Raw genomic sequence first — 67,940 nt, forward strand, 5'->3', positions numbered from 1 at the left:
GTTTATTATGTAGAATATGAACGCGCTATAGAGAAGCTCCATGTGACCAGAACCACAGAGACAGTCGCTATACTGCCAGTTGATGTCTATACGCAAAAAAAAAAAAAATGACACGGATATCAGTTGCGCAACCACATAAACAAAACAACATGAAACCGTTTATTGAACAGATGATATCGAAGCGTAAAAGCTATGGAACTTTACCATTGCAGCAGCGCACAATAAATCGCAGCATGAAGTAATTATAGTGCTTCTCCTTGTCTGTTTCTTCTTCCGGTTATTGTTTAGTTCGCGCTACCATTCGCAACAATGAACATGTACAAGCGAGCCCGATCCGCTACACAGCTTGGCAGTTTTAATTTGCCACGAGAAAGGTGATGTTTTCTGAACTGTTTATATTGAAAGTAATGCCGTTATCATGCCTCCACTTAACGTATGCAATTATCGTCGTCCACTGCCGGACGAAGGAGACCCCCAGCTTTTGCACGTATGAGTGCGTTGCGCAATGATATCGTTTTACTGCTCAACCTTAAGTCCCCTTTCACTCATTTAACACATTAGCAGGTGTGCACCTAACTGCGCTGGTTGGTACGTCATTAAGGGGAGGACAAACAGGGCTTGACACGGGACGGTGAGACAGCGCCCTGTCTCTCGTGCTCTCACCGTCCCACGCATAGCGCTGTTTGTCCCCGTCTAAACGGCTCACTGTAGCCAACTGGACACATCCTGATTAACAGGCTTCAATTTCTTTGCCTCCAATAACAATGCAGGGAAATGATATTGGAACAAGAGAGGTGACAGACGAGGGACCGGAAGTGTTGCAGTAAATATACGCAGAAAGCAAGGCAAACACCAGTATCCACATTAGTGACGGGAAGTAAAACAAGAGAGACTAAGTTATGCTTTCTGTATATTTATGAAGTCACAAACTGACATCTTAGGTATCTTCTATCGAGGCAAAGATGAACTACCAGGCGATTTTATAACGACAAACGAGATACTAATATATTTAAATGCTTCTTATTCCTGGTTCGCCGTGAACTAAAGACAGAAAACTAGACTGCAGATTCACATTGCTGTAGTTTACTATAAGGAAGCCACAAGGTTCATAGCCCAATAAAGTAGACATACGTGTCAAATTGTATATCAGTTATTTCGAAATACGTCGTTTAGTACGCTTGATCTGAAATATGTGAACATATTCGACAGAGATCTGTCTGGCTGGGTGAAAATTCATACGAAAAAATAATAAACTCTCCAGCCACTTATAGTCCAAAGTTGCTAAAGTTAAAATTTAAACAACTGTAACTGACCCGACGTTTCGGGACCGATTCGGTCCCTTCCTCAGGGGTGACTGTTCGGCCGGCTCCGAAGCTAGCGACTTTCTTTGGTGGTGTCCTCCTCTCCATCGTCCTTGTTCCCGCCGTTCTTGTTGCTGCGGTGTTTTTTCCACTGGTTCCGTAGACCGTGCACGTACACACTCGGTAAGGTTTCAGTTGAGCGGTGAACATTTCCCGGTGTTGTTTGGATATGCCAGGATTCTAAGAACTGTCTTTTTGTGTGGCTGCTTTCCGTGTCGATGACCCGGGCATCGTCAAAACTGATGCGATGGTCCATCTTTTCGCTGTGTTCTGCGAGGGCGTTTCGCGCAGCGTTGAAGCTACCCACGTCGTTTCGAGGTTGCCGTATCCTTTCGGGGAAGTTTCTTGTCTCACCGATGGTAAGTGGCGTTGCAGTCCGTGCATGGAACCTCGTACACCAACCCGGGGAATCTTTCTTTTGGCAACCGGTCTTTTGGCCGTGGCAAGAGTCGCCCGATTGTTGACACGGGTTTGTGCGCTAATAGTACGCTTTATTGGATTTTCGCATGCCCCGCCACGGTGGTCTAGTGGTTATGGCGCTCGACTGCTGACGCGAAGGTCGCGGGATCGAATCCCGGCCGCGGCGGCTGCATTTTCGATGGGGGCGAAAATGTTTGAGGCCCGTGTACTTACATTTAGGTGCACGTTAAAGAACCCCAGGAGGTCGAAATTTCCGGAGCCCTCCACTACGGCGTCTCTCATAATCATATCGTGGTTTTGGGACGTTAAACCCCACATATTATTATTATTATTGGATTTTCGCATGTGCAACTTTCGAAAAAAGGATTTTGTCTGCAGTTCGCGTAAGGGGCAATCGAAGTTTTGCGAAATTCGCAGCACACTTTTATTTGTACAAAATAAGGGGTTTAGTATGACCGTCAACGTCGTTGTTCCTCGCGCAAGTGCAGGACAAGAAAGTCGAGCGTAGAAAATAGTAGAGAGTGCTTTTTAGGTACAGCCGTACTGATTAATTTAATTTGTGCATGCATCAAATGATTCTATTTAATTCTACAGTTAACTTGGCCATGTGTTCGCTGCAAGATAAATTTTCCTGATACCACACTCCCAAAAATTTTTCAGCCTTAACCTGTTTTAATATGTGGACTCAGTAGGACGTGCTCATGTTGGAATTTCGCGGCTTGTACACAGAAGCAAATAGCATGCATTTTTTTAGATGTGAAGCATCTTATAGCGGAGTTCAATCCGGTGGTGGTAGTGTGCGGCGTGACCACCCTTACTGCGCATGCGCAAACCCTCTCCACTTCCCCTATCCACTCCCCTCTCTCTTCTCATCCCCTCCCCCTTCCCCATCTCCCTCTCATTCCCCTCTCCACTTCCCCTCCGCTTCTCCACATCACCTCACCCCTCCCGCTCTCATTTCCCCCTCTCCACATCACCTCTCCCCTTCCATTCCCCTCTCCTTTCCCCCTCTCCACTTCCCTTCTCCCCTTTCCCCCTCACCACTCCACCTCTGAAACGCGGGCTCTACATGCCGAAACACTGCTTCGCATCGCCTCATGGTCCCCTATAGCGGGAGATGCTGTGATTTTTCTTATTAGTTTTCAGGAATTGCTTGTTGGCTTGCAACAAATAGAAAACAACTGGCTCAAGAAAATTATTGTAATTTACAAGGGTTGCTAGGTTGGCTAATAAGTTCATGAACAGTGCGGCAGAACAACGCAAGCAAAGAACGGGACAGTGAAGACACATGACACGGTGTTGTGTCCTGTGTGTTCCCTGTACCGTTCTTTGCGCAGTCGTGGCGCAATGATTGTCATTTCCTTCAAGATCGGCAACCGAAGCGCCCGCAAGAAATATATTGGTGTCGTCTGCGTACATTGCTACTTAAAGAAAATCTGAAATGCGACATGTCTGCAATATTTTCCTCAAAGTTACCTACTACATTATCCTTTATTTTACCTAAGTAACGCCTGCTCGGTAGATTTCTTTTTTTTTAAAGCCAAATTGCAAGCTATTTATAACATTATATTATCAAAAATATCTGCAGCCGGAAATTAATTGTGTTTGCATATGCTCTTGACAAAACAAGCAGAACTGACACTGGACGATAACTAGAAATTTGTTCTTGGTTTCCTGCGTTAAAACACTGATCTGGAAGAATGATAGATTCATAGTAAGGGCAAATTAACCTTATAATACGTCGGCTTGCGTACTTTATTAGCGCTATTCTTACTTCGTAATATCCAGCAGCACAATTGTTGTTGATTTTTCTTAATAATGTCTTCAATTTCACGGCATCCGACAGGGTTTATAAAATGACGTTAATAAAACGGCGAGGTTTAATAAAAAAAAGTGGCCCAAAGCGCAGCTAATTTGACTGCGTTTTTTTTTTCTGCACTATCGGTCTTTCTTTCGTACGTTGGTTGGTGTAGGAGAGAACTTGTTTATTCCCTCTCTGAGGCACGTGCTACAAAACTTAGTATGTAGGCGGCTGTAGTTCTGCTACAGACGCGTATACTTATTAGGTTGTGCTTAACCCTTCATCCATTCCATTTGTTCGGTGAACCTCTCGATCTTCCCTACAATTATTTTCTTATTTTATTCACCCTATATATCTTCAAAGCTACCTCTCGAATCCATCCTTAGTATCAACGCGATAGCGTTAAAGAGCTCGTTTCGCAGAAATGCCGGTGTCGGCGTCGGCGTCGGCGTCGTTGGTTGTGAGCGAGAAACCAGCGTTGTCCGTGAGCGAAAAATCGAGATAGATACAACTAAATAAAATAATAAAAAAACTTCGGGTTAGGGTTGAAATTTAAACCAGGCCCTCTGCGTGGCAAGCAGCTGTTCCACCACATGGCCACCCCAGTGCTTGAACCTGTTTGCGAAATAAACCTATGCACGAATGTGATGTAGTGCGAGGCGTCCCCTTAAGGCATCTAATATTGCGTGGCAGAAGCGTACAATTTCACCAGGTGTCCAAAAACGTATGAATTGTGCAACGAGTGGGTGGTTTCAAGGCCTACCGATGACAAAGCGCTCAAGCATATTTAATAATCATAAGCAACAGCATCAACAAAGTCGGCAGTTGCGCCGGGGTGCGTGTTCCATTACAGACGCGTTGTGGCTACTTCGGCAATTGGCAAAAGGAAGAATTATGGTGTAGTGGGAACTTCCCAACTGTACTTGCAGTATAGGCACTCTAGGATAGCTTTAAACGGCCAGTTTACTAGCGGACAGACGTTTCTTTCCTTGCAGCACATTTAAGATGTCGACCGAGAAGGGAAGCTAGCTAGGCTAGCGATTCAGAAGGCGATGCGAACGGGGCCAGATTACGCGATCGCGTTCTACACTTGAAGGTGAAGCTCACGAGTCCCTCAGATTTTTATCTTATTCCATTTCTTACTAGGTGATACTCCATTTGTGAAACGTACAATCACGCCTAACGCTACATGTGCCCTTGTTCTTGTAGGAAATGAATAAAAAAGCGGGAAAATGCGAAGTTCACTACAAAATTATTCGGTGTGCCACACCACCCGGAAGCAAAGAAGGTCCCTGAAGAGAAAAGAGGGATACAAGGACTAGAAAGTAGTACGCAATATGTAACGAAAAAGCAAGAACATTTAAGGCTACGTTGCAATGGGAAGTGAAGCGAGGATTGTTGGAATTAGGGAGAGAGCAACAGCAGCTGGTGCGCACACACTACAGCAGTCGTAAGCTGTCTGTGGCAGGAGGAAAAATGCTATGTATGATGCTTCCCGAGGGTACAATTACAGGTGTACGCACAGAGAAGACCCGCATTTAAAAAAAATCGGCAGATCCCACGCGTTGTGGGAATCGGTTTCATGCGAAGCAGTCAGCGAGTACTTCTGTGCTGTACTTTATGGCTTTGAGCCGAACGTTACGAGGTGGATCGACGTGTTCATGTAAGGCTAGTAGCAGTGTGCACATCATGGGCTTACCAGGCACGTCGACAACACTGGCGTTTAAAGGGTAACTTACGGTGCGACGTAACGTGAGCCCTCACGTTAGAGTACATACGTCAGTTTTATCGAAACTAAGTGCACTTTATGGTGCAATTTTTTGAATATCATACGTAACTTTCCTTAATGTATTACTCCGGGGTCGAGCAATGCTTCAATATACGTAGCTTGCTGAATCATAGGAACACAAATATAATGTTTATTAGACTGCTATAAAAGTGGAGCCAACACTGGAACCACAGACGTTGATCTGATATGACGCCTGTATTGTAGGAGTGCATATGCAGTGTTTATTGCTTTCTTGTAAAATTAGATAGCCAGCAGCACGTCCACAATTGACGTTGCATCGACATTACGCCTGTATAGGCTGTTTTTCCAAACCAGTTTATAGACCTGGCGGGGCTTTGTGTTAGAGTACCTGAATGCCACGCAAAATGCATGGGTTCGATTCCTGCTGGTATCCTAACTTTTATTCTTCTTTATTCGTCGGGTCAACGCTGTTAATGTCGATTTTTTTAATGCTGTCGAATTTAAATTACCAGATGTCTGTTCTCGTCGTTCCTGGGTAGATATAAACTGTCAGTCATCTGTGGCGCATGCCCGTACACCGCGGCCCGTGGTAAACGGATATGTGCCACAAGTGCCTGGAGGAAAGGGTTTGACAACGTACGCGGCAGGATTTTCACGTTATTCATGTCATAACCAGACGGTCATATTCATCAAATCCTCTTACCCTCCCATGCCACTCTTGGTCTACACCATGTTAAGGAGGCGGTCACAAGAGCACCCAGACGTAGGCGGCTAGATAGATAGATAGATAGATAGATACGTAGATAGAAACGCTCAAAGTGCCAAAGGTTCGCTAAGAAATGCTTCACATTTAATATACACTCTCACACACTGTTCCATTAAGATGCGCTTTAAATATGCAAGCGAGCGAACGGCTACAGGTTTTACGCATTTCTGAACTCATCTATTACGCAGGCAATGGAGCGAGTTGCATTTTCAGTTCAGCGTCCCCCCATGAGGTTAATTCCGGATTACGATAGCGATACAGATAAGAACGTGTCTCTAATCATCACCACGCACATTATAATAACTGCTCGGTTTTTTACGCACAAAAAACCACGAAATGATTATGAGCCACACCAAAGTGGGGGATTCCCCATTAACTTCGACCACCTGGGGTTGTTTAACGTGCACCTAAATCTAAGTACACGAGTGCCCTTGCATTCCGGCTCCGTAGAAATGCAGCCGCCGTAACTGCGAATCGAATCAGCGCCCTCGCGCTTAGCAGCACGACACCCTACCTGCCGACACGGTGTAAGGATAGTTCACTGCCGTAGCCAGGGGTGGAGGGGGCAGGGGGAGTTGGGGTGTCAACCTCCCTCGAAAATTTTCAGTTTTGCATATATGTGTATAGACGCACACGTGCAAACACGCACACGAACTTCACAAAGTTAGTTGAACCCCCCCCCCCCCCCCCCCCCGCGGAAAAAAAATTCTGGCTACACCCCTATTCTTACACCGGGCTGTTAAACCACCACGGCGGGTGCCACGAACATTACCGTCGATCGTCGTGAACCCTAAGACAGGCCCGCCGCATCCAAGCTTTCGCGAACGACACCGGCGGATCCATGTTGTTGTTTTCTTTCGACACGACCCCAAACCAGTTTGCTACTACATCTCGGAGTGGGGGTGCGATCGATCACGTGTCTCCTCGTGGGCTGAATGTTGTAACACCGACCTCACCTTAAGCATCCTGACAGCATACCCCCCCCCCCTTCTCCTTCTGCATGAAGTGGAGGAAACCATGTAAGCGTGCGCAGTGATATTGCGTCCTTGAATCGGCCTCGGCGCTGCGCCGGCCCCTTCGAATGTATCTACTCTTAGGCGAAGTCAGGAAGGGGGGCTCTGCACCAATCTCGAGGGCGGAATCGAAGCTCACCTACCCATTTCAGCAATTCTACAAGGTTGTCAGTACGTCGCTATATATGTCAGCCTGTCAGTCATATCTAAATGTCAATACACAATTTCTGATCTTCTTCTGTGTTCCTGCAGAGCTTCGTCTCGATTGGACTTCGCCAGCCCTGAACTCGGAAACTTGTCGATCACGCAAAAACTGAAGTCAAAAGACAATGAGAGCTAGACAAAGTGTAGGGTATATTAATGTTCCACAATTTAAATAAAGAAATATTAAAGGAAGGAAATGAATGAGGGCGAAAAAAAAAAAGAAATTTCTGTAGGTGGGAGACGAACTCACGCACTTGATTAGACCCGAATTTCTTTTTCCCCTGCAGCCAGTTGTTTATACGCTCGCTTTCATTTACTCTATTAATCGTGGTGTTACCTAAATTAAGGCAAAAAATTAAATAATGTCTCCTGTGTTTCTTTTGGTGCTCATTTTCTGCAGGCTTAATTTTGATGATGACTAAACGAAATGGATTTTTCGGTTATTCCTCCCTTCTCTCTCTCTTTCTTTGTATATATATATATATATATATATATATATATATATATATATATATATATATATATATATATATATATATATATATATGTATATGTGTGTGTGTGTGTGTGTGTGTGTGTGTGTTGAGAAGGCTGTGAACATCGCGTGCGACACACTGAGTAGCTCATCTTTAGAGGCGACGCTACGGCAATGCAACGAGAATTTCTGAGGCGCTTAATTAAAGCTGATAGGCGAAAAAGCATATAAGTAAAATGTTAGCCCCAAGTTCGGGGGCCGGCAGGAACGATATTCCATGAAGCGTGCCTTTGATAGCGCGAGTGTAGAACATTCTGAAGTTCGCAAAGAACTTATCTTCCTAGAGACGACCAATCGTTGTAAAACAAACCAACAAACAAGATCGAGCGTTCATTACCACGACCTCGAACTTCATTATCGCAAGAAACAGCAGCGCGTATGTTTTCTGTTCTTCCGTACTTTTCCACAGTCGCCTTTCCTTGGATGAGTCACCACTCGCTTCGTATGCCATGCACAGGCGCCACTGCCAAGCGTCGTCGCCAATAGGGGCAACCGGACGACAGAAGTGCGTAATTATACGATGAGTACGTCTGGGAGACCCCGCGAAGTAGTGGAATATAAAGGAACACCATTGAAATGCAACGCGGTGCCCCAGTGAGTTTACAAACAGTCATTCACATGCCTGGCGCTATTGAGCCCTAAAGGAGCAGATGTCGAGTCTCTTTCTGCGCAGCAGTGACGGACTCAAAGTCATGGCTCTGAAATATTTGCAACAACACATAATCTAGAATATAGTGCAGCTGGTCCAATGAAGAAGGTCGCTGGCTGTCTCAGCGGGGCGCAGTGGGAGAGGAGGTGTTTCGTTGCAGCCACATACACGCTAATGCAATTAACGCGCGGCTGTGCTGCGACCATTAACATTATTCATGAGGGAACATCAGTAACCACCCACCCGGCGTGAAATATTCCATCCCGCATACATCAGGCTTGCATGACTGCGGTTAGGCATCTTTGCAGGACGCATATAGCAAAACGTTCGCACATTTCGCGTATCCACCCTCAGCGAAGAGCCCGAAGCCTGCTCCAAGACTAGCTGCCGAACGTGCACTGTTTGTTCTATTCGGATTATACTTAGTCGTCCAGTTCACGGACCTCGTTATAAATTCGCTTGGTCCATTCATGGTCTCGCATTCCTGCATGTGCATCGCGGCCTATCTGGAGAAATTTGTGGTACGAGCGGGATTTTCCATGACAAATGAGGTGTGTTTAATGTCAGCCTCCATGACTGCTGCGTAAGGCACGTTCTTGCGGAAAGTAGAAAAAAATTGTTTGACATCATTCAAGGCCTACACTCTTAGGGAAGCTCACAATTTGTGAGGTTTCTTCTGCAGGGCTAATCCAGCACGTAAAACTGGCTTTGTCAGGTTTTATGCAGGTAAAAAAAAAGAAAAAAGAAGAAAAGAACTGTGCATTTCAATCATGCGGGAAAATTGCAGCGTGGAAGTCAGCTGGCGGTGAACAATAAGCGGTTATTTTTTTATGTTTGGTGTCGTCACTGCGTATGCTGGTATGTTTAACTTAGGGTTTTTGTACATATTACTCAAACGAAAATAAACATAGAAAACGCTGGTGAAGTATGAAGCAGACGGCTGTTTTTTTTTTTTTTAACTACAGTTGAAACCCGCAATAACGAAATCGGTGGGGAAAGCACAAAATTTCGCTCTTGCGGGAATTTCGTTGGCGTGAGAATGCGGCAGAAAAGACATGGAATTTACAAAAAAAAATTTATTTCCAAAAGTCAGTAAGTTTGCTTTGGCGGCCCTTACCATGCAGCAATGCCATGCCTCTCGATCGGAAATCTCGTTTGCCATGGTGCAAAGTTCGCCCCATGCACTCAGTGACGGGAGCACTGCGCTGTCACCAGTACCGTCATCAAGTGCGCCTACAGGCGAACCTTCTTCCGGCTCCGCTGGATCAGCGCGGATCAGCGCAGAATCGTGGACAGTGAGCTGCACGCAATGCCGAATTCTTCGGCGATGTCCATTTTTTCCTTGCCCTTTTCCACCTCACTGATCATTGCAGCCTCATCTTCCAGCGTGATAAACTCCCGCTTTTTCGTTAGAGGCGGCATCTTCGCAGGCAGCGAAATTAGACGAAGCAATCGCAACACACAGTTCACGTTGCACCAAAATTAAGCGACCAAGCAGACGCTCCACAATCGGCTCCACATACGCGACCATGTGCGCGCAAAGCCGACAAGCCAAGCACAGAGCCAAGCCAACCAACGAAACTCCATGAGGAATGTGGATTTGGCTACGTAGTCCGCGATAACGAGCAGGTGTTTCGGCAAGCCATCATCATCATCATCATTGTCGCCAGCTTTATTTTTTTTTTTTTTTGTAAACAGTGATGGCGGCTGTCTCCCAAGTGCGCTGTAGCGGTAGTTTTTCACAATTTAAGTGTAGCGTGAATGCATTTCAGCAGCTTTCGAATGTAGTTAATGTTGCGAGAGTAGATTATTTGCATACTCGTGTTTCAAAAATTTCGTTAATGAGGGACTGCGGTATGAATATCTTTCGTAGTCGCGAGTTACGAAATGCATTGACTCCTATGGGTGTTCGCCGGTGCTCCGAAAATATTTCGTTGCGGTGAGCATTTCGTTCCCTCGGGATTTCGTTATCGCGGGTTTCGACTGTATTTCAGAAATAGGAAAATATGTAATGCAGAAAGCATCAAGAACTATTCTCGCAAAGCGCTGACACCTGCAGAAACACATCATTGCATCGCTTAAACAACAAAGTTGAGTGATGAAGAATGCTTAGTCTGAAAATTATCTTGCATGTTGTGTAACGCGTTGTTAATAATTGTGGCTGCTGGGGTTTTACGTGCCAAAACCAAGGTGTGATTATGAGGCACGCTGTAGTGGATGGCTCCGGAAATTTCGACCGCCCGAGGTACTTTAACGTGCACCTGAATCTGAGCCCACGGGCATCTATCATTTTGCAGGGATTTTCACACGGACACAACGCGTTCGTTTAGCGGCTCTAAGATAAGCAGAAATACGAGAGTTCTATTCCCGGACACGGCATTACGATGGAAGTGAACTGCGAAACGGACCGTGTATTTAGATTTAGCTGTGCCTTCAAGAATATCGGATAGTCAAATTCGCCTGGATTCCTCCACTACGGCGTGCCTCATAATGGCATCTTATTGTCCGCGCGTGCAACACCATAATCAATTCAAAATAATTAGTGGCTATGGCGTTACGCTGCATAGCACGAAGTCGCGGGTTCAGTTCCCGGCCAGGACGGCTGTATTTCGATGGAGGTGAAACGCACAAAATTTCGTGTACTTAGATTAAGGAACTTGTAAGTAGTCGTAATTTACGTCATGGTTTTGGCACGTACAGCCCCAGGATTGTTGTTTATTGCTTTAGGCAGACATAAAGGCTGGACCAGAAATAAAGCACCTCACAGAATTCTAGCACCTCGTTTTCAGTCTTTTGATCATGAATAATGGCCATCTTTCAGAAGACATTTACAGGGCAAGGTTTCTGTAAAGACTGATGCCCCTTGGCCAGCCCATACCCACATAAAGGTCACGTCATGACTACATTGGCCGCATGAGTCTTCAGTAAGGCCACAAACAGGGGCGTAGCCAAGGGGGGGGGGTTGGGGGGGTTCAACCCCCCCCCCCCCCGAAAGTTTTCAATTTTGCATGTGTATATATACACGCACACATACAAACACACGCACGAACATACATAAAGTATGGTTGAACCCCCCCCCCCCCCCCCGAAAACAATTTCTGCCTACGCCCCTGGCCACAAAGACACTTCTACGGCACACGATGTGCTCTCTGCAAGCACTGTCATCTTCGTCGGAGATATCGAGTGGCCGACCGCATTCCGACAGACCACTGGCTCCGCCATCTCAAATTAACGCGGACATTCGCCAAACGCAATACGAATACAGTGACTCACACGCTCGAGAAGGCCAAACGAAAAGCTGAGAAGTTGAAACAGTAGAACAAACGCACTGATTAATAAAGTGACAAAAAAAAGGAGAAAGGGCGGGCCTGATTCAGCTCGGACAGACGATACGCTCGGAGAAGCAGCGAACCTTCGGGGCAGGCGATAGACATCGCATGGCAAACTGGTTCCAGCGCTCGCTAGCGTTCGGCGCACGCGCAGTGGACCGTCACCTGAGCGAACACTAGTATCGGCTTCTTGTTTTCTTTTTTTCTGTTCTCGAGTTACTGCTTTTGCTCCCCCCCCCCCCCGTATTTCTTGCCTGCGCGTCGTCCAACGGCCGATAATCGACTTGCCGTTGCAGCAACGGCAGCCCGACGGCTCTCAGCGTATTAAGACTGCTCGCCGTGGCCGTCACCGAAGGACAACGACGCGGGCTCAGAAGCGAGTGAGTTGCGATGGCTGACGGTCGCTGGATTTTCGCTGCCCTACTGCTGCTCGCTGTCTCAGCTGGCTTCACGTCGGCCGTATTCGACGTCGTTGAACACCAAAAATGCGGTGCGTATACATAGACATAACATATATATCTGTGTGAGGTCGCAATCGTCGTGGTTTCTGCCGCTGTTCTCCGCTCTGGGAGACATTCTTGGCGGCACTGTGCTCGCTACAAGAAAAAACAATATTTTGATTGCGAAGACGCGGCCGCGTTTTAAACGCAGATGGCGACGCCCACTGAACGGCGAGATTGGTGCACGTATATACGAGGAAATACGACGGCATTTGGTGCTGTCGTGTTTCTTTGACGTCTCTTCGCACTTCGAGTTGAACCGCTTGCACTCTCTGCTCCCGGCCAACTCTTTTTCTTTCTTTTTTCTTTTTTTGCGAGAACCCGAGTACCCGATGAGCGTGAATATCTCGCTACAAATAATGTGTGGGTTTTTTTTCAACGCGATCAGTTTTGCAGAGCCTGCATATTTTCCTGCATGTGTTTTCGCTGCTGTGTAGTGATGGTTCTTCGGAGCTTATTTAAGTGCTAACTTTCGTTGACTACAAGCAGCTGTCAAGGATGCCAGCAGCCGCTGAAATCCTGGAGCGATAAGTCTGTGTAGTCGTTTCGATGGGCCGAAATTTATTAGTTGCCGCCAAGGACGTTGTGCGTGGCGCGCACGCGCGAACGTTGTTGTGAAACAGGTGTTGTGTCGCACTTCCTCAAGCGTCGTCTTCGGCCAAGCTTCTTTTCAGTACAGGGATGCTGCGTGGCACAGATCACAGTTATAAATATGCCTTTTAGATATTTAACATAAACACATGATTGCGCTGTCCACAAGACGGTTCGAAAGCTGGAGAGACTTTGCTTACAGAAAGCGGTCAAGAATCGCAGAAGGTCGACCCTGAGAACTGTGAATATTGCGCGGTAAAGTTGCATATACACAACAATCGGTAAACCACTAGCGTAAAGGTGTCTTGCTTATTTGATGGATGTTTTGTTTTTTAATGCGTAGGTTGACAGCTACGTTTTCGTGTATATGTTGATAGCCCGCTAATAAAGTCATTTGGAAGTTAGCGTCTGACGTTGTCGTCTTGAACAACTCCGTATTTAGTCCTTTGCGAACCAAAAAGATTTCTGTACAATACCAAATTGTCCAGCAGCACACTCTTATTATTAAGTTACTTCGTATAGTCGCTCAAAGTGGCAGCCGCAGTGGAGTAATATACGTTTGTAGACATTGCGAGGAAGGGGAAACACATCATTTCAGGTGGCGGGATATACGTAGGTTTCATAGCCTGATGACTTCGCTATATCGGAGTAGCGGTATATACAGGGTGTCCCAAGTAACTTTATCTAAGACCTTAAAAATGAAAGGCGCGTCGGACGCGAATTGAACCGAATGCGTACTTCCACACTAGTCTATAGTTACTATGGCTATTTTTATCTTCACCCTAAATAACTGATTATGCTTATTTACACAGATTTTTATACATTGGCTGAAAACCCCAAGAATGAAAACAGAATTGTACAGCGCCTTCAGATATCAACGATTGAATTGTTTCCTATACGGTGCGTCTCACGTAGTCCTTTTTTCCGCGTTGCCCGGAAAGCCCGCGAAATATTAGAAAAAAAAAAAAAAAAAAACCTCGTGACGGAGCGCTTGAGGGTAGCGCCATAGCAGCGCGCAAACGCTCCGTCACGTGGTTTTCTTCGTATTTCGCGGGCTTTCCTTGCAACGCGGGAGAAATGACCAAGCGGGACGCATCATGCAGGAAACAGTTCAATCGGTGGATTTTGAATGTGCACTACAACTCTGCGTTCACACTTTGGGACCTCAGCCAACAATTAAAAAATTTGGATAATTGAACATAATCAGTTAAGGGGGAACATGTAGTCTGAGTAACTATAGGATGGTGCGAATAGTATGCGTTCGGTTCAATTCGCTGCCGACGGGCCTTTCAATTTTACATTCTTGGCTCAAGTTATTCGGTGGTAGGTCATGCAGACTTACGTCCAGTTTGCTGCCCTGCATACGGGATAACAATACATGAGAAAATCCTAGCGGTTTCGTTTCATCCCAAGATGCATATCGCAACTGCTCTCGTTCGCGCATATCTCGGGTTGCCAGGAAGTGCAGTGGTGAACGCACCGCCTTTTGGGCTTATGGCACATTCGGCCAAAATGCAAGTACTTCCTGTAATCGTGAAAAATCTGTAACCCAGGCATAGGTCGGCAAAAACTGTGGAGCTCACTCAGACTCACTCATGAAATATTTTTTGCCCTTAGAGCTCACTCGGACTCAGGCTCACCAATATTTTCCTCAACCGTACTCACCCGGACTCAGACTTACTAAAATTTTTATTAGCCGCACTCACTTGGACTCAAACTCACCAAAATATTACTCACTCGGACTCACTCAGACTCATGACTCTATCTGAGTCTGAGTGAGTCGATTTGTGAGTCCGTTAACGCATAATTAGTTTTTTCAAGCATGGTGTCAACACCTAGGTTGAAAAAATACTGCTCTACTTGGTGATTTTTGATTTCGTACCTTCAAATATGAGTTATCAGTGGTTGCAATCCAGTAAGGATTTTTTATTGAAAGGAATGACTCACACGAAATATTTTTATCAAGAACTACATGTGAAAGATTTTGCGGGAAGGGGGAGGGGCCACCAGCCCCCTCCCCCCTCCCACTCTCTATAACTCACGCCTCTGATCAATGAATATTGAGCTTGCGTATGAACACTAGTGCTTTGAAGTATGTGAGTCGACGGGAGTATAGACGTGAGACGACATAAGGCTTATATTAATGCTGTAGTTCTTTAGATAGAACCATAGGTCGGCAAAAAGGTGCGGAGCTCACTCAGACTGACTCAAGAAATATATTTTGCGCTTAGAACTCATTCGGATTCAGACTCACCAAAATTTTCCTCAACCGGACTCACTCGGACTCAGACTCACGGCTCGATTTGAGTCTGAGTGAGTCGACTCATGAGTGAGTTTGCCGTCCCTATAAAACCAGGTCATCTATAACGTGGTGCTGATTAGAATTCTCTGGTCGCCATAGAGAGGACAGACGCCAAAACAAGTGTTTGATACTCATCTCAGCTGCAGCAGGCGCTAGAAGGTTGTTCACTCATCCCGATCGAAAGAGTTGCCTTGTATGCTCCTAACCGCAAGCTAAGTAATAATGTAGGATCGCAGTGAAAGAGGCCATGTGGTAGCCGCAGCTTCGCAGAAGTGAAGATATTTAGGAGGTGACAGTACGCGAGACCCTAAATTTTGTCAGCTAAAGTGGGGTTACCAGCCATTGCTCTAAATCTTCTAGCAGCGTCTGTTCTGTAAATAGATGTTTAGCAGTATAAACCAAAACTGTTATTATAGTATATTAGCGATTCACTATTTTTTAACTGCAAATTTGCCGGTTACACCTTGAGCGGAGGCGTGATATCGCAGACACCTGAGAAGGAAGGACAGGAGTGGCGAAGTCCTTCTCTGTGACGTCCCAGATTTTGAATTCGCATTGCTACGGCTAAAAGTGGCTCTATAGTGCTTTCTGAACAGCAGTTCATGGGTTTGATCCGCAAGCAAGGCAGTCACTTTCTTATAGAAGCGGATTGCACTCACAGTCACGAGTTTCACGACAGCGAGCATGGAAACTCGGGCTGCTCAGTTAAGGACGCTATGGTAGACTCACTCTTGTAGTTTGTAGGTTTAGCATATAAACACCCCGATTGCGCTCGCCTATTGTTTACGTCATTCTCATGTTAGAATACAAGTCAATGATTCCGCGAAGGAGACAGTTTGTTCCATTGTTTTTAGATGCCGTGTCGTCGTGATGAAAGCAGTTGATCGCGTGAGTAGGATTAGAAACCTACAAAGTACGTCAGTGCGTCAACCACACGCCATATTATTGTGCCCGCATTTATTCACATGCACTTTCATAATGACGACATCTATCTATCTATCTATCTATCTATCTATCTATCTATCTATCTATCTATCTATCTATCTATCTATCTATCTATCTATCTATCTATCTATCTATCTATCTATCTATCTATCTATCTATCTATCTATCTATCTATCTATCTATCTTGCAACTTCTCAATCATGCCTGGAAACTGCTCAGTCACAGCTCGTGCAGTACCTCCTGTATCTTTCTGTGCCTGGGCGAAGGAGAGGAGCGCAATGGGAACCGGCCGTCGGCGGTAGTGCGGCTTTTAGCCGCTCAGCGCCGCCGCCGGAGTAGACCCACCGTCGCGTCGTCGCTCGCGGAAGCGAATGCCGTGGCTGCATTCGAAGCTGCTATGTGGTTAAGTTTTTGGCTGTATTCGCGTTGTTTAAAGTATGAGAACTTGTAAACAGGAATCACGAAGCACTTGTCGTTCTGGGCAAGCAGCCCATTTCGAAGGCATGTGTCGCTCGCGGCTATTTGATCGAGACGTTCGAGCGTCGTCTGCTAGGCCGATACCCGAGAGTGCATGTCAGTGATGCGCGGAAGATTGTTTTGTTCGTTTGACTGAGAGTCGGTTTTTGACTGTCTGAAAGTCGATTTTCCAAAGCAGGATTTGCCAGGAGCTAATACGAAAGCTTGGGCGCTTAAAGTTCCCCGATGCGTGCTAGCGTCTGCTGGTGTAGCACACTATACGCAAGCCTGGAGTTCATGCGCTAAATAGCAGGAAATGTCACTAGGCTGCTTCCAGGGGTATACGTGATCACCTGTTCCCTCCATAAAGCTTTTGAGAATTACATTTCTTGCCACCGAGAGAAAGTAACTGGTGGTGCCAGAAAATGAGGAACTATGAAAAGTGATTGCACCATTTCAGAGCTTAAACCATGCAGTTAAGTCGTGGTGGTGCGAAAAACAAACACAAACAGCTGCATATGCCGCGGGCTTCCTGCAAAACTGGCCGATTTGTGTGAAGAGACGCTGTTGTTCAAGTCTAAAGTAGTAGTGCCGACCCTCAAACTGAGCAAATATGATAGGCGTGAGAAATGCGGCCTGTTATCGGTTGCTTGAGCTCGTCTTTGTATTTGTCGACGGATTGTTGTAGCCTCAGTATCTGGCTCCTCGGCTCTCTCTTTTCTCTTCTATTCGGCCTTTTCGGTAGTGAGCAAAGCAGAGACCGAATGGCTGTTGACCTGGACGCTTTTGTCGCATCGGGTAGCCTGCTAAGCCTTGTGCACACATTCATTGTGACACGTGATGATTGTCAGTTGTGTCGCCGGTAGCGCATGTTGTGTCCATGAGCTCCGATTCTTCAGCTTCGGGAACTAATGTCAGCGCTGCACATGGCGGCTGTCGCGAGGCAGCGTTGCTACTGGTACATGCATTCCTTGACGGTACGGACGCAGCACGGTCACGTTTAGTGATGCTTGTCATGCTTGGTTCAGTTGTTACCTTGGGCTGCAAAGGTGAAGGGTAGTGTGCAAAAACTGACGCTACCGCATACTTAAGCTGCCGCTTTTTATATTCTATGAAATCTTCGGGTCCTAAATGACGGCTGCATATTCTACGCTCTAAGAAAAAAGAGAGTCAAAAGAGGGTCATGGAACCATGACTCTCTTCGGGTGTCCATCTGACCCCTTTTGGAAAGTACAGGCAGAGAAAAAGAGTTCGCGTTTGGGAAGGAGTCACTGGACCCCCCTGAAGCGCGTTTCGATCGGCTTCGGTATACGGAAGAGCCGCCGTATACGCCATACATATCGCACGCTCGCCCTTTGGCGCCGTTGTGGCGCCTTGCTCGGCAACGTAAACGGGGTTGGCGCCTGGGTGGCGCGCCGCTCTCCTCTCTCAGTCGTCTCAGTCTCCTGGTCTATTGGAATGCGTCGCGTGGTTGCGTAGGTTGCGCGTCTTCGGTGGTGTTGACGCCGGCTCGAGCCGTGCACGAAGTGACGCTTGGAGGGCGGAATATTCATGGAGCTGCGGACACCGACAACAGGCGCCAGTTAACGGTGAGTGTACTGCTTTCGTAGGTGCTAATTATACAGCTTTAGCTGGGTGTCTGCAGCAGCTCTGCGGAACGTGCCAGCCATTTCCAACAGTAGCCTGTATCCGCGGGGCTGTTGTGGATGCCCAACTAAAGCTGTCGGTTAACGAGTTGCCACCGTTATGTGCGTTGCTGTACAAGCTCCCATAAAGTGAGCGATGGAAACAATAATCGAGGGTCATTTCTTGCTGATCGCACGTTGTGTCTGCACTACTGAAGGTGCAAGATGTCGTCTTGAGATGCACTTTAGTCTACTTCATAATGACATTTCCATCGACCTTGAGTGTGCTGCGTGCTTCCGCGCGTGGGAACGTGAAAAAAAAAAGCCTGTGTACAGAACGCTCAGACGCACTATATGTAATGGTTTTTGTTGGCTTAAAGACGGTAGTTTGAGGTGCAGATATAGTACGGTGGCTTCCAGAACGTACGCGGTAGTCATTCAAGTTGGACACGCCTCGCCAGTAAAGTGAAAAAGCTCTAGACTTTCGACGGCGCGCGTTGTTGCGGCCGCCGGCGTGCACTCTTTTCCCTCGTTTCTGTTTGCTGTTTTCGTGGTTTGCATACACTGAGATGACGTTGGGCGCTATAACAGAATCGAGTGAGTGTACGTGATTGGGGGAGTTATGTGCGCTAATTCTAGCATATGACATGTCTGATCTCGACGTAGACGGCGTACGCACGCGCTGGGTGTCGTTCGGGCCGTAGTACTCGCATGGTTTACGTTTGTAAAACATGCGGTCAATAACCGCTCACGGCATGCCCCTGGCTGCCAGAGGATGTGCTTTGTTGTTTTGTTGTTAGCCTTTATTATGTCTGTGTGAACCACTTATTGTGTAGGTTTTGCAAACCTTTACCGCAATTTCATTTTCACATCATAATATCACGTTCTGCTTTTCAGATACCGTTTTTCATGGTGCTCACGCTAGACAGGAGCGACAACCTAGCAAGCCACAAGTCTGATGCCTCAAGCCGTCACCACTTTTTGATTTATTCTTAATCACAAGGAATAAATATGGAAACATGATGGCGATTTCTGCTGTTCATTTAGCACCATATGACACTGTGCACATCACAGTCACACATTTTAGTTGGCTATACTCATAGGAGCATGTAAATGAGGAATACCCAAACTTCTTAATTGGAAATCACAGACCATCTTTTCGCGCTTTCTATATAACTTTGCTGGAAAATATGTGTTTTGACGAGTTTTATTAAAATAATGCTAAAACTGAACTACTCTTTTTTTTACAGTCGCTGGGCAGAATGGCAAGTATTATTGGACTTGCTTAAGATGAATACTCCACTATTTTCAACAGTAGTCGCGCAAAAGTAGAGCAAGAACCAAATGAGTAGCTTAAAATACTTGTGGAGTCGCTTGATGCTTCGGTGTGGGTCCCTTGACCCCCCTAGGAGCGTTACCGGCAAGAGTCGTCTGACTCCCTATAAGTGGTAACGTGATCCTCCCGATGAGAGTCTTTGCACTCTTCCTAGAGGATCAGGGGACTCTCCTGGAGCGAGCCGACCCTGACCCACCAAGAGAGTCACCGTGACTATTTAAAGAGAGTCGCATACGTGGCAAGTCAGAACTCTCCGAAAAGAGTCACGCATACTCTTTTTTTTCTTAGAGTGTAGTATAGTTTTGAAGATGTATTAGGAGACCAATTATCCCGCCTAATTTCTGCAAGCCACCCCTCCCGAACACCAGCGGCAGCTGGAATTTCATGGAACGGCAGCCGAACAATGTATTAAGGCGATAGCCTTAGATTCCCCATCAAACGCGAAAATTGACCATCGGCGGCGTCAACACAAGTGATCCAAGAATAATAATAATAGTATCTGGGGTTTAAAAAGCGATTCAAGAAATTATCATTACGTGATGACGTCATCATATCACATCACAGATCATGCAAGTCCGTGACATCATCGTGACATGCATAATGTGACGTCGTCATACATCTTCGCTTGGTCAAAATGGGCCAATCACGCAGGCAGTGCATAACCAGCTGCGGTGCAGAAAGCTTACAGTGCCTCCGATCCTTGAGGCTGTAAGAAAACCACGTTAGGTGCAGAAGTATCTCGGAGGGAAGCAGGAGATGTTCAATACATTGACTGGGACGGAAAAGATGAAGACGGCTTTCGCCTTTCAGTCGTCTTAGGTGAATGTATGAGGGACCCTGCGAATTTTTTTTATTCATCCATAAACGGAAATAAAAAAAAATCGTGATATCTTTCCGTTCCATTTGTAGAGTGGAAGACAACAGTATGACATACTGAGGCATGCTAATGACGCGTTTGCAATAGCCTGAAATAGAAAATAAAACGCGAATACTATCAAACTCGAATGCAAGTATCGAACCGGCAGCACGGCCTGACAGACTGCCTACCGAATACGTACAGTGGGGATGGAAAGAAACGCGAACATGCGGCATCTACATTCTTTGCTGTATCGCTTTTATTTTCAAGTGCTTGCAGCCTGTATGATTGATGAAAAGACGGAGTTATCCATGATACAATCAATGACCATCTAGCATCTTTTTATTGCCACCACGGTCAATGCGTGATGAAAGCAGCGCGCCGCTACGTCCGCATTTCTTTCCATCCGCCCTGTGTTTGTGAAAGTCTGCGAGCAGCACGAATGCAATTAAACTCGAATGCAAACACGAATTCGTGAGCTTCGTAGTACGCGCGGCCGTTCAGCGCTAGCTTCCCGTGGATGGATGGATGGATGCTATGAGCGTCCCCTTTAAAACGGGGCGGTGACATGTCTGCCACCAGGCTCGAAGAAAAAAAAAAAAAAAAAAGCTTCCTTGTTTCATGTTGGCCTAATACCTTATCTACATTGATTAAATCTATGTTATTATACCAAAAATATAAATTCACGGTCCATCTCTCTGCCTCTTAAGGCAGAATGACCTTATTTTTCCCCCATTATTTATTTTTGTTCTTTATCTCTACTTTTCTGCCACCAATACTCTAACCGTCTCTTACTTATTTCTATCGCGGACGTGTTCAGCTTTCCATTGTTGTCCCTAAAACCCAAGGCTTCATGTAGACTCGTGCCAACACTTTTACCTGGGTGAATATCGCCACATTCAATCAGTATATGTTCCATCGTTTCCTTAGTTCCCCCGCAGCATGTACATTGTTCTTCTTCGTTACTAAATCTCGCTTTATAACTACGCGTTCTAAGGCAGCCCGACCTTGCTTCAAACAGTAAAGCGCTTCCCCTTGAATTATCATAAAACCTTTCCCTCCTTATTTCGTTTTTTCCTTTTCGGTAGTTACTCAGAGCCGGCTTCTTTTCCATCGCTGTCATCCAATAAGTCCTCTCCGCCTCTCTGACCTTCCGCTTAATGCTCCTTGTTGCCATATCGCCCGCACTGCCAGCCGTATATTTACTGGTGAGCCTCCTAGTTCTTTTTCTCCACTGCGTGTCAACGCTTTTTCTATACAAATACCTGAAAACCTTCTCTGCCCATCTACTCTCCTTCATTTTCCTCAGCCTCTCTTCGAATCTCATTTTGCTCTGCGCTTCCCTCACTTCAAAGCCTGTCCATCCCATATCACCCTTTACCGCCTCATTTGTCGTCTTCCCGTGAGCGCCCAACGCGAGGCGGCCCACCGTCCTTTGATTTACATCCATTCCTGATTGCACCTCTGACTTCATGCACACCACTGAGTTCCCAAATGTAAGCCCCGGAACCATCACACCCTTCCACAGCCCTCGAAGCACCTCGTACCTATTGTATCCCCATAAAGCTCTGTGCTTCATAATTGCAGCATTCCTCTTTCCCTTTGCTACCGATGCTTTCTCTTGTACCTCCATATATCTATCCCCCTCATTTACCCATACTCCGAGGTACTTGTACTCGCTTACCCTCGGTATTTTTTGGCCCTGTATTAATACCGTATGGTCTCCGTGATCATTGAATACCATCAATCCACATTTTGTTGCACTAAATCCTAGTCCTAGAGCCTCACACTCCCTTCCGCATATATCTGCCAGTCGCTGTATATCATCTTGACTGTCCGCAAATAAGACAATATCATCAGCATAAAATAGACCTGGAAGCTTCTGCTCAACCATCGCTCCGACCTGTTTGTGTGACAAATTAAATCCAATGTTGCTACCTTCTAGCGCTTTTTCCATCCTCGCCATGTACAGCATGAATAACAGCGGGGACAAAGGGCATCCCTGTCTCAGCCCCTTGCTAATTTCAACGCTGTCCTTGCTACTTATTCCTTCCCATTCTATACAAACTGTATTTCCTCGGTATATTTCCCTCAAAAGCTGTACACAGTCGTCACCTATGCCCACTTCCTTCAATATATCCCACAAAATTTCCTGATTAACGTTGTCATACGCCCCGGTGATATCTAGATAAGCTACGTATAAGGGCCTGTTTCTATTTTAGATATTTCTATACACTGGGTAAGAACAAACAGATTATCGTCTAACCGCCTGTCGATTCGAAATCCATTCTGAAGTTCTCCCAAAATATCATTTTGTTCTACCCACGCTTCTATTTTTAATTTTACTGCCTGCATCGCCAACCTGTATAGCACCGATGTAATTGTTAGCGGTCTATACGAGCGAATGTTATCCTTTTCTCCCTTGCCTTTATAGATTAAGTTCATTCTACTTTTTCTCCAACTGTCTGGTATTTCCCTCTCCTGTAAGCACTTTTCTACGGCTTTCAGCAGTGCTTCTTTAGTGTTATGTCCGAGTTCGTTAATGAGGCTGACGGGAACCCCATCTAAGCCCGGAGTAGTGCGCTTAGGAATTTTTCCTTCGGCCTTCTTCCAATTGAAATTCTCTAGTACTACATCTTCGTCGGTTGCTCTCCTTTGCGTACTTTTACTCACCGGGGGAATCCCCTGGGGGACCTTTTTAAACGAATCGGCTGTTATCTTTCGGATGTAACCTAGCGCTTCATATCCTTCCAATTTATTTCCTCCTTCATCTATTATATGTTGTTGCATTGTGACAGACTTCCTACCCAGCGCTTTTAGATGGCTCCAAAATATCCTAGGCGCGGCCTTCTTCTTTTCGCGAATCTCTGTCATCCAGCGTTCACTTTCACCTTTAATTTTTGCCTCGACTAATTTCTGCACAATGGATTTTTGCTCTAAATATATTTCCCATATTTGGTTGACTTCGTCCTGTGGCCGCTTCTCCTTTTTTGCCTTTCTGTGCTCCCGTGATGCCTGACGTCGCATCTCGATCGCTTCCCGGATTTCTTTGTTCCACCAACTTTTTGGCTTTTTCTTTCCTTTCCAACAAATAGTTTTCTTCTCTATTTCCATTTCTTTCGTGATTACATGTAGCAGCTCACTATACTTCCAGACTTTGCCTGGTAGTTCGTCTACTTTTTCCTCGACTCTTGCGGCTATATTTGTTATTTGTTTGTCATTTAGATACGAGCTGCCAAACTTTGATTCTATGTTCTTATTTTCAGTTTTATATCCCATTTGTAATATTATGCGTTTATGATCACTACCTAAGCTGTTAATGCCTTCTTCGTCTATTCTCATCTCTCTAAGTTTGTCATATATTCCTTCTGTCATGAGACAGTAATCAATGCTCGATTGCCTGTTTCTGACTTCCCACGTGATCTGCCCCTCACACTTAGGCCCCACGTTAACTATCTCAAGACTATGTTGCTCGCAGAGATCTAGCAATAACTTGCCATTGGTGTCTGAATATCCGTCAAGGTCATGAATGTGAGCGTTCATGTCCCCTAGAAGGATTATCTCGGCATCATGACCAAATTCTTTAATATCGGTGCTTATGCATTTCACTATCTCCAGATTCTTTTCTCTGCAGTTATTGCCTGTCCACAAGTAAGCTACACCTAGCCACGTTTTCTTTCCACCTACTGTGCCCGAAACCCACATGTGCTCTGAACACGTTTGTTTCACTCTCTCCCATTTTGTTCTGCTATGAATTAGCATTCCAACCCCCCCACCGCTCCTTTCTGATGTGATCCTGTTACATCCTTCCCAAACATAATTTTCAATATGTGGTGGCTCTTCCAAGTCTCTAAGGTGTGTTTCTGTAACCGCATAAACACCTATCTGTTCCTTGTTTAACTGTCCCTCAATCTCTAACCATTTTGCCTTTTTTCTGCCACCCTGCATGTTAATGTAACTAATTGCAACACGCGCCTTCTCCCTTCTTTTACCTTTTCTCTGTTTTTTTCGCTATACTACCTGTCAAAGAGTCCCCCTGGTTGTTTTCCTCATTACAAGCTACCATGGGCACCGAAGGGCCCGCGTGCCCCCCAAAAAAGCTACTGCGCGTCCTGCAAGACGCCAACCCACCTCATGGCCAAGCCTCCTATCGAAGTGTATTCCGTCTCTTCGAAAACCACCCCACCTGTGCACCTCTCTGTTTATTTCCACTACCTCGATGCCTTTCTCTCTACTCATCTGCCATATCTGTTTGTTTGCGTCGACAACCGCTCTTTGCAGGTTGCCGTCACGCACCGGTACCTCCGGTATTGTGCATACCACTATCTGCACCTGAGGGGAAATGGCGCGCATGTCATCGACCCCTTTCGCCAATGTGGTCGCTAGTTCGGCTGATTCGTTACTCAAGACGTCGTTTAGACCTCCCGCGATTATCACGAGGTTACGTCCATTAGACTTAGCTGCGAGTTTTGCGTTAGCTTGTCTCATCACTGATCCCAGCCTATGGCCCGGGAACTTTCCTATTAAAACTCGTTTGTCGCCTCTCACCCTTTCCTTGACTAGTCTACTCGCACAGCGCCACCACGCGGCAGCGGCGAGCGTTCGCCCAGGCACTGAAAGAATAGAGGAGCCGCTGCCTCTTGTCTTCTCTCCTTCTGTCCCGTCCTTTCTTGCGCTGTGAAAAGGAAAGATTTTGGAGTGCGTTTAAAATTCAACAAGGTGCATACCAGTAGCTTCCCTAAGCTACCCCTGAGCAGAAAGAAGGTGCAGTTTGAAAACACGAAATTATTACTATTTCCAAGCTTTGAAGTTCTAAATATAGGAGCTTGGTGTCGGTCTTGTACCGGCCCCACAGAGGCACCAAGCGAACTTTTGCAGTTTCACATCGCCTGGACTTTTATAACTGCGTAATGGACGCTCATGACTACTACTAATACTACTACTACTACTGCTACCACTACAACTAATAATAATAATAATAATAATAATAATAATAATAATAATAATAATAATAATAATAATAATAAAAGGATAGTTTGACATTATGGATTTGTTGGTACAGGGTGGAATGCTGATTGACGACGTGATGAAACATCAAGCCAGCAAAAAAAAAAAAAACGGCAGATCCCACTCCCTCTGGGAATCGATGTAGTGCGAAGCAGTCAGCAGGGACTTGCATACATGACATTGTTTGTCTTTTAGGCAAATGAAGGCATTCATGTCATGACGTGTAGTTCACTATCGCATTTTTGTCATGCCTGCATGCATGTACAATCTCGTATATGCCATGCTAATGAAACGTACATTCTGGTATGTACAATGCATGACCTATGAATCTGCAGCAAGCAATGTGGTGCGATGCAAGTAACCAGTATTGAACCCTGCATAGAATAGACCCAACGTGTAGCCTTTATATGACAGAAGGACTAACCAGGCAAGATAAAACGTGAATTCACCGGCTGAGATTCGACGTTGCCTATACAAAATACTTCCAGCACAAGATCAGGCAGTTGGACTCGCCAACGTGCACCGCATGTAATACTCGGGCATGTAATACTCGGGAATACTCGCGCACGTACTCTGCGGCTGTTGCCGTTACGATGCCGAATGACAGATTCTGAAGGCAGCACTTCATTTGCAACGCGGCTCGAGCTGGAGCTGCGGCACCTTCTCGGCCCGTGGCAAGACAGTGGTTGTGCGACGCGCAACATAAAAGCGCTGGTGGTGTTCTTGAGGAACGCTCGACTTAACGAAGTTTGTGAATGACTATTTTGTGTATATATGTGCGTGTGTGACTGGCACGTATTACTTGTGTGTATATATGATCATTGTATATATCATAATCATCATCCGGCACCTGGGGTAGCAAGACAGGCGACAAACCAGGCTAGCCTCTCCAGGAACCTCATTAGAGATTATTATCTCTGTCACTTATGTTCGTCGCACACTTGTGTATTACCATAACAATTGTAGTATATATCCAGTTAACGGAACGGTTGGAGGCGCACCAAGAGAGTGTCATGTAAATCATGCTGTAGATGACATGCATGTCATGATTTGCATGTTAGAACCTGTCATTTCTGTTTGTCATACAGTCGTTTCACGCAATAGCAATTTTGGCATATATCCAGTGAATGAAACGGCCGCGAGCGCTTCAAGACTGTGTCATATAAATCATATGATGTACATATGTATTTCTTTATTTTCATGTGGCGACCTGTCATTTATGTTCGTCATACACTCACGTCGCGCAATACTTATCTTGGGATATATATATCAAGTTAGCAAAACGGCCGCGAGCGAACCATGAGCATGGTATGTAAATCATGAGTGTAGCACATGCGTGTCATGATTATCATGTTACCACCTGTCATTTGCGTTCGTCATGTATAAACGTTATGCCATACCAATTTTGGTACATATCCATTTAATGAAATGGCGGTGAGCACCCCAAAACCGTGTCGGGGAAACTATGCTGTTCATAATATGCATATCATGATGTTCATGTTATGACCCGTCGTTTATGTTCGTCATACAGTCGTGTCACCATACCAATTTTTGTACACATCCATTAACGAAACGGCCACGAGAGCACAATCTCGTAGGCGGATAGATAGATAGATAGATAGATAGATAGATAGATAGATAGATAGATAGATAGATAGATAGATAGATAGATAGATAGATAGATAGATAGATAGATAGATAGATAGATAGATAGATAGATAGATAGATACGCTCAAAGTGGCAGAAGTTTGCCAAAAATGCTTCGCATTTAACAAAAAAGGGGCCTCAGTGACAGCTCCGCACCTAAATGTGGTGTAGTTTAAGCACACGCGATCGCGTCCAGGCGGACGCCACGTCGCAGAAATGACCGTATTGCACTGGATTGCAGTTTCAAAGGACCTGCTTAAATACCAAGTATAGCGCACGTAGTACTTCTGCAGCATAAGCGCAATCTACCTGGTGTTCAGTGGAGGTGACCTCACCGTTCGAGCTCCGAGGTTTCAAAAAAAGTGAAATTTTGCATATTCAAAACGCATGCCGTTATTATCTGATCGAACGCCACTTGCCAGCAGACTTCGTTAATTTGATGGCTCTCACAGCCTGCTAGTGCGTATTTTTACGAAACATTTAGCGCACGTACGAACTGCTTTTCTACATCGCGTGCTTGTCCGCAGCGCAAGACGAAATTCTCCCTTGGGTGCCTGTGCAAATGCACACTCTAAGAAGAAAAGTTAGTAAATGGTTAGTAAATGCTTGCATTTACTAGTTTCGAGCGTATTTTACTACCTTCGCGAAATCTGTTTACTAGCCAGCAGTTAGTAAAAGTCGTAAAGTGCTGCCTTCACTAATCAGAAAGTTTACTTGGTGTGTTTAACTAACTACTAGCCAAGCACGTGGCCAGACCTTTCGTAGATGCGCAGTATACTTTGCCGTAATCGTGATGGTATTTAGCAAAATTTAAACATACTTCACTTTTATTGATTACCTTGGAATTAAAGTTTCGTGCTACGTGATGGCACGCATATAAGCAAATATAAGGGCACACGATAATGTGTAGAAAACTTCAAATATTCTTCTAAATTCTATGGTTGCTAACCAGCACATGGTGTGCTATGCCAAAGTAGGAGCATAAAATAGTCTTCAAGCCGCTGCTAGAGTAGATATTGGCTACGTAAAAGTTTTGCTATTCTGTGTGTGCGCTTGCGTGTGTGTTTTCATTCGTGAGCATTTCATTTTTTTATGTATGTTGCAGTGTTGCGTACTTACCATGGTAATTACATGAAGTAATTAGCGGCCATTAGTTAATGTACGAGGACAATGCCACTTCATTTTTTTTAAATCCTTTAGGTACTTTTGTAATAGAATCATCTTGATATGGCAATGCACACGCACATATAAACAAAATAGGCGTAAACCTCTAATTGGCTAAATGTAGTAGAGTTAATACGGTTAATAAGTTGCTAGCGCGGTTACCAACAACTTAGTAATATACTAGCCTTTCGAGCTAGTACTATTCACTCACTAACTAGGTAGCAAGTTCCACTAACCTGCATTTTACTACTTTCACTTACTAAGAGGCTAGTGTATTTTGTGGCAAGTAAAGGGTTAGTATTTAGTTAGTGAATATGCCGACCTTTTTTTCTAAGAGTGCACAATCACGTGATATCGCGTGAAGGAAAACCCAACACATGTCCCTTTGGTGTTCTAGCCTCAATAGCGTTGCATTTTATATGCGTCTCGCTTCCTGGTTACGTGTCTTGTCCTTTCGAGTATTCTTCGGTTTCAAAACTAAGGCTTATTCCAAGCGCACAATAGGCGATTATGTTGCCTGGTACCGACGACCTAGAGGGCAAGAACTCTGTTCAACCGCTTTGTTCATAACCCCGCCCCTTACAGGAGGGGAGAACAGACGGCTCCGCTCCCTCTTTTTTATACGCCCGTATATGTGCAGCTAAAAAGGCGTAATATATATGGTTGATAATAAAATAAATTCGAAATTAAAATTGTTGGCGGTGGTAGCTCTTGAACATAGGTTTCCACGCTCAGAAGCTCAGTGTCGCACACGGGGGGTTAAAATCCACGCTTGGAGAAGGTGAATATATATGAACTATATGAATTTGTTCTACCTGGGATACAATACAAATGTAAAAGCTTTGCTAAAAGGTTTCGTGATGGTGAACAAAAGCCCTTTCAGGGACAACATGTATACAGCCAACGTGGAACATCGTACACATCCGGGAAATTCCGAGTTTACGAATATCTAATGCCAATTTACGAAAATGTAATGGCAAATCCTTTGACCGCGCCTCATACCCGATGCGTTTCGGTGATCACAGGATGCGCCTTCCGTTTGGGCGTTCGCTCATCGACCGAAATGGCACACGTCTGTATGAATTACGTCAGAGACAACTCAAGGAGGCTACAGAGCTGGCGACTACTCCAACACGCTGTCGAGCGCTAGAAGGAATAGGAAAGACGTCGTGCCGATTCCGCCTGACAACGACGTTCCGGGGACTGTTGTAACTCAGAACAAGCGCGGGAAATAGGATCGCGTGATAGTATAGACGTCATCGCGAACAAAGAGCGTAATAGCTCGCCTCTTGTTCGTCGTATCGCGCTGCTCTCACTTAACATTTCCGCCCTACAACACCTAATGGACTCCACACGAGCCACGCGTTCGCATGTTAGTGCTTTCTTTCTCAACAATGAGCGAGGCAACCGGTGGAAATGCTTCTACTGCCGCTGTTGCTACGCGAGAGGAGCCTCAGAGGCGCCGGCGCCAGAATCCTTCTGGGCTCTTAGTTCGCAATTATGGAGTAGCGTAATCGTTGGTAACTTTCTTATTGCCAACGAGTAAGGTGAACACTTCCTTAGTGATATTGCCGTAAGGTCAATATTTCTTTTTTTCAATATAAAGTATGTAAGGTGCCGACGAACATCAAAGCATATACACGGTACACCTTCAGTGCACAATTTTCCATGTCTTCGTGTTCTTTAATTGCATTCAGTGTTTTTCGGTTCTACTTTGTTTCTTTTTGTTTTCTTTGTCTAATAAAGAACCATAAACAGTCGGTGCTAGCTGAAGGATCCCCGATTCCTTTAAAATCATAAAGGAGAGATAGCGTTCAAAGGTAATTAGTCAGGAAATTGGGTAGAATCGCATTAAATATGACACCAAAGCATCACATATAAAGCATTCATTAATAGTCGGTGCTGTTGAACAAATTCAACAACAGTTAGAGAAATAAACACCGTTGAAAATGCCCATACGAAAACTTGACAGAAGATCGTAATATTGGCCTTTCGATGATGTGTATCGGGAAGCAGACATGTCTGTATTTCCAGAACGTGGTTCTGGCAAGTATAATGCCAGGTAGAAATAAGCCGACTTGGGCGCGATAAATGTAGTCCACATTAGTGGCAGCACTCATAATTGTTCAATGTACAGCCATAGCTCTTCCAAATTTCAGTTTCCCTTGAGCTGCAAAGGGATGTCGGAAGAACAGGAGAGTAGATAACAGGAAAGACAACATAAAAAACATAATAAACCAAACTCCAAGCCCAAATAGACAATTAAAAGCATGGAACTCAGCCTGCAATCTCCTCCATCCCTTTCCCCTGTATAGGGTAGCATATCAGACTGGTGAACATCCCTTTTCCTCTCTCTCTCTGTTTCTACAAGCATGAAGGCATTGATATTTTTTAATACAACAGACTTGCATAAGCGGTTATAGACTAATAGTCAAACTCACAGTCAGACTAACAGTGCACAAGACTGACTGAGTGTGACGTTGTGTGCGTCTTCAGTCTGTATTTCTCTTTCTTTCTTTCTTTTTTCTAGATCTCCAGCTCCACAGTCGCTTTTCTCAGTGAAGGGTAGTATATCGGTTATTCCGAACTGGTTAACCTCCCTGTCTTGCCTCTTTGTCCTGTTTCCTTCGGTCAAACATGTTTGCGACTTTCCTCGCGGAATCAAATGATCATTCTTTTCGTTTAGGTTACCCGCCATGGTGGTCTAATGGTTATAGTGCTCGACTGCTGACCCGAAGGTTGCGGGATTTAATCCCAGCCCCGGCGGCCGCATTTCGATGGAGGCAAAATGCTAGGGGCCCGTGTACTTTGATTTAGGTGCCAGTTAAAAAACTCCAGTTGGCCGAAACTTCCGAAGCCCTCCACTATGGCGTCCCTCGTAATCATATCGTGGTTTTTGGACGCAAAATCCAACAATTCTTATTTCGTATAGGTTGCAAATACAATTCGAGGCTATAAGTTTCGGACTAAGAGTCGGGTATCGAACTTTGTGAAGAACCGCAGGGACTACTTTTCTGCACCATTGACGCTCACGCAGTTATGATTCAGTTGTTCGACCTCATAGAACGCATTATGTCAGTTGGTATTGAACGTTCATTTGCATATCTCCTTTTTTTCACCTGCAGGAGGCGAGTTCTCGCAGATCAGGATTGAGCCCTGCCCACAACTGCCGTGCCATTTCAAGAAGGGGAAGCCGCTCAAGCTTCAAGTTGACTTCGTCGCTGGTTGGTATCGCCATCTTAAAAGCGAACCTGTTCTAATCGACCCTTCGCCGGTGCCGTCGGTGTAACGCTTGTCACATGGCCTTGTGGTGTGGCGATCATAGGCGTGCGCACAGGGGGGGGGGGCAGGGGGGGGGCGGCCGTCCCCCCTAATCACCTAAGAAGGGGGCGCAAGATCTGCCCCGTACATTGACCCTTCTAGTCACCTAAGTGGTGGGGGGCGCAAAATCTGCCCCATACATTGACTTAGTAGGGTGGGGGGGGGGGCGCTGCGACGAACCTTTGCCCCCCTCCTAATGGAGAACCCTGCGCACGCCTATGGTGGCGATAGTGAAGCTCGGTAGGGAGGGGGGGCCAATAGCCTGATGAAATAGGGAATCAGCTTCGCTGTTTCGACGGCTTTCACGGAGGGGAGATGGCTGGACTTTTTTATCCGCACTGGGGCAGCAGTACTCCATAACCCCAGAAAACACCTGGTGACTCGTTGTCGACACCCAAGTCAGCTAAGGAAATATCATTTTTTTCCCTCGTATTTCGCTACAGCTACATTTTGTCGGTGTGCTCCGATATCATGGACGCGTCACATGCGTCTAGCTCATGTTTTTATTGTTCTTATTGTGTTTAGGAATAAAATTCAATTATCAAAAGTGTTAACTCTGCAGTGAATGTTGTGCCAGCCCGAGAGTTCAATACATTTAGAGGCTATTGTAAATGCATTCGTCCTTCACGCACATTCAATCTAGTGGGCTGTTCCAGAGGCCTTTGCAGGAAGCCTGTCTGGTCCCGTGTATGCAAACATAGAAAGCGTGTATACGTGTCCAATGAAAGCTCGTGCTGTGCATACGCGCGTATGTACTTCATTCTTCTGCGAAAAAACCGAATAATATTTAATAATGATGGTTCTGAAGTGAAGGCGCTCTATTAGAAGACCTGAAGTCAGTGGTGGCCGCCATGTGCTGCAAGATTATATGCGGGAATACGTTAATACTTATCAAAAATGTTAATAAACCTTTAGGCCAAAAAGTTAAAGAGGAAATTGACGCAAGCACTTTGTAGAGGTCATATCAGCTTTCGATTTTCGAGGAATGCTATTACCCTCGGAATCGGAGTTTTAGCATTATTATCGTGTATAAACGAATTAGTTTGTTTATTCGAGGTTTCAGGTTCTTGCTAGTTATGCCGCTTTTTGAGTACGGTCTTGAGATATTTCTTTGAGATATTTTGCCGCCACGGTGGTATACGGTGGTTTCGGGCCTCGGCTGCTGACCCGAAATACGCGGGTTCGATCCTGGCTACGGCGGTTACGCTACGATGGAGGCGAAATGCTAGAGACCCGTGTACTGTGCAACGTGAGCAAACGTTAAACAACTCTAGGTGGTTGAAATTTCCGGAGCCCTCCACTACGGCGTGCTTCATAATCGTTTTGTGGTTTTGGCACCTAAAACCCTAGAAATTATTATTATCTAAGGTATTGTATCGTTTCTATAATGTTTGCGAAGCCGGTACAGTCCAATGCATTCGGAACAGTCTGTCGCGGCTTTAGTAGAATACTGATACGCCTTTGCATGGAAATAATAATAATAATAATAATAATAATAATAATAATAATAATAATAATAATAATATATTATTATTATTATTATTATTATTATTATTATTATTATTATTATTATTATTATTATTATTATTATTTAAAATAATAATAAAGTTCTCTTTATTTTTCCCATACAAAAAAGGGGCAAAGGACCACAGACCAAAAGCTACAAAACGCGGGTTTGCATATATGTTTGCTATGTTCCGCACTCAAAACTGTATTTTGAGTGCGCCTGAGGCCCAGCATAATACATTCATACGACATACATGGCAGACAAACCAAAACGCAGTCAACAAGCAAAATAACAACACTGTACAAGTGAGTCTCTTAACGCTCCCTCAATGTATTTTCTTGACGTTTGTGCAGCGGAGAGTTTCCAGAAGTTGGAGATGAAGCTTCGAGGCGAGCTCAGCAACAAGGTGTGGCTGCCGTTCCCTGGCTTCCGCAAGAACGCCTGCAAAAACAGCGGCCTCACGTGCCCTTTGGAGGTCGGCAAATCGTACACGCTGCAGTCCACGCTCAATGTCCTCTCAAGTTTTCCATCGGTATGAAGTCTTTTCTGTTCACTGACGTTGCGTAAAAGATGTTCGCGCAGCTATTGATCCTTTTGATAAAAGACGAGAGTTTGACCCTTTTGATGAAGTCGAGAGTTTGGTGGAAACCCGCCTGGCCGGGGAAACACATGGACGAAGGAAATACAGCGCCGACCAAAAGTAAAAACATATTCTTAAAAAGACGTTTCGGCTCCCACACGGGAGCGGAAACTTCTTTTTAAGAATATATTTTTACTTTTGGTCGGCGCTGTATTTCCTTCGTCCATGACATAGGATCTCCATATATATCTAGCGATGAGCCTAGAAGGGCTTTGCAAGACCTACCCAGGGATAAAAGCGTTGTTTTTTTGTTTTTTGAAACACGGTAGGGCTGCTACACTTGAAAATCTTTGCTCTTTATACGCAATACGTCCCAATTTCAAGTGTACCTGACAGCTGGAATACTTTCAATATTGTAAAAATTTTGTATACAAAAGTAATTTTCTATAGAGTGAAGGCGCCGCTTTATTTCAATCAACCAAGGGAGCAGGGTCGCTTCAGGAAGGGGTAAGAACAATAGACCTCATCCATTTGATCACCAAGGTAATTGATAAATTTACAGAATACGACCAAGCTCTCCGTATTGCTGTCGCCGATCACAAAATCAAAATACACTTTATCCAGCATAGAGATAGGAAGATATAGAACTACGTGGGATTAGAGGGCCATATAATGCACAGTAGGAATAAGCGGTGATTCGTGAGAGTCGCAGAAAAGGTGCCAAGGGAAAGGAAAGCACATGTTAAAAAATTACGTGGCGGTAGATAATAAGGAAATTTGTAGGGTCATCGTAGAATCCGTCAGTTAACACAAGGATCAGCTAGTGCCATTGGTGACCGCAGCATCTGCATCCCGATGACCAAAGAACGCAAATAGACTAGTATATGTTATTAATGTCTACGTCAATTCATAGATATTAACCCAAAGTTTCCCGTACACAGGTGGACGCCAACGTGGAATGGAGCATGAAGGGGGACAACAAGACCATTTTCTGTTTCCTCGTGCCTGTCAAAGTTGTCGATTAAACATTGCGTATTTTTCAAGAATCAGTGCCTTATTTCGGCTTCACAGCTTTGCGGTGGTGGACTTTTCGAAATGCCCAACTTATCTGCGTATAGTCATACCAATATCACCGCGTGTCGTTCTTCAGATTACAATATTTAATATGCAATATGTAATGGTGGGAGCCGACGGATGAAACACAAAGTGCTATAGAGGTTGTATAAACAGGAGTAAGGGCCTGAGAGAGGCTAGCCGGCGTTTTGATAGGTGGACCTATCTTTGTCAAAGGTGCCTTTGAAACTTTAAAACTAACACACCAAGGATGACAAGGCGCCTTCGACGAAGATATGTCCACCTACTGAAACGCCGGCTAGCCTCTCTCAGGCCCTCAGTCCTGTTCATACAACCTCTATAAGCACTCTAAAAGCGTAAGCACTATTTGAAGCTCTGCCATCGTTTAACTAAAAGACGGCCGCAGAAGATAGCGACGAGACGTTGGTCATGCTTTTAGTGATGTGATGAAGAAATTCGGGCTCGGCAAGTCTGGCTTTTATCAGCATTCTTCTCAGACGTCCAACCCCACGGAGCTCTGCTAGCATATTGAACCTGCGAATGGCAAACAACCGACCAGGTTATCGGCCCGTTTTGTCTCTCTGTCTGAAAAGGGACGCCGAGTGTGAAGAACGATGATTTTAGTGCCGCACTCATTTGAAAGGGTTATATTGTCGGGACATTTCGCGAATTAACGCCGTGATATTGTCAGCGAAAATTACTCAATTTTATTCCCGAAATTGATCGAAACGGTCTGGCCCTATTCATCAAGTACGATATATAAGTGCTTCTACAGAGGCTACTCATACATATACCATCAAGCTATAATATGAGGATAAAAAAATCGCAGTTTCGCTTAAAGGCGCCGGCGCCCTTATGCGAAGTCACGCTAGCGTCGCTCGCGCCCTTCGAGTAACGCAGCCCCCCCCCCCCCCCCGCTCCCACCCCTGGCGTCTGCTTATGCTGCTTACGAAAGACCGGCGGGGCGTTTCCTGTCTGCATGAGGGGAAATCGACGGCAGGCCTCGCACGCGAGGTGATATTATCGCATGCTCCCTCCGTGCGATGGAAATGACCGGCTAATTTCATCTCTGCTTCAGTCGTGTTCGTCGTCGAGAGCTTTTACTCGCGGGTCGAACATACAATGCTCGGGCGATGTCAATTCGGACTTAATACAGAAAATGGCGGCGACGGCAAAAACCCGTCGAAAGTGTCCATTTAATTCTTATCGCAATAAGACTATGTACATTTCTCTTTGCAGGTGCTTTAGAGTGTGCAACACAGGTGCGCTTGATTCGCAGCAGGCGCTTAATAGTTTCTGTGCAGAGCACGCGATTCATCTGCTGACGCCACGAATACTCAGCTGGGTGTTTCAGCTATCTATTAAAGCGACCTTAGAGCGACGTGTCAACTAGCTGCCGAGAGAAGGGGGGTGGGGGGGGGAGGTTGTCAATTCTCTGTTATATATATATGGGACAGTGCTGTGGGAGGCCAACGAGAAAAAGCTTCACAAACAGCTTGAGAGGACTTGTCCATGCTGTACTTACACAACGTCATTGGAATGGTTGACAGGAACAGGACTGCAACAAGATATTGCATTTCACGCGGCATATACTGAACAACACTTCATAAGCATTAACTACGAAGTACAAAGTTGGTGTAAGCATGAGTGACATGAATCGGTTTATAATAATAGCTTTCTCCCCAGTAGTACTTCCCAGTAGTGCATTCCTTTAACATAACATTTCTTTAACATCAAAATGTAGTTTTGTTATTTGCGCTTAGTAATGTCGGTAGCACGAGCTATAGCGTTCGTTTCCCATAGCTAAAATGAAACTTTCTTACTAAGCAGTCTTCCGGGTTCCATGCAATATAATTAGTCTTATCTTTCAGTCTGGCTATAGTTCCTAATGATTTATTATTATTGCACTCTAGCCCAAGTTTGTGCTTCCGGCACAAGGTATGACTGCAGATCTCACTAACTTCAACAATACCGTGTTTTCATAAAAGATGAATGATACGAAAAATATATGGCAGTTTTCATGCTACACGAACCAAGCGCTTTTGCAGCAGCGCGAGCTTGTTGGTATTTTCATTGGTGGTTGTTCCCCAAACGAACCATCAGTAATTTACAATTGGTAAAAAATGTACGTCGTAAGGAATACTGTAGAGATTTAGGATGATGGTAAGAAATATTGCGTACAATACCATCCTTTTTCGAGGGTGCAGCATAATGATATTGTTTACGTGGTTATCCCATGCCACTTGTTCCTCAAGGTACATTTCGAGTGTCCTTAATAATGGTACCAGCTCTGTCTCTGCGTCATTCTGGTTCAGTAGCGCGCTCCCAGAAGTGCTCTTTCGAGGTGGAAACAATGCCTAATTTTACTGTAGTTAATTTTAAGAAGTTTTTATTAACTCAGTAAGTAAAACTAGTTTGTGTCTCATTAACTCCTTTTTCAAAGCATATGTGCCTGAATTTTGCCCATAAAATAAACTGGTGTAAGTTAGATTAAATATACATTTATTATTGTGGTCAGCGTTTATTCTGCTCGAATTTGCTTCTGTGGAAAGGTTGAGGTCGATACCACCTCGTCTACTCCATGTCTGTGATCTCGTTAACGTGTTATGTAAATCATCAAGAGAAATTATCCCGAAATGCTCAGCTCGGGGAACATCGCATTTAACTGGTTTTTCATCTAAGAATTTTTATTCACCGACGATCTTTAAAATCCGAGTTCGATGTTGTATATTAAAGATTGTATGTGCCTCTAATACAATAAAAAGTGCACATATTCTAACAAAGCGTTGTGTCTGCCAAGGTCAAATGCTTCATAGAAGTCTAAAAGTAAGCCGAGCATCATTTTCTGCTTTTGAAACTTGTGTAATAAAAACTATTTCTGAGCAGGAAGAGCCGGCTGAGTCGATATGTTTATACGGACGCTGTATTGAGTGAAATGTGTCAAATAGCGAGGCTATATGGGAGGGTCTATAAATCCTAAGTGCCATAGTGTTGACAGCGGAAACGGAAGTGTCTCGCGGCCCTTCCTCCTCCCGTCCCTCCCAATAAGTACGCCAACAAAAGTGGCGCAAGCTTAAACTTGTTTTGACCAAACCTGGGCCAACATAACGTATACCTATTCCTTTCTCTCTCTCTCCCTCTTTTTTTTAGAGCACAAGCTGTTACCAGCTCACAACAGCCGATTCACAGAATAAGCTGTTATGAGCTCACAACGACAGCCAATTTTGGTGGCGTAGTTGTCCGCCGCTGCCGCCGGTGTCCGTCGCAACTACCGGGCACATTTAGAAAAAGAAAACAGGGTTCGAACCCTGGCTTTCTGCGTGGCAGGCAAATGCTCTACCACAGTGCTACGCCAGCTCTGGAATCATTTTCGCAAAAAATACCCTATAAAAGCGTCATTTATGTCGAAGTCACGTGTTAACAGATATAATATTGCGTGGAAGAATCGCACAAGGCGTTATATCATGTGAATTGCGTAACGAATGCATAGTTTAAAGCTTCCCGCCCATTACAAAAGGCTCAGCCATTATTCTTCATTCTCATCATCACAAACCACAGCATTAACAGAGTGTGTAGCTACGCAGGTGCGCATACTCTCTTAGAAACGCGCAGCTGGTGCTTCGCTACTTTGCTATATTTGATGATTCATTGCGTAGTGGGTACTTCGCAACTCTACTTGCAGAATGCGCCCTAAGAGAGTTTACAACGGGCTTTATTAAGGCATCTCCTCCAGCTTATGTTGCGACTGTGCTGGGCGTTCCGCGCAGGCACGGCGTCTTTTGTTGCGACAGCATTCGTACATAGTAATTTGCAACCAACTGTGCCTTCCGCCCAACTCACTATGAACCGAGCGCCGTTAAGAATCCGGTGGGCAGCAAGGAACTCGGGCAGCAATCTCTAGCCACGCCCTGCATGTCGTACTCCTCCCGCGCTTTTTTTTTTTTGTCTTCTTGCGCCTTTACTATTTAGAGCTGCGAAATCGTTGGCCTTCAAGGAACGCGGAATGATGTGCGCTGTAAATGCTACGCCGTACGTCCTACAAGAATACGTATGACGTAATGTGACTCACGCACCTGCAGTAGAGCCCTACAACGCTCGCATTTGTAACTTTGTAACTTTGCTGCCGCAAGTGTAATCATACGTTGCACACAGGAAGAGGTATAAATCGCTCGTGTTCGCTAACGGGAGCAAATTAAAAGGCAGTGTCGGCTTAGTAAGGGGCTGACACCACCACATAGTATGCGAAGCAGAAACTGCACACTGAAAGAAAGAAGAGGACGAGTTATTGTTCTTGTCATTTTTCATTGTGCGAGAGAAGCTAAGCGCCATGTTTAAACTGTACTCTCCTGGATAAAAACGTACTAACGAATAACAATATAGTAATTGCTCCAATATTCTAATCCAATTTTATAATGCTTCAAGTCAAGCCCGAAAAGTATCCAACGGCAAACGGAGTCCCGTATATACACTACGCCTTATTGCTGTCCCCCATTCTCGAACAGCGAGCCAATGGCGCATGGTTGCAAGCGGAGCGATGCGACGAAGAAAAGCGCGGCACATTTTTGTCAGTCGGCTGCCAGCCGGGCAAGAGTGAGGTTCACGTTGTTACGGAAAGGTGAAGTCGTGGTAGAAGGGGCATAGGAGCTGACTGTTTGCGAGGGCGTTGGTCAGCCGTCTTGACTCTCTTTGTGATTGTACTCTGTAAATGCATCCTGTTTATATTCAAAGAACGCCGTAACAGTGCCACTTTTACGTCCCTGTATTGATTGGACCATAAGGTCAAAGCGACAACTATAAATGATAAGTTCTGCCTTTACTTGGGTGTTCCCAGGTGTCAGATATCTCTGTTGTAGTTAGCACAACACTGTACGTACACTCTAAGAAAAAAACCGGCTGAAGGGGGAGTAAAGTCAGATTTAGTCCTCAGATCGTGTCGTTAGTCCCAACTGCCGCGAAGTGCGTGTCGTGTGCAAATTCGGAGGACTAGACATACCTCGGAAAAGACTAATGGGGGGACGAACGGTTGCATTTACTCCTGCGGGTAGAGGTTCAAGGGAAGACGTTTTTTCTGTGGCCTTTGTTTGCAGCAAGGCTCAGCATCGAACGAACGCGAAGCAGTGATCGTAGACCCACGAATGCCTCTTTCAAAGGTCATGAGCTTAGCTCTCGGCCAGGTGCGCCCTATTGTTCCGAAGCCCTCCTTTCTACTCTGTCGCGGTGCGGGTTGCAGGCGGCGACGACCTGAGGGGTAAGGAATTCGGCGAACGCATGTTCAAAATGTCCACTGCACAGATGACAAGAAGGCATCGGCGCGTCGGCCCGCTTACTGCTGCGATCAAGAAAATAACGCGAGAAAAGTTTAATTTAATTTGTAGTGTGTTAATATTGTGACATAAATTATGAGGACTTGAAACTTAGTTCACCAATAAGCTTCGCAATATTCACTGGCGGTGACAATCGTGTAAATCTGACGGACGTTTCAGCGCTTATGTTGGGTATCCTTCCGCGCCGCACTCCTTCTTCAGTATCGCTCGCCGGAGTGTCGGGTGCGGGTCTTGTTTGTCACTTGTGATCTATCTTGCTCTTATTTCGGGGTCAGCGAGTGCCGCTATTTACGCAGACTATGAACGCAGCTGTGAAGAACATACCTCGTTGCATGTGCTGCAATTGTGGACGCGCATGCACGTTTGTTTCTGTGTACCGGCTGTTTATTGGACCCAACATCGTAACTTTCCTGCGGAAAAATGGACACCTCAGCTTACATGCAAGACTCCATCGCAGCTTCCTTTCTGCAAAGCTTCAGAGATGGACGCCGTCACATCGAGGTGTGATCAACAATTTCTGGATTTACTTGCTCTGCAAACAACGTCCCTCTGCTAATTTTAAAGGTAAGTTTATTATTTTCCTTGCCTTGGTACATTGTATTATAAATAATATGAAGACTAAAAAAGCATTGTGCGTCGCATGTTTTTGAGCATGCGACTGCGCAATTATTGGGGCTTACGTCATTAAGTCGTTCTCTTCTAGCTACTTTATTTTGTAACAAAATTTTCTTTTTTGTATTTCTTCCAGGTAGGACTCACCCTAGTAATTCGGGAACAGGCCCTACACCAACTAAATGATGGCATTCGTTCCTTTTTGTTGTTTTCGTAAAAATAAAGATTGATGTTAATAGAATCGTGTTTCTCTTTCTTCCTTGAATACTTTATAGAACACCGTAGGTTATCTGCAACTTACACAATCAAGAAATCAAAACCGTTGGTAACCTGAATCACTGTGCATGTGTGTGTGTTTGGTGTCATTCATGTGACCTGTGTTCCCGTGTCGTGGTTTGCCACTTCTCGCCAAGTTTTTACCTTGTTCATAGGATTCAAAGTGTTTTAAAGGACTGAAAGATCAGGGCACGCAACTAAATATTCTCGCTAGGGCAAGTCTTGAAGCCGGTATACACAATTTCTCTCAAGTTCGGCAAAGTAAATTCGAATGATCAGCATTATTGCTTACAAGCGCTCACTGAATGCATTAATAGCAGTTAATACATGTAAGTTGGGTACCACTTCTAAAGCACTATTTAAGTGGCATGTTTCCGTGAAATGTCCGTTCCTAAGAGCCCAGTAACTTCGCCACCATTTTTTGCAATTGCGAAGCGCGATTTGCTCTCCCAAGGATCATTTCTGAGGATCAACCAATACTCCTTCAAGGAGTAACATTTGCTCCTTCAGGGACCATTTCCAAAAACCAACTGTTAGTCCTTACAGGAGTAACATTTGCTCCTTCAGGGACCATATCCGAAAATCAACTGTTACTCCTTACAGGAGCAACCGTTAGTCCTTTGCAGTTAATCCTTCAAAGACTAATTGTTTATCCCCTTGCAGTTCATCCCCAAAAGGACTATTGGTTGTGGCAAATCAGTTGATCCCCAAAAGGACTAACCTCCCTACCCCTTTTAGTCCTTTTTTTCTTAAGAGTGTAGATAGTCGAACGTATATTTAGCTTATTGTTTTGGTGTCTTTCAAGAATAAATTTAAAGCTATAGAAACATTGTTCATGTTAATTTTACTGATTCGAAGAAATAAAATATGAATAAAAATTGTGACATCTCTTTACTACCAAATGACGTAATATTGCACCGCATCGACATCGTCTAAGCAAAATAAAACTCATTAGTTGTCCATATTGCGTTCCATCGAAATATTACAAAATTCTATTGCGGACCTTAGCTACTACTTTGCAACCAAACTAAATTGCAAAAAAAAAAGAAAACTCCATGCTATAAAACTTTTCCTTTCTATTAAAAAAAAAATGACCACAGATCACATTATATGTAACATCAAGAAGTGCAAAACCCCTTCTTTCGTGACAAAAATGAAATTTGAAACGCAGAGTTAGGATAACAAAGTATGTTATGCTTGCGCCTTGCGAGTAATGTTAAGAACATGCATGTGAGCATCGGATATAGTTCCATCGCATCCATAATGGATGACGGCACGCTATAAGACGCTCAAGTTTTGGTATCACTGCAGGACGCCCTCGGTCCACCTGCGCAGAAACCCAAGTACCCGGGCGAATAGCAGGAGCAACTATTTTATTGCGATGTCTATTAGGGTAACTCCAAGCGAAAATTCTGAGTCGGCGTCATCATCACCGCGACGGCTCGTACAGGGTGCGAGTGCGGAAAAATCTTATCACACCCCACGTGTTGCGCGCTCAGTGTAATTAAGAGAAACCATGCTAGAGAGAGAGAGAGAGAAAGAGTTCAGTCTTCGCGCGCGTGGAGGCAAGGAGCCAAGTTGAGCCCATGAGCGCGCCCAGGCTGCGCAGGGTGAAAGATGCAGAAGAGCGCGGTAGATTGGGGAGTCAGTACAAGTGCACCTCTACTCTAGTTAGCCCGACCTGGGTCGGTCAAAGCCGTAAAAACGCGACGCGCTCCATGCTGATACGATCGTAATAGGCGATGAACGCACCCTATATCTTGTCAAGTAATATGCAACGACTCCAAAAATCCAGCGAGCCGGAGGTTTTGTGTGACTGCCTCCGCTGGCATCCTCTGATCATCGCGTGCCGGTGTTGCATGCTAAAATACAAAAAAGACGCGTAACCACCACAAAAGGACTCGAGACAGAAAATAACGGAAGTGTTGCAGCGTGCGTTATTTCGAAGAAGCGAGAAGCAACTCAAAGCGTTTGCCCATTTTTGTTTGCACGCTTCATTACTACAGCGCTGTGAAAGCCACCGTTCGCGGTCATCAAGTGAGATGTGTTCGTGTTTGCCTGTGCACCCAGACACCATACACGGTAATCCAAAAATTTGGTAGCTCCGAAGTGAGTTGCTACCCCTTACAGGGCTTCGCCATTCGAACAAAACGGTGACTCTTTGTTGTATGCAGTGTTGTCGAGGGGTAAATCAACGGAGTTGGTGTTCTCCCTGACTCGAATACCGCATTCCCCGCAGGAAGTGCACATTTTGTCATATAGTCGATAACCCGAAGCGGGACTTGGTGGAAAAAATCGCCAATTTCAGGGTAGCAAGGTGATAATAGTTACTGGTCAGTCCACAAAGGCATCGCAGCGAGAAACCTATAGCTATAGTATACAGTGCATTGTTTTTGTAGACATTTGTTCGGCCGTACATATGACTTGTTTTGGCATGTCACAAGGCTGCTGAATTCTGACGCTAATTCAGTGCTGCTGAGCGTGCGTGGTGTTTGTCGCACTCCCTTCGTTTAGCACAATTTTTTAGCACGTATGGCACGTTTAGCACGTCAGGCGCGTGGCCTATTCGAGTGCTTAGGCGCATTTACACTAGAGCGACACGACACCGACGCAGACACGAGGTAGACGCAGACGGTCGTCTGACGAGTCGCCCGCCGACGATGTCGCCGGACCGTCTGGTCACACTAGGCCGACAACGACGCCGACGCCTCCAAAGACAGCATGTCGTAGTAGTGTAACATGATGGCAGACCAAAAACACCAGCAGAACGTATCGGCCGACGTGTCGTCGGGAGGTCTTCGGGAGATCGGCGGCCGAGCGAAAATTTTCCCATGTCGTTGCTTCGAACGTGGAAGGGGTAGATCTTGGGGGAGATCCCCCTCGACATACTCGGGCATTTGACAATGGGCATCTCGCGCACCCCTCGGACGTCTTTTCTTTGCTTCCCTTTGTCTGTCCGCACCCCCGTCACCGACGCCGGAAGGGGTGGCGGGGCCCGCGCCGCTACCCCGAGAGGGACAATGGTAGAGGAGGGAGGACGGCCGAAATGAGCTGCAGGTGTTCTCCCGTTTTCAACTTTTGCGAGCAAGTTTAGTCGGTGTCGCTGTGCGCGCCTTCTGTGTGACAAGAGAATCGGCCGACGAGAGGCTGAGAGCACGATAAGAAGCGGACGGCGTCTTTCATAGACGATCGGCCGATTGTTGACGTCGTTTCAGTGTAAATAAGACGACGGCACGACAAAAGACACTCCAGGCGACAGTCGGCAGACCGAAATCGGTGTCGTGTCGTTCTAGTGTAAACGCGCCTTTACAAGCTACTGCTGGCTGCGCATGCGCCAAGATGTGGCGCGCGCGTACATACGGGCCAAAGTATCGTTATGAGCGTTCCTCTGTTCTGTATTCTTGGGTTGAGACGGCCAGTGCCCGCCTCGAGGATGAAGCACCTTGTACCATGTGCCCGGTGTCATTCTACAACAGATGTGTCTCGACATCCTTGAAGTTTCGACTTTGCTACAGCTGAGAGAACGCAGCCAAGCAAAACACATTCGAAGGGCAAAAGCCGAGTAGCACTAAATTCGGCGATGTCTTGGCCTTTAGAAGTACAGCATCAAATTAAGTAAACACAGTATGATATTGAATCACACTGCGTAGCTATAAAATAGGTCCGTTAAGGCAATTTTCACGAAAAAGGGCTGTTACAAACACAACATTAGCCTTCATTTCCGTGAAACCTGGGTATCTGCGAATTAAGAAGCTGGGGCCGATTTCACAAAACTTCGCTTTCTTAAGTGAGTTTTCCCATTGGTGAGACGACTACGCTAATAATATGACCCGCATTGTGATTGGCTGAAATATTCTCTAACGAAAGTTTTTACTGTAAGACGTTTTTGTGAATATGGGCCCTGTTTTTTAACTATAGGCCGCACTGTGCGGACTAGCACTCACAAATCGTCACTGGAGCTTAGCAGCTATGAGGCGCTCACCTTATAAGTTTAGGTATCGCCGGCTCAGCCACTGCGGCGGCCACATTTTGACGGAAGTAAACTGCCTAAGCGCTCCTTTAATTAGGTTCAGCTGCTCCTTAAATAATGCCATGAATTTACTACAACACTGAATTGGGCCTCTTGGTACATCATAGTGAAGGATGATGAATAGCGCAAGAGTGTGATAAGAAACTAGGGCAAAAATAGCGTTGATTCTTTCCTGGTTTCTTATCACGCTATGGCGCTCGTCATCATCCTTCACCATGAAATTACATGAAATACTGCTGTCTCAAAACCCATAGTAGTCTTGGTATGCCACAAATTGACAGGTCGACAAATGAATCAATCAGATCAGTCCCGGCTGACAACAAAGACAATATGGGTCTAATTTCGTTGTTGCTTTTTTTTTCTATAGGACTACTGGGAAAATAATGTAATATTCGACACCACATTTCTCCTCTGTAGATGTTCACGTCTGATATACCTGAGCTCACGTAGAGCCCTTTCTTATTTACCACACTGGATTAATAAATTGTTCAAGGTGAATTTCCGCGTTATGGCGCGTTTTTCCTCAGACATGACCATGAGCGCGGCGAGGAAATTCGCCATGTTTTCGTAGCTTTCGCGAAATAGTTCCGAGTTTAGCGGATCAAGCGCAAGTAATACTCGCATGCTATGTAACTAGCGCAACTGGTTCCACATCTACGAAGTTTTTACGTGCATATTTGCTTTCTAACTTTGTTTTAACAAAGAACTCAATCCAACAGCTCACCCTGTTCACTTCCCGTTGCGTGTTTGTCTCGTTCAATTGCGCTTCATGCTGCGTAGTCAACAGTGTGCCCTGAAGGCCTTGAAGGCCGAGCGACCTTCGTGGCCCAACACAAAATGGGTATTTTTTTTCCTCCTGCTCCAATAAGTTCCTGCTTTCTGACAACTTCGCGAAGCATTGAAGTGCTGTGGGCATCACGCCAGTTCTTAAGACACGGTTAAACGCTAATAAGCACCCCTACGCTTTCTGCCGAAAAATAAGCGTCACAAAAAGCAAGACAAGCCAAGGTTTGTTTTATGGACGATGAACCAGACACATGTACTCTCTTCTGACTTCGCTGTGGCCCGCGGAATATTATATATTGGCTATAAACAACGCGAAAGTCTTTACCTATTTAACAATTTCGTTGGTATTTTGATAGAATTCATTTCTCTGTGATATGTCACAGTTACTGCATAACTCGCATGCGTGTTTTTGTGCAGGCAAATAATTATATTGTAGAGAAGCCTTGGGACATGGTAATGGGTTACCCTCTCCAGCGCCTTCTAGTGGGTCATCCTCTTTGGTTGCTTGAAGAAAGAACGCCGCTCGCGCAGGGAGTTCGTGCCTTGCCGTGACTGTCGCCATTACTCATTATCGTTGAGTGCTGTCTATTAAACACCTTAACAATTTGGTGGAGAGTGCTCTGCTCCCATTCAATGCCCCTGGAGCTCCGATCCCGTACCTTGCCATCTACCATGCCTCAAGACGCCGCCCAGCAAACGCCTCCTCTCGCAACGAGCACATGTCCTGGTGTCCCCCGTATACGCGACCCACCTATCTTCACTGGCGCCGATAGCACCGACGTGGAGGACTGGCTCGCAATTTACGAGAGCGTCAGCATCCCCAACAAATGGGACGAAGAAGGCAAGTTAAGCAACTTGGTGTTCTACCTCGCGGGCGTAGCAAGCTTGTGGTACAACAACCACGCGTCCGATTTTGCGACTTGGGCCGATTTTAAGACCGCCGTCATCAGCGTTTTTGGCCGCCCAGCAGTTCGTAAGCTGCAAGCCGAACAGCGCTTACGTGAGCGATCTCAGCAGGCCGGTGAATCGTTCACAAGTTATATCGAAGACGTCCTCGACTTGTGTAAGAAGGCCAACGGAACCATGTCTGAGTCTGACAAGATCCGGAACATAATGAAAGGCATTGACGACGATGCCTTCACTATGCTGCTCGCCAAAAACCCTGGCACAGTGGCCGAGGTCATAACGCTGTGCCTGAGCTACGAGGAGCTCCGCCGGCAGCGTTCGATGACCCGTCGCTCCCCATCACGCGACGCAGAGCTTGCTGGCTTGGCGGCAATATCTGACCAGGCCGCGTTGCTCGCAGAAGTCAAGTCATTCGTGCGCGAGGAAATTGCACGCCAGATCTCCCTCCTCGCCTTTGCCCACCCGCCGCACGTTCAACAGTCGTCGACCACCCTTCTTCCTCCTCTCCGCCGAGCGATTGAGCAGGAAATTGCGGAGGTCATGCCTGAGTACCACCCGCAACCTCCGGCTCCTGCGCCTCAGAGTTACGCTCAAGTTGTCGCCAGGACGCCCCAAGTAATTCCTGCGGCTGCCCCAATGAGTTACGCCGAAGCCGCCGCTAGACCTCCGTTCTTTGAGGCGGGTGTGCCGGCTACATATGCTGACGCCATCCCTCGGCCCCGACTGCAGCCCACTATGCAGTCATTTCAGCAGCCGACTTGTCAATCACGTACTGCGACATGGGCGGGACCTACCCCGGCGAACCGATGGCGCACCCCCGACAATCGGCCCATCTGCTTTGCTTGCGGTTACGCCGGTCACGTGGCACGTTATTGTCAACGCGTGCAGCCGCCTCGAGTCGCGTCACCTGTCACCAGCCAGTCAAGCCGTGCATTCTACGACTCACCTCCACCTATGTCGCCGACGTCACGCCCACCTCCAGCTACTCGCCGCTCTCCGTCTCCCCGACGTCGGTCACTGTCACCCATGCGTCCTCGTTCGGTCGCACGAGAGCAGGAAAACTAGTCGTCGCAGTCCAGGAGGCAAGGGCTGCGACGCTATCGAACTGTGAAAGCCCTCAGCGAAGTCCATCGAATGTAATCGACGTGCTTGTGGACGGTGTTCGCGCATCGGCCCTTATCGATACTGGAGCCGCTGTATCCGTTATGGACGCAAAACTTTGCCGCTTACTTCGAAAAGTGATGACGCCACTTTCTGGGATGTCCCTTCGTACCGCGAGCTCCCAGAGTATCCATCCCACAGCAGTATGCACTGCTCGCGTCGTCATTCAGGACGTTCTGTACGACGTCGAGTTCATCATAATTGCGTCATGCTCTCACGACGTCATCTTGGGATGGGATTTCCTCTCCCGCCACGACGCCGTAATTCGTTGCGCACCAGCCGAAATCGAACTCTCGCCGTTCTCACATTTGACGCCGACAGACAGTCCATCGGCAATGAGCAAGATCCTCGTCCAAGACGATACGAAAGTGCCTCCAAACTCGTCAACGGCTGTGTCGGTCTACTGCGCCGGTCTCTCCGACACCACTGCACTCCTTTCGCCATCTGCCCGCGTCTGCACTAGGAAAGGGTTGCTGGTACCTTTTGCGACCGTGCGAGTCACTCAGGGCAGCACCACTATTTTTGTTACCAACCCATCCCCGTGCATTGTTACGTTGGTTCGAGGGGAATGTCTCGGCAAAGTGGAACCCGTTGAAGACGCACAAGTTCTGGACGCACCCGATGACTCGCACTGTACCAGTTCCCGCACCATCAGTGCTGTTTCCACGTCTGATTCGTCACCTACTGATGTATTTGGTCCCTCCATTGCTGACAACCTTACGTCGGTCCAGCGTTCGCAGCTTCTGTGCTTGTTGGATGAATTTCGTCATTCTTTCGATGTCGGGCAAACTTCCCTCGGCCGCACGTCCGCTGTTACGCATCGCATCGACACTGGCGCCCAACCACCACTGCGGCAACGTCCATATCGCGTGTCTCCCACAGAACGCCGGGTAATTAACGAGCAAGTGGACGATATGCTTCGACGCGATGTAATTCGGCCCTCCGACAGCCCATGGGCGTCTCCTGTTGTTCTCGTCACGAAGAAGGACGGTTCTGTGCGGTTCTGTGTGGACTACCGACGGCTCAACAAGGTCACCCGCAAGGATGTTTATCCACTGCCGCGAATCGACGACGCGATTGACAGCCTCCAAGGAGCAGAATTCTTTTCATCACTCGATTTGCGCTCGGGGTACTGGCAAGTACCCATGGCTGATGACGCTCGACCAAAGACAGCCTTTGTCACGCCCGATGGCTTGTACGAGTTCAACGTCATGCCGTTCGGTCTGTGTAATGCGCCTGCGACCTTCGAGCGCATGATGGACACCGTTCTGCGTAACTTGAAATGGCACACGTGCCTGTGTTACCTGGACGACGTCGTCGTCTTCGCTCCGGACTTCTCCACGCATCTCCAACGTCTGCGGCATGTTTTGACACGTTTGAGCAACGCCGGCCTCCAACTGAATCTGAAGAAGTGCCGATTTGCGGCACGGCAGCTGACAATCCTCGGCTACGTCGTGTCCAAAGACGGAATCCTTCCCGATCCGGCCAAGCTTCGGGCCGTGGCCGAATTTCCCAAACCTACGTCCATCAAAGAACTGCGCAGTTTCGTCGGACTGTGTTCATACTTTCGACGCTTCATACGAAACTTTGCCACCATCATATCGCCGCTGACGAAGCTCCTTGGAAGTAATGGACCCCTAAATTCGTGGTCGTCCGAGTGTGACGACGCGTTCGCAAAGCTCCGTCGTTTGTTGACGTCCCCTCCCACACTACGTCACTACGACCCTACGGCCCCTACGGAGGTACACACGGACGCCAGCGGTGTAGGCCTCGGCGCCGTCCTTGCGCAACGCAAACCAGGGTTCCCCGAATATGTCGTGGCATACGCAAGCCGTACGCTTACCAGAGCCGAGACCAATTACTCAGTCACGGAAAAAGAGTGCCTGGCGATCATATGGGCCCTTACAAAGTTTCGACCTTATTTGTATGGTCGCCCATTTGATGTCGTCACCGACCATCATGCACTATGCTGGCTGTCGTCATTGAAGGATCCCTCAGGCCGTCTCGCCCGCTGGGCACTTCGCCTGCAGGACTACGACATCCGCGTGCTGTACCGCAACGGACGCCAGCATGCTGACGCCGACACCCTCTCGCGCTCTCCCTTGCCTGACGACAATGCCCCCTGCTCAGTATCTCGCATAGCTGTTGCTTCAATCAGCGTTCACACCATCGCTACCGAACAGCGCAAGGATAAATGGATCACCTCGCTGATCGACTTGCTCACTGATCCGACGGCAACACCATCCACTCGCGCGTTACGTCGTCAAGCCCACCATTTCGCCGTTCGTGACGACCTCCTGTACCGACGCAATTACAACGCCGACGGCCGCCAGTGGCTACTAGTGATACCCAGCAGTCTGCGTTCTGATATATGCGAGGCCTTCCACTCCGACCCGCAATGCGCGCACTCTGGGGTATCCAAAACTTACCACCGCATTCGACAACGATACTTCTGGCGGGGGATGTACCGCTACGTGCAGAAGTTCGTTCGCTCCTGCCTCGATTGCCAACGCCGAAAACCTGCAACGCACGTGTCGCCAGCAGGTCTACAACCATTACCTTGCCCTAACCGTCCGTTCGGGCGCGTGGGCATCGATTTGTATGGACCACTTCCTCTGAGTTCGGCTGGTAACCGCTGGGCCATCGTCGCTGTTGACCATCTAACGCGATACGCCGAAACCGCCGCCCTCCCAGCGGCTACAGCGCGCGATGTTGCCTCCTTCCTACTACACCGATTCATACTGCGTCACGGTCCACCCCAAGAGCTTCTCAGCGACCGAGGCCGTGTCTTCTTATCGGAAGTCGTGGAAGTCATTCTGAAAGAGTGCCATGCTGTTCACCGCAAAACTACTGCTTACCACCCGCAGACGAATGGCCTAACCGAACGCTTTAACCGCACGCTCGGCGACATGCTGTCAATGTACGTCGCCGCCGACCACACCAATTGGGATGCCATTCTGCCCTTCGTCACCTACGCCTATAACACCGCCCCTCAGAGCACTACTGGTTTTTCACCATTCTTCTTACTGTACGGAAGGCACCCGTCGCACACCATCGACACGATACTTCCATACAAGCCGGATTCATCTGAGTGTGCGCCTATTTCTGACACAGCCAGGCTCGCTGAAGAGTGTCGCGAGCTTGCCAAGACATTTACGACGCAGGAACAAGAGCTGCAGAAGAGCATTCGCGATGGCACCACCACTTCTGAACCCACGTTCCTTCCTGGAGCGCTCGTATGGCTCTCGGTCCCTACCACTGCAAGTGGCCTTTCTTCAAAACTGCTGCCGAAATACGAAGGCCCATACCGGGTCGTCGAGCGCACATCCCCGGTCAACTACTTGATCGAACCCATCGAACCAGCTTCGGACATGCGCCGTCGAGGGCGCGACATTGTCAACGTGGAGCGCCTCAAGGCCTACTATGACCCACTCATAGTGACGAGCTGTTAGGTCGCCGGACGGCTCCCTTTTCGTACCCGGGGTAATTGTAGAGAAGCCTTGGGACATGGTAATGGGTTACCCTCTCCAGCGCCTTCTAGTGGGTCATCCTCTTTGGTTGCTTGAAGAAAGAACGCCGCTCGCGCAGGGAGTTCGTGCCTTGCCGTGACTGTCGCCATTACTCATTGTCGTTGAGTGCTGTCTATTAAACACCTTAACAATATATATATATATATATATATATATATATATATATATATATATATATATATATATATATATATATATATATATATAAAAGCAACAGAGACAAATAATTCAGACAAAATGTTTCCGAAGCGCGGAATCGAACGGGCGACCTCTCGCTTCGCAGCGCGCGTCTAGGCCACAAGGCGTACGCCTGTCAGCATGCTAACGGCAAGCTATTTATATACACCACTTACTTCAGCGTGCGTTCTTGGTCACCAGCGAGATGGCGCGAAGGGCGCGCTTTAAACGTCGCCGCCCCGCTCGTTGCGATGCGTGCGCGTCTCCTGCCTCGCCAGGTGCATTTTGCCCCAAAGGGCGTGATCGCCTGCCCGCGCGCTTATCTCGTGAGGGGGGGTGGTTTGTGTGTCTTGTGCTTTCACCGCAATGTCCGCGCTGAAGTTACAGAGCGTACGAAGGTCACTTCGCTCGCTGCAGCGGCCGCGTTTGCGAAAGGAGCGCGCTGTTCAAACAGAAATAAGTAACAACTACGACAGTTGTTTGTTCGCGCCCGTCCTTCGTATACCTGTGCGTTCGTTTCATACGTCCTACTTTGCGTTTGAGCAGCGCGCATTCAGTGTCGAGCTGTGACAGTTCTTAGTTCACGCTGGTCTTGTGTGTGTTCTTTTCATGCGTCCTTTGTACTTGAGCAGCACGCTGGAAGTTTGGAGCTGCTCGCCGTTCTTCGCGTTACATTCCAATTTTTTGCTATCGCATTCATTGCTTCGCCGTTGCGACGAAGCTAGGACTTTTTCTATCTAGGACACCCGGCAAACCTGGGCTATAACAGCTCTGCTGTAAAAATTCGCATAGCGTGTATGGGCCAAGAAATTTGGAAAATCCCACTACGTTTCAGCTTCTCTTGTTAACAATCTGTAGAGAATTCTTGGGCGGTCATTGAGCGCGTGCTGGTTCATGATGATGATTATTTTCTATCTTCTAGGCCCGTGAAACCTCGACCACGACAGCTTTGCTATAAAAGCAGGTATCATTTTGCATGCACAAAAATTAGACGCCATCGCCGCAATGTTCTTGACTGTTACGTCTTGCGGCATGCCCACTGTAGGAAAATAGCGAAAAACATTACGTTCGGATGCCGCGGAATTGCAACCAACTTTAAGGCATTTTATGAATATTTCATACTAGCATGTGATGACACCTTGGCCAGTCATTATTATAGTACATCAAGGTTTTTATAGGGCCGAAGTGACTAAAATTAAGAAACAAAGAAGTATTTGCAAAGCTTGCACTTAAGGAGCAAGCAAGAAGCTTATTGTGACCAGCCCCTCTTCAGTACTGGGCGATTTCTTACTGTATAAAATGAGGGCGGGGCGAATGTTGTTGAAGGCTGTGTTAACAAGGTGAACTGTGACTCTCCCTGCTCACACCAACCGTCGAGTGGTGCTGTAAATATGTGGTGAAATATGTAAGCATTCTTCCGCCACAATTGAAGGTCGCTCACTCGTCTTGAATGTAGAACTGCATGGCTTCGCCATCGCGTTTCTAGTCATAGAATCTGCTTGCACGTCACACAACCGTTGGAAAGTCCGGACACTGTTCTGCATTGTCTTTTACCTTGCAAAATTCGCCAGAAGGCCGACGCCCGTGAAAGATAAATTTCCCGTGCGATGCGCGCTTGAGATGCAGGGCGTCGGCCACAGTGCGCCTGAGTGACTCGCAATGACCGTCAGCGCCTACTTTCCTAGGGCACTTGCAAAGCTGCGCTAACAGAGGACAGCGTAATTTTCAGAGAACCACTGAAGGCGATAACGCGCGACTGACGAAGAACATTGGGAGCGTCAGATCTGCGCAGGAATGCTGGTGATGTGACGCTTGTTCGAGATGTCGAATGCGCTAAAATGTGCTCGCTCATGCACGGTTTTAGGGACGGCTAACGTAATTAAAACATGAATTCTGGGGTTTTATGAGCCAAAACCATCATGTGATGATGAGGCAGATCGTACTAGGCGTCTCCGGACTAGTCTTTTGACTACGCGGAATCTTTAACCAGCACTGTAATATAAGCAAACAGGTGTGTGTGTGTGTGTGTGTGTGTGTGTGTGTGTGTGTGTGTGTGTGTGTGTGTGTGTGTGTGTGCGTGTGTGTGTGTGCGTGTGTGCGTGCGTGCGCGTGTGCGTGTGCGTGTGTGTGTGTGTTTACTGGCCAGTGGTCAAACCCACATCCTCGGCTTAGCAGCACGACACCTTAGTCGCTATGCTACTACGGCAGGTGAGGCCAACTCTTATTTTCCTGTGCAAGCAAACGTACAGCGCAGAAATGCTTTTCTGAAACAACCACTTGACCGATTCGACTGAGATTTATTGTACCAAAGATATTTTTTATCTTAGAATCGAGTTTTTCTCACTTATCAGGAATCCGTAAATATAAAAAAAATTAACGCATGAAGTTTACATGCTCCGTATCTCCACATCAGTGACACATATGGAAGTTTTGCGTTTGCGGTTGTTATTGGTTTTGCTTAGTTATTTTTTTTGCCATGTTTCGTAAGCATAATGGTGCCCTAAGTAAAAAAAATTTGTTCTGCAATAAACACTTCCTGAGTTCTTCATCACTCCAAAATTTTTTTATCAATACTACCTGGCGAGGTTGCCGTGAAAAAAATTTTCCTTTTCTCATGCATTTATCTATAGGCGCTGCTGAGCTGAAGCTTGCATTCACGTATTTTGTCAATATTTGTAGGCTTAATTTATCACCTATGAATAAAATAGCCGCAAATCTGCATCCCAAAAACTGCATGAGTGGTTTTCTACGCGCCAGCAAGCACTGACGGACAGCTAGTGCTTACTTTTCATTCTTCTTTCTTTTCTCTTTCGAAATATACACGAACAGTCCTCTGTTCTATACATCTTTTCACGGGAGACTCCTTGGGCACCGCCTTAGCTGTGCTAAATAGGCGTGACCCCCTAAAAATGCACTGCCGTGGAAGCGACACCAGCATTTGTACTCCCGCGTGGCACAGTCCAGAGAAGAGGTGTTTCTTCTCTCGTGCGAAAAGGTCTATAGACAAAATGTTCGGAGCTCTAAGAAACTAAACGAAGGACCTTTTCTGGAAGCTGTCTATGTAATGCGCAAGTACTTTCTACTAATCGCCTCCTGTTTCGTGGTAGTATATTAGTGTGTAGAGCCGAGCAGCGGTGTCTTTGTTCCCTATGACGTTCAGTACCACGCGCTTACTTTTCCCGCGCTTGTTCTGCGTTGGGACCTTCCCTGGAACATCGTTGCCGGGAGGCATACGCACCGCGTCTTTCCTGTTTTTTTTTTTCTTGCGTTCGTCAGCGTCTTGCTGTAGTTCCCCTCTCGGCCGGCGTGAATGAGGGCATAAAAAAAAATGAATACTATTTTTTCTGGCATATGTACGTATACGACAATGCTAAATGTCACCGAGGTGAGGCAAAAGCAAACAGGCAAAACTGTTTGCTGGCAAGCCTACATCCTAGTTCGTAAACAATGGGACAGCAGTGAAATAAGCGAGAAAAACATTCAAAAACAGCTCAATTCAAGTATACATCAGTAAAATAACTCGTGAAAGACATTTACGAAATGCGCGCTAGCTTTCGCAGTGCATGTAATAAAAAATTATAGAATTTTATGCTGATATCTTGTGTTATTAATATGATCAATAAATATGAGAAAATTAAGAGATAATGCCAAAAATTCAAGTAAACCTAACGATGTGCGTAGCTTATCTTCTGGAATGTTCTGAAATGCAAAGCAGAAGTAGACATCGTAAATGGTAAAGTCGCGACGGAAAAAGATTAGCACAGGTGACTGGTGGCCGGAGCAGCAAAATTGCCAGACGCGGTGCTCTTGTTCTTGAGCACGCTGATAGCGAGAGAGCCAAGCACATTCCATTTTCCAAAGCAGGGATGCATTCCTTATTGCATTCCTTAGAGCATTCCTTATTGGTGGACATGGCTACGCAGAAGATTTTTTTTTACGCTATCATTTCAAATGCAAGCTGTTTGTTGGAGTGCTTCCCACCAGCCACCCCTGCTTTGGAAAATGGAATGTGCTTGGTACTCTCGCTATCTGCGTGCTCGGGAACAACTGCACCCCGTGTCCCAATTTTGCCGCTCCGGCCACCAGTCACTTGTGTTAATCTTTTTCCGTTGCGACTGTACGTCGGAAATGGCACGGCGTCTTTTCTCTTCGTCGCGTTCGTCATTGTCGCGGTGTAGTTCCGCCCGTACATGACATTCATATGGTTCAAATAGGTTCACCTTCTGCAAGCGAGATTGTTTAGCCCAGTGGGACGAGACACTCGGATTCTGAGCGCGGGGTTGTATACGTTCGAAACCCGCCGTGGCGAAGGTCTTATTCCTTTCGAACGTATTTCGACTTATACATTGAATTCTTTTTTAGCTGTTCGTCTTACGTGACAGAAGGACGGACACGCGGATCTTTCATACGGTCGGCATGAAAATGCTTACGCACTTAAACAAAAAACAAAGGAGGCATATATTAAAACGTTGTAGTTGGTTAGCCAACTTCCTGCCTCGTAACTAGCTCACAATCGCAAGACGCTCACAAGCCGACGAGAGTTCGCGTGTTTTGAAAGTGCGCTACGACTAATCTCATGATGTATAGGCACTCGAAACGGACTTTCTGTGGCAGGCATGCATAATGAAGCCGCAGGGTACACCTGCTGGCCGCATTTAATTCGCAGCCGCCACCGATGCGTCGCCTCTCACGCTTGAAGACGGCGGCCCGAACAATGCTCGACAAAGAGAATATCTGCGTAAGCAGAGAAAGTGGTATTAGGTAAATGCGTAAGTAAGCAAGCGGAAACCGTTCGCCCTTGCGTGCTAACAGCGGAAGAAACAAACGCATGCCAAGTGGGCAAAACTTTTGCGCTTCAAGATGGCTTTCTCGAGGAAAGGCTGTCAAGAAAAAGAGAAGCTAATCGCATAACATGGTCACGACGAATATGCACACAATGAAGCAACGCAGCTTACATTATGTACGCAAAAGCTTCCGCGTCCAGGTGTTCCTGTAATCTTAGAAAAACACAGTGAATAAAAGGACCTCGCTAGCAGGCAACAAGCCGTTGTTTCTTCCGAAACAACATGTTGAAGTATCCTGACAAACAATATGTGTGCTTAAGCGAAGCTCGTATTGACTGACCTGCGAAGCCGGTGATGGAGGTGTTCCAAAAAACCCTCCTCACTCAAAGCTGGCGCGTCCAAAGAAATAACAAATAAAACTGGACAATTTTTCTTTCCTGAGCTGGGCTGTGTACCCGGGACCCCCCGAACCGAAAGCGAGTGCCTTGACCACTAGGCCACGCACCCACGCTTCGCCACTGTGAACTTAACTGAAGCATACGGATGCGTTCTACTGATGATGCAGAAGAACAATTGGGTAGCAGTGCACTTGCAGCGGGTGCTTCATTGAAATATTTCGTTTTGGTGGACTAAAAGCCATCTGCGGGACAGCGCGTAAGGCTAATATCAGGAATTGCACATTCCAGCAAAATTCAGACTTGAGAAAATTGAATTCCTAACCGGTGCCTCCATGTTAGCGTGACGCTCCATTCGTTGGGCTGTTCTAGAGGCTGGCAAACGCTGGAGGGAGAGACACAACATTTAATAATAATAATTTAAAAAGTGATTCACTGCAGGTGGGGCCCTTCGCCTAAGGCTCCACTGGCTATAGCGGCTCGCCAGGCCTGATCTAGGGTCGCTAGTTAGCTTCCCAGAGCCCGTTCAGTGAGTCGCGCCTCGCACGTTCACGTGTGTATTCGGTGTGTATGTCCGGTGTCAAAGAGCGACACGCTGCAATCAACGAACGCTGGAAAGAACATGAAAGACGCCATACCGACTCAACCCGAAACGGTCACTACCTATAATAAAACTGAACGCTTACGTTAGGAGGGAACATTGCTCAATGCGCAAGAAAGAAAGAAACCAGTAGATCGGGCACTTTCCGGCCTTTCCCCGATAGAGGAGGGGCTCCTGAAGTTTCGTTTTATTTCACCTAAATCGGTATATATATATATATGTATATATATATATATATATATATATATATATATATATATATATATATATATATATATATATATATATATATATATATATATATATATATATATATATATATATATATATATATATGTGTGTGTGTGTGTATATATAACTCAAGTTTCGGGAGGTGGGCCTCAGTAAAGGTCTGAACAGAACTCCGTGTCAAAATAAAGAAATGCATTGCGATAGACTATCTCTTCTGGTTTCGGTGATTACATACAAATCAACGCAAGGAATGTTAGCGTCGGTATCCCCGAACAGCGCGAGTGCTGCATTTGGAAACTCACCGCATATGTCATGAATGGTGTGGTTAAAAAGGTGAATAAGTTCACCCTCACACGTGAGCCAACCGTAAAACACGTATCTGACCTGCTTCACGTGGTTTTATCGGAGACAGACTCAGAAAAGTGTAAAGGACAAGGCGATTGTGCATGACGGAGACGTTGCAGACTTTCGTTATGGAAATTGTCATTTCTTCACCTATTGAGTCCACAATATCTATCTATCTATCTATCTATCTATCTATCTATCTATCTATCTATCTATCTATCTATCTATCTATCTATCTATCTATCTATCTATCTATCTATCTATCTATCTATCTATCTATCTATCTATCTATCTATCTATCTATCTATCTATCTATCTATCTATCTATCTATCTATCTATCTATCTATCTATCTATCTATCTATCCGCCTACGCCTGGATGCCTCGTGGTCGACTCCTTAACTTGACAAATACCAAAATTTGCATAGGAGAACATGCACGTATACGGCGAACACTGTTAAAAGATCATGACATTAACAACGTGACGTGGCTGTCGCGTACGTCACGAAACCCATTCTCTCGGTCAAGTATGTTGCATACCCACTTTCCAGGTTCCTTGGAATGCGAGTATGCACCACACGCGATTCACAGGCTATATGAACTCAGGAACAGCGAAAACAGACTTCTGAAATCTTAAAGCGATAGCGTTAAGTACCCCGTGTCGCAGAAAGTTCGGTGCCGGCATCGGCAGCGTTATGGGTGAGCTAAAAATCATCATCATCATCATCATCATCATCATCAGCAGCAGCAGCAGCAGCAGCAGCAGCAGCAGCAGCAGCAGCAGCAGCAGCAGCAGCCTGTCTACGCCCACTGCAGGGCAAAGGCCTCTCCCCATGTTCCGCCATGGGAGCAATGAGCAAGGTAAAGACACAGTATACTGTACTGATGGGCGACTTTAATGCAAAGGTAGGCAAGAAGCAGGCTGGAGATCATGCAGTTGTGGAATATGGCATCGGCTCTAGAAACGCCAGAGGGGAGTTACTAGTAGAGTTTGCAGAACGCAATAATTTACGGATCTTGAATACCTTCTACAGAAAACGGGCTACTCGTAAGTGGACGTGGAGGAGTCCTAATGGCGAAACTAAAAATGAAATAGACTTCATAATGTGCGGCCACCCGGGCATTGTACAGGATGTGGCAACGAGCAATGAGTACATGGGAGCTAAAAATCAGATGGACGCAAAGAATAAAAATGACGTTTCAAGCCGGAATCGAGCCCGGTCATTCTGCTTAGCAGTAGAATATGTTGTACCACAGGAGCCACGCCCGTGCTTGAAACTGCTCCGGAATAAGACACTGTACAGGCGTCATGTCGGTGCAACGTCGCTTGTGGTAGCGGTATCGTGTATCCGCTTTCATAACAATCTAATAAACAATCCATATGTACTCATATGACTCAGCAGGCTATAGCCAACCGTTGGTTATCCCCGGAGGAATACGCCGAAAACCGCCACACTTGCGCACAGGGCTTAAAATCTCCCTTTATTGGAGAGGGGCCCTCCGAGGGCGGCGACCTCAATACATACATACACACATACATGCAGCCCCTGCTCTAATGGAAGGGGGGGGGGCGAGCCCCCCTGACTTTAAGCCCTGCGCACATCATCATGCATGCCGTAGCGTGTACTTCGTTTCAATAAAACTGACATTCGTGGTCTAACGTGAGTGCCGACGTTACGTCGGACCACTAGCTGCCCTTTAGGCGCCAGTGTAGTCGATGTGTCTGGTAAGGCCACCGATATGCGCACAACCATTCAATGTGCAAAAAGACGTCAATACACATTAAAACATTTGGCTGAAAACAAACAAAATGCGGCATAGGCTGCTACTCGCTGACTGATTCGCATGGCATTGATTCCCCGCACTGCGTGGGATCTGCCGGAATTTTTTTCTTCTGTCATTAATTATAATATTGTAGTTTTGACAATGATTTTGAGCAGGTTTTTCGCCAACTAGGTATACGACGAAAAGAAGTCATCTACAAAACACCCAAGAGATACATTGTTGAAAAATAATGGCGGAGAAGAGACTGTCAGGGTAGATGGTGGATAAAATGCCTACTGGACGCCTGCCAAGTAACGCCTCGTTTCTGCGATGCAGCAGGAACAAATGAGGCTAAAACGAATAAAAAATATGGCGCACTTCTGCGTACTTTGCTGCAAATGACGCCAATATATACTGAACTCCCGTATTCAAAAGCAAAACTTGAGAGCTAAGTAATGCACGCACTTTCATTTACAGCGTCTACAGTTCGTGTCATATTGGCGTAATTTTGGCTATAGCACTTACATGAGAGCCAACGTTGCCTTTAGCGGCCACAGTTTCAGCGACATGACGCGGCTATCGCGAGCAAGTGCTCATAGCAGTCGTTACATATAAAAAAAAGTGCTGTCGCGCTTCTACGCGTGAGTACGTTAATAGGAGTCCCTGCCACGGTGGTCTAGTGGTTATGGCGCTCGACTGCTGACCCGAAGGTCGCGGGATCGAATCGCGGCGGCTGCATTTTCGATGGAGGCAAAGATGTTTGAGGCCCGTGTTTTTTTTCGATGGAGGCAAAAATGTTTGAGGCCGTTTGAGACCGGGCCCGTGCCCCCACCGAAACTTTTTTTTCTCCCATGAGCTACAGAGCAAAAAATGACACTAGACCCCACTTCCCTGCCCGGCCCCCATTGAGATCAAGGAGGTGCCTCCCCTCCGCAAAAATTTTTGCCTACGCCCCTAAACGTAGATCTACTGGAAGCAGTGCACCAAGTTCATAGGGTAGCAGTGATTTATACCAGTACACATATGCGTGCGCAGGGTTCCCCATCAGGGGGGGGGGGTTTGCGAAGGTTCATTACGGCGCCCTCCCCCAAGTCAATTTATGGGGCAGATTTTGCGCATCCCCCCCCTCTTAGGTACCTAGGGGGAGGGGAGCGGCCACCCCCCCCCCCCTCCCATGCGCACGCCTATGCCAGCGCACACCATAATCAGAGCTGATGCTAAGTGACATGAAGCTGACATAACCAACATGCTTCTATGGAGAGCGCTGCAGTGCACCATCATTCGAATCAGTATCCTCTCTCAAGAATGTATTTCTTACATGCTCAGCCACACAGTGCGGCTTCGTTCTGTCGCACAAAGTCTGAGCGTATAAGTGTGCGCCCTCCGTTCTTCTTTTGCGCACACAGTGTTGGACTTGGTAAATAAAGGTGGTTATGGTAGGATGAAGGGGACTCGCCACTCAACTAACAACGTGACGATGTGGTAGTTTACTCGACTTGTAGAACAGTTAAGACTATTAAAATGCACTCACTCACCGTTCTATGGTGTCACACGGAGTTGGAAAGTGACCATCTCGCTTGTTACAAAAGTCGCTGAACTTTAAGCACCTTGTCTGCAAACTAACCAAAAGTAGCCAGTCAATAATCAGTGGAAACCATGGTAGTCAAATAAGCTACTGTAACCAATAGGCTCATGTCGAAATTTTGACGAGAGCCCCTGTCAACAAGTCCTTTTATTCATCAATTTTTCTCAGTTAATAAAATCTCTGCCTGCCTTGTAACCTCTGTCTTGTTCGTGTACCTGAAAAGTCAGAAAGCTTACAGGAGACTTCAGTGGAATGCTTGTATCTGTATGTCTCTACGATTGTAAAAGCACAACCATTTCGCCTTTCAACATGGCTGACGAGCAAACAGGGTTTTCGCTAGCGTTACACGCTTTCGCACTAAGACGATTAGCAAATCTGCTGAAATCAGCCGAGTGGTATTGAAGTAGGCACAATATACACATACGTGTACCGTGGAACACGGATCGCGAATTCATCTTCAATTGCAATTTATTCAACTGCAAACTGGCCTCTAACATTTCGCCTTGGCCAATTTAATTTTTGAGTTTCTGAACTACCACGGCTAGTACGTAAGTGTTCCAAAATCGCCAGTACACCATTAATAAAAAGATATGCGATTTCATGACGACAATTTTTAGGGGCGAAGCTCCTTAAGCCGTGGGTCGTGCGTCCCCGATGTATGTAGTAGCCACCTCTCGTTTAGTTCGTGGAGTGTCCGCTAGATGGCGGTACTTGTATATGATTAGTTCGTGGAGTGCCCGCTAGATGGCGGTACTTGTATATGATGAAAACACGGCTCAAGGCCGGCTAGATAACAGAGGAAGATGAAGTGGGAATCTCGAGCAGCAACCACGATTTCTCTGAGGAATACGACGCTCGGGTCTTCGGTTCTTCGGACTTCAACGCCTGATGCACACCACCCCTTCACGAAGCGGTTCTGCCAGTCCGATCCCGCAACCCGTTCCTGTAGTGGATACTCCTGTCAACCGCTACAGTCGCCGACTGCGAGGCCTTAGTCCCGAGGCCATCCCTCTGGAACTTCTCCAGCCAAGCCCTACATCAGGAGAAATGGCCACCGCCGGCGCTTCACAGGTGACTGTTGAGCAGCCGATGCGAGAAAGTTTGATGTTTAACATTTCTCACGTGTTTGCTTTAGTGGGGCGAATTACTCGTATTCACGATTTACCGATGATGCCCTCCGGAGCTTCGCCCCACTCATCATCATTCACCCCATGGATATGCTGTATTTTTTTTTAATAAATCTGACACTCTTCTTCTCTTTCTCTTTCTATGAGTGGAAAGAGGCAGGTAAGGCTATAACTTTTCATTGCCCTACTCAGAGTTATAGAATTTAGAAAGAGAAGTAGAAAGCAAGGCAAGCAATTGAAGCATGCGCCACTTGACGGCGAATACCTGATAGTCACTACAAAAAATTGGAAACTGTTCGTGCGTTTTGTTATAACTATTTGCGCAGAATTTATAGGCGACTCCGACCAAACTCGGGCACCTAACTATACCGTCTTGACAAGCAGTGAATTGTTGCCGCGCACACGTCAACTGTTACAGAGACGGACGGGCAAATTAGTTATCTTCCAAGATATGAAAACAGCATTTTAAACGTTGCTTCTTTATCCAACACTCATATAGAATCAGCTATTAGGGATATACTGTTAGCGATAACATTGATTGTATTGACTTTACATTTATTTTATTTTGAATTATTTCATTGTTAAGTTTTTCCTAATCACTGTCATTATTATTTTATTCTCTGTCTCTGTCTCTCTCTGAATCTAATAAATGTATCTTTCTACCACCAGCTATTTAACAAGTCAAGCCCTGCGAGTGTTAGTAAGGCAAGAAAGAAAATGCAAGTCAATAATTACACAAAAGTCATGGAAATGAAACGCATACAAAAATAAAAGACGATTCATACACATGAAGCAGTTTATACGTTAGCAAGGTGCTATCCAGTGGCAACTGAAGTCTTGTTAGAAGTAAGAAACGAATGTTGCCTGGCAACAAATTCCAAAGCTATGTTATACGTAGGAAACGATAGCATTTGCATCTGTGGCTACGACCTTTCACAGGGATCGAAGCTCTTCCCTTCTCTGAGCACGGGGGCCGCCAAGAGCTCCCTATTTAATTGTTCCTCTTCCTTCTCAGCAAACGAAGAAGAGCAGCTGACGGCCATGGCACTATAGGTACAGTCACGGACAAATGAAAAGCAAAAAAAAAAAAAAATGCGCAGCTTGCACTAGTGGCGCAGGGCTGGAACCATCAGCGGAGCTAGTGTTCGACCTAGCTAAGTTTTGTTAGTACTGCCACGCTTTTGCTGAGAGGCTAGGTTTTTGCTGGTACTACGATGTAGGCTTAAACTTGGCTCACGTGACTAGCTGTTACGGGTTTTTGGTGGGAAAATGTCACGGGGCTAACTGTTACGTAGTGTATGGCGGGGACATGTCACGTGACTAGCTATTACGCGATGTTACGCGATTTATAGTCCCGTGACTAGATGTTACGTTTTTCTGTCACGTGACTAGTTATTACGCGACGCTTCACACTAGTGGTGCCAAGCCTGAAGGGAGTGCGTAGCTGCGTGACCTTTTTTGATTGTCTTTATTTTTGTGTTTCTTTTTTTCTTTCTTTCTTTTTCTGTCATCTCTCTGTTTGTCTTTTTCTTCATCTTACTTTCTATTTCCGCCTTTTTTCCCTTTGTTTCTCTCTATTTTTCTTTCCCTCTATGCAATGCTTTACTCTCTCTCTCCTCCTCACCCTCACTTCCCTTTCCCGCCACTGTGCTATACTATACTATACAGGTGTATGCTATATGCTCTGCTAGCGCGTCTGTAGAGCCGAGCAGCAATAAAGAAAAAAAAATCTGGATAGCCGAGTAGATGATTTTCTTTTTCCTTATCTCTCTCTCTCTCTCTGTACTCGTTCTCTCCTCTCACCCATCGGGGCCACGCCGGAGAAATCGGCGCACGTGTCGTGGGTGCCAAGCAGAAGAGGACAAAGCGAGCGCGTAATGGTTCATGATGATTATAATTACTGCTCGAACTACCCGGCGCTACGAAAAGCTCAAAGAGCTCCGCTCTTAAAAAAAAAAAAAATTAGAGCGTACAATAACTTTCTCGAGTGATAACTCGAGGGTGCTATCATGGCCAGCTATGCGGTTGGTTGCCAAAGATCGCTTAGGTCTTAATTTAAGCATGCAAGCCGGAGTCATGCTAACGTTAAGCGCACTGGCGGAAAAAAAAGGAGGAGAGAGAGAATTAAACTTTGTTTTACAACCAGGTAGCCATGGCTTGCAACCAACGCCCGAGCCCTTTTCACCGGCCGGAACTGGTCCTCAGGGTTTAGTGACGTCAGCAACGCCTCTCACTGGTCTTCCGGATTTCGTTGTAAGCTCTGTTCGTGTATGGGCGGGATGCTTGGATTTTTTCGGCATTCCCATACCATGTGCTACAGGGTGTTAGCAGTCTCTGGCCAGTATGTGCAGTTTCTGCTGAAGTTGCCGGGGTGCAAGGGCGTAGCCAGAAATTTTTGTCGGGGGGGGGGTCAAAATTGAAAATTTTCGGGGGGGGGTTGAACCCCCCCTCCCCTTGGCTACGCCCCTGCAGGGGTGCATTGCGCTGAGTAGTGTACCGGGCGGATAGGTGCCTGCCTGGAGCCTTCTCAAAGTCACTGCTTGGTCTGTAGTCAGCCTTTCGTGAGCAGGTGGATAGTGGCGCCGTTGCTTCCCGTTGCGCGTCATGTCACTAGAAGGCTGATCACTCTAGGCTAAGTGGTGTTGGCTCTCCTGTAAGCGTAGGAGCCAAAATTATGCCCATGGGACACGAACTAAAGACGGTGTAAACGTACTATCGCGCTCAGTATGAGCTACACCACGAGAGCGCGTGGCTTAGCGCACTGCTAGGTTGTACACGGCACCGATGTTGGCATATTTTCAACATATTAGGAGAGATGTTGACTGTCCCTGCGAGCGCGCATCGCCCCCAATTGCATGCTTTCAACCTCGAAGTTATGATATGCGAAGCTGATATCCCGACAGGGCCAAACGAGGGCCAGCACGAAAGCAAGTGGAGGTGGTGCGCACTCACAGGAACAGCCAAACCTTCCCCTGATAACTCGAAAACATTTCACGATCAGCATCACTGAACAACCTTACCGTGCGCCACGCGTTCCCGCGGTGTACCTATATCAACGCGAGGCTCGGCACATGCGCAGTGTGTTAGAGGCCAGAATATATCATCATCGCGCGCATGCATCGCGTCGTCTTAGCGTCCCTTCGTCGAAGGCGCTCACTGGTAATGCGATGCGCGCGATAGAAAAAGTAACCGCGCCACAAATGAACCGCGCATGTGCGGAGCTTCGTGTTGGTATTGGTAGGCATCGCTGATAGCCCTGTGCCAGACGCGCTCCCGTGTTCACACTATGCGTGCTCACGACTGTAGTACATTCATCATCATCATCATCAGCCTGTCTACGCCCACTGCAGGGCAAAGGCCTCTCCCATGTTCCGCCAATCAACCCGGTCCTGTGCTTTCTGCTGCCACGTTATACCTACAAACTTCTTAATCTCATCTACCCACCTAATGTTCTGTCTTCCCCTCATGCGTTTGCCCTCTCTTGGAATCCAGTCAGTTACCCTTAATGACCAACGGTTATCCTGCCGACGTGCTACGTGCCCGGCCCATATCCATTTCTTCTTCTTAATTTCAACTATGATATCCTTAACCCCCGTTTGTTCCCTGACCCACTCTGCTCTCTTCCTGTCTCTTAAGGTTACACCTATCATTTTCCTTTCCATCGCTCGCTGCGTCGTCCTCAATTTAAGTTGAACCCTCTTTGTAAGTCTCCAGGTTTCTGCTCCGTACGTAAGTACCGGTAAGATGCAGCTGTTATATACCTTCCTCTTGAGGGATAGTGGTAGATTACCATTCATGATTTGATAATGCTTGCCGAATGAGGTCCAACCCATCCTTATTCTTCTAGTTATTTCACTCTCATGGTTCGGCTCCGCGGTTATTACCTGTCCTAAGTAGACGTACTCCTTTACAACTTCCAGTGTCTCGCCACCTATCGCAAAGCGCTGTTCTCTGCCAAGATGGTTCCACATTACTTTAGTTTTATGCATATTAATTTTCAGACCTACTCTTCTACTTTCCGTATCCAGTTCAGTAATCATGAGCTGTAATTCGTCTCCCGCGTTACTCATCAATGCAATGTCATCAGCGAATCGCAGGTTACTGAGATACTCTCCATTAACTCTTATCCCTAATTCTTCCCAATCTAGGGCCCTGAAAATCTCCTGTAAACACGCGGTGAATAGCATTGGAGAGATCGTGTCTTCCTGCCGTACGCCCTTCTTTATTGGGATTCTGTCGCTTTCTTTATGGAGGACTATAGTGGCTGTGGATCCGCTGTAGATTTCTTCCATTATGTTTATATAGGCTTCGTCGATGCCCTGATTCCGCAGTGCCTGCATGACTGCTGATGTCTCCACCAAATCAAATGCCTTCTCGTAATCTATGAAGGCTATGTATAGGGGTTGGTTGTATTCCGCGCATTTCTCTATCACCTGATTGATAGTATAAATATGGTCTATTGTTGAGAAGCCTGTACGAAATCCTGCCTGGTCCCTTGGTTGATTAAACTCTAATGTCGTATTAGTTCTGTTAGCAATTACTTTTGTGAATAGCTTGTAGACAACGGACAGTAAGCTGATGGGCCTGTAATTTTTCAGGTCCTTGACGTCCCCTTTCTTATGGATCAAGATGATGTTGGCATTCTTCCAAGATTCTGGTATCCTCCCTGTCGAGAGACACTTCGTATACAGGGTGGCCAGTTTCTCTAACATAATCTCTCCACCGTCTTTCAACAGGTCTGATGTTACCTGATCCTCACCAGCGGCTTTGCCTCTTTGCATTCCCTTTAGGGCTTTCTTTGCTTCTCCTGTTAATACTGGTGGGATGTCAGATTCCTCTGGGATATTACTGCTTCTTACGTTATCATCCTGACTGTCTCTGCTGCTGTACAGATCTCTGTAGAACTCTTCCGCTACCTCAACTATTCTATTCATATTGGTTGTGACCTTGCCTTCCTTGTCCCTTAATGCATATATCTGATTTTTGCCTATGCACAGTTTTGTCTTCGTAGCTTTGAGGCTTCTACCGTTCTTTAGAGCATGCTCAATTCTCTCCATATTATACTTTCTTATGTCGGCTACTTTACGCCTATTGATCAACTTCGAAAGCTCTGCCAGCTCTATTTTGTCTGTTGCATTTGAGGCTTTCATAGCTTGACGTTTCTTAATGAGGTTTTTCGTCTCTTGGGATAGCTCACCAGTGTCCTGTCTAACGACTGTACCCCCGACTTCCACTGCACACTCCTTAATGATACTAGTCAGATTACCATTCATTGCGTCAACGCTAAGGTCGGTTTCCTCGGTTAAAGCCGCATACCTATTCTGAAGTGAAACTCTGAATTCCTGTACTTTCCCTCGCAGAGCTAGTTCATTAATCGGCTTCTTGCGTATCAGTGTCTGCCGTTCCTTCCTCACGTCTAGTTGAATTCTAGATCTTACCATTCTATGGTCACTGCATCGGATCTTGTTAACTACTTCCACATCCTGTATAATGCCCGGGTGGTCGCACATTATGAAGTCTATTTCATTTTTAGTTTCGCCATTAGGACTCCTCCACGTCCACTTACGA

General features: G+C 46.3%; 1 protein-coding gene across 1 annotated transcript; it reads left to right on the forward strand.

Moving 5' to 3' along the window:
• Positions 1-12,057: 12,057 nt before the first annotated feature.
• LOC119394413 (NPC intracellular cholesterol transporter 2) lies at positions 12,058-34,691 on the forward strand. Its single transcript, XM_037661715.2, has 4 exons — positions 12,058-12,318; positions 31,383-31,481; positions 33,439-33,617; positions 34,607-34,691. The coding sequence occupies exons 1-4, from the start codon at positions 12,219-12,221 to the stop codon at positions 34,688-34,690; spliced, it is 462 nt and encodes a 153-aa protein (XP_037517643.1). The 5' UTR covers positions 12,058-12,218; the 3' UTR covers position 34,691.
• Positions 34,692-67,940: the final 33,249 nt, after the last annotated feature.

This window comes from Rhipicephalus sanguineus, chromosome 1 (assembly GCF_013339695.2).
Source record: "Rhipicephalus sanguineus isolate Rsan-2018 chromosome 1, BIME_Rsan_1.4, whole genome shotgun sequence".
NCBI lineage: Eukaryota > Metazoa > Arthropoda > Arachnida > Ixodida > Ixodidae > Rhipicephalus > Rhipicephalus sanguineus.

What these genes read in the sequence shown, in the direction of transcription:
- LOC119394413 (XM_037661715.2), top strand. Translation starts at nt 12,219, where the DNA reads ATGGCTGACGGTCGCTGGATTTTCGCTGCCCTACTGCTGCTCGCTGTC. An exon ending in CGTTGAACACCAAAAATGCG is followed by an intron (nt 12,319 to 31,382) that starts GTGCGTATACAT and finishes TTTCACCTGCAG; the next exon opens with GAGGCGAGTTCTCGCAGATC. An exon ending in TCCTCTCAAGTTTTCCATCG is followed by an intron (nt 33,618 to 34,606) that starts GTATGAAGTCTT and finishes TCCCGTACACAG; the next exon opens with GTGGACGCCAACGTGGAATG.